Below are 61,959 nucleotides of genomic sequence, written 5' to 3' on the forward strand. Positions count from 1 at the left end.
ATCAGTGATTCCTGAGATTAGGGACGAAACAGGTTTTAATTTTCTAAAATATATTTTTTTGATTTTTCAAAAACATATTTACATATAATTGTTACACAAAGTTTTGGCTGTCTCACCATGTTTTGGTACAATCTCCCAGGTGTAACATTTTTTAATAATTTATGTTTTTGCTGGAGAAGTGCAAGGTTTTTGTCAACACCGTCAGACACAAAGAAATGCAAAAATATATATTTTAAATTAAGTTGTTTCAGCTATTTTGACTATTAGCAGCTTCTCTATTCTATTGTTTATGCACATATGTTTTCAAAGTAATTATACTACATTCAAAAGTAAGATTGTTTTGGCTTTTTATTATTAAAGTTACAGTCATACATATTTTCAGAAGCTTGTATTTAATCTCTATAAGAAACAATCATATTAAGCAGAATGCAAATTACACATTTATTGAAAAAATTAAGTATTTTTATTGGAAGATCATGAGGGAGGAAAATATATGGTTCTACAAAAGAGAAAAATAAACCAAAACTCCATATTATGGAGTTGACAAGGTGCTGATGGTGGTGACACAAATCTGACGGTGTTGACACACTAGTAGCAAACAAGATATTATTTCTTTCAAAATAACTATTAAACCTTAGCAACCTTTGTAATATCACAAGACACATAACAATTCTGTTTTTGCACATGTCAAGTTCTACATCTTAATAGTTCACCAGCAAGTAGCTACCTACTACTCCTTGATTCCTAAAGTACTCTGTGGTTGTGTGTTTAGACCCTGCTGTACTTCCTCTCCTTTTGTCTCTCTGTGCTTTCTTCCAAAACCTTCTCTTCTGCCTTTTTTCTCTTTCTTTCAGATCACTGATGTTCTTTATTTTTCTCTTTTTCACTCTATTTCTCCATCTTTCCCTTTCCTTTATGAGAAACTCTTTCTTCAACTCGGGCTGGCTGTTAATTTTTTCTCTCCTTCTTTTTTGATACTCCCTGTTCCTTCTCTTTCATTTCTCTACTGACAGGTTTCCCTTTGCTATTCTAGCCTGAAATGAACCATTTTGTAATCACTATAATTTTTGTGAACCTTATGCTTTTTTACAAGATAACAGAATAAAGATCAACGCTGTCAATAATAATAATATTGAACGGGTTGCATTGTTGCACTTTGTCATGTTTCTCAGGTCTTTGTCTGAATGTCCTATGAACATTACCTGTCATGTTCTCATGTTGTTGCTAAGGATTGTCTCATTGCACTGAAGTCACACTGGGTTAAATATTTACACTTAGGTTTTAAGGGGTATTTTTTTTTCTTCATTATTTTATTTACGGGTTGTACGGAAGCCCCAAACGCAATTTCATTGTTCTTTGACAATGACAATAAATAAATACTTGACTTGACTGTCGTCATATCATCTAGGGCAGGACTAGGCAACTCCAGGCCTCAAGTGCTGGTGTCCTGCAGGTTTTAGATGTGTCTTTGATCCAACACAGCACTTTCAAATTGCCAAATTACCAACTCAGCATGTCTTGAAGTCCTCCAGAGGCCTGGTAATGAACTAATCATTTAATTCAGGTGCGTTGAGCCAGGGTAATATCTACAAAATCTAAAAACCTGCAGGACACAGGCACTCGAGGCCTGGATTTGCCTACCCCTGGTCAAGAAGAAACTGCTACATCAGGTTAAAAGTCTGTTTCAGCTTTTTCTGTTTCTTCCGAAGGTAATTACTTGTTGCGTACAGCTCTTTGGCTGCAGTTTGTTAACAGTAAACATTTTTGAACCGATCTGATGTCTCCTTCGCAGAGCTGCAGCATGAGTCATCGTGTGGCAGTGATTGGTGGAGGGGCTTCAGGTCTGGCCTGTATCAAGTGCTGTTTGGATGAGGGGCTGGAGCCTGTGTGCTTCGAAAGTAGTGATGATATTGGTGGTCTGTGGAGGTTTAAGGTTGGTGCTTTCCTTTTACTAGATTAATTATGTAAGCGGTAATAAAAAGAAACATCTGGATGAGCACTTTAAAACTAATTGGCCACGGGTTTATTTAAATTGGAGACTTCTAAGTACAAAATAAATCTAAATTTGAAACCCTTTTTAGAAAAAATGGGTGCCTATTCTCTGGACTAAAAATGTGAGGGACCATCTGGCAAACCTAATCAATGTGGAAAGGTATAAAAGCGCTACAACTTTTTTTTTGAGTAGTGTTGCTGCCATAAATTTTTTAAATTACATTTCACACAGCAGAACATCTCAGCATCTCAATTTTAAATTTTCATTTTGAAAATCATCAGGTACAAGAGCCAAACTAAAACTGACTGAAAAGACAGCCGATGTCTAAAGAAAATCTCAAAAACCTCCAGAAAGCCTGGAGAAGCAGCACTCAAGACCACTTTATAAAATTGTCTGGTTCCTTTCAAGAAAAATATAAATGGATGGCTCAAGATTTTTGCACAATACTGTAGATATTATTGAAGTAATTAAGTCTCCAACAGCAAGTGTTATATGAAGTATATGTCACCTTATGCACTGTAAAGTAGTCTTATCAATAATACAGCAGACTTATATTGGTAGATTTATACTCTAAAATAAATGGCGTGAAAAACAAAGTACAATATTTGCAGTAGATGTGTAATAACATAGATATAAATGAACTACAAATGTAATAAAACTGTGCTCAAGCCTATGACGAGCATTGAAAGAGTAATGGTGCTTCAGCTCAATTATCTTTTTAAATAAATTTCCCCCTTTAGGAGAATCCAGAGCCAGACAGGGCCAGCATCTACCACTCTGTCATCATCAACACCTCAAAGGAGATGATGTGTTTCAGTGACTTTCCCATCTCGGCACACTTCCCAAACTACATGCACAACTCCCTCATCATGGACTACTTTCGGCTGTATGCTGACCACTTCCAGCTCACCAAGCACATACGCTTTAATGTAAGAATGCTTTATGATGTCTGAAATGGTAAATTGTATCACATAATTAAAAAATAAATAATTTAAATTAAATCCTAATTACTCCAACATTAATTTCATAGAAAAAAAAAACTTTGTTCTGTCCCCTGCGTCTGTCTTTCTGTTGTCCAGACCAAAGTCTTGCAGGTGAAGCAGAAATCAGATTTTTCTCATTCAGGCGAGTGGGTTGTTGAAACAGAGAACAAGGATGGCAAGAAGGAGAAACACAGTTTTGAAGCTGTGATGATCTGTATTGGACATCACTGCAACCCCAATATGCCTCTTCATGACTTTCCAGGTAACCCTTGCACTACAAGCTATCAACATTCAATTCAGTGCCAGTTTGGGAGTAAGCGGATGAAGACAGGACAAAGAAATGCTGTGGAAGTGAGCCAGAGATTAATAATTAAATCCAGAGAGGTGTATTAACACATACTAAGCAAAAAAGATGACTGATGAAGAAACACAAAATGCATCGGTGGAATCCTAGACCTATTGCAGTATAACTAAGGGAGGATTTTGGGTCACCTGATCCAACTATATACTTTATCAAAAGGAACGTTATTCTTATCTTATAGTTCACTCAAGGGGCAGAACTAATCAACCTTCAACAAAGCATGAGTGAAACTTTTGCGTGTCTTCAAATATAGATCAGTCTTTTTATAGCAGAAGTATTGAAACATTGTGTCTACCCACCATAAGTCTGTCTTATTTTCTTCAGGCATTGACACTTTCACGGGGAAGTATTTCCACAGCAGAGACTACAAGACTCCCGAGGAGTGGAGGAATAAAAAGGTCGTGGTGATTGGAATTGGAAACTCTGGAGGAGACATAGCAGTGGAACTGAGTAGAGTCACCAAGCAGGTTGGAATGAGTTGGTCGCATCATTAGAGAAAAAATGTGTCTGAACTGGTTGAGTATTTAACATTCTTAGTGATGAAAATAATTTCACGTGACGTTTCAACATTCTCACAGTTTTAGGCTGAAAACAGTTTAAATACTACACAAGCAGTGACCTGTGACACATGGATGTGGACATTAAAGAAGACGTAACAGCAAAACTTGCTAATTTTTTTTGTTTCCTTCATTCAAGCTTTACCTGAGCACTCGAAGGGGAGCATGGATTCTGAATAGAGTCTGGGACAATGGGATTCCTGTTGACTTGTTTTCTAACAGGGCGACAGGTTTCCTAAGAAAAAATCTTCCCTTTGGTGTTTTCTGTAGTCTGAGAGAGAGCCGGCTCAACAAAAAATTTGATCACGCTCTGTACAACCTAAAGCCAAGGCACAGGTATAGTATTCTACTAATACATTACATTTTACAATGTAATTGGTGTCTGGATTGTTTCATGTCGGAATTTGTTTTGTTTGACTTTTTATTTCAGGGTGTTCAGCCAACATCCCACAGTGAATGATGAGCTTCCCAACCGCATCCTCTCTGGAACAGTTCAGGTGAAACCCAACAGCCGCAGATTTCAAGGTTCCAGTGTGGAGTTTGATGATGGCAGTGTAGTGGAAGATGTTGACCTGGTGGTAGGTCTGGAATTACATACTTTTCTTCACCTTCATAGAGATCAGTGAAATTGACTTTCGACTAACATGGACCGCTGTCTTTCAGGTGTTTGCTACAGGATACCAGTTTTCCTTTCCATTCCTGGCTTCACAGGTGGTCTCTGTGTCTAACAACAAAGCATCTCTGTACAAATATGTGTTTCCTCCTGAGCTCGAACGCCCGACTCTGGCTATCATTGGTCTAGTGCAGCCACTGGGAGCCATTATGCCCATCTCTGAGATGCAGGCCAGATGGGCTACACGTGTCTTCAAAGGTAAAAAATTACTTTTTCTTTAACACAGCTTTTTCTCATCACTCAGGATTTTAGAATTTTTATAGAGTTGTTATTTTTACTACAGTAAACAGCTTTGTCCCCTTTCAAACAGGCTGCATAAAGCTTCCTCCATCAGCTGCCATGCTAAAAGATATTCAGTGTAAGCAGGAGGCCATGGCTCAAAGGTAATGAAGTGGATTTACTAAGCTTTATAGAAACCTATGTTTAAGATCTGCATCTTCATATGTTCAACTCAAACTTTTTCAGGTATGTCACCAGTCAGAGACACACCATCCAGGTGGACTACGTCAGCTACATGGATGAAATAGCAGAGCTAGTGGGAGTTCAACCCAACATCCCAAGGATGCTGCTGACTGACCCCAGGCTGGGAATGAATGTGCTCTTTGGTCCCTGCACGCCGTACCAGTATCGTCTCAGGGGGCCAGGAAAGTGGGCTGGAGCCCGCCAGGCAATCCTCACTCAGTGGGAGAGAGTGACTCAACCTATGCAGACCAGACCATGTGATGAGCTCAAACCCAGCAGATCATATAAGTGGCCTCTGCTTCTGTCGGCTGCTGCTTTGTCCTTCACTGTCTATGTTAAAAGGAACAACCTTCCAGCTTTCCTTCAGGATCCCACTGCTTTGCTATACAGGCTTAAAATAATGAAAGTTTAATCAGTTTACTTGGCTGAAGTCAGCCAGGCCATCATCACATAGTGAGAACGAATGGTTCGACTTCTAATGACCACAGTGGCATGAGGACCACAATAGACCTTCTAATAGTATAATAGTACTAATGTTAACGAAGAGGCTGCATTAGACTGTTTTTAACAATGAAAGACATGAGTTTTTAAAATATACATTCTGGATTTGTTTAACTCTGCACTAGAATCTGAACAGAAGTGTTTCTGCAGCTTTCTTAAAATTTTGTTTTTTAATTTTATTTTCTGGCAAATAACTCAGCCAACAATCTGTGGTCGTTCCAGTAGCCAGTAATGAAATTTTCTAATAAAATTTCTAATAAATAATTTCCATAAGTCTACATGTTTTCTACAGTTACTTTATGGCCACTTGCGGCTTTTGCTTAGAGTGTCAAGCTTAAGAGTCCATGATTTTTCTTTCTTCTTTTAAAGTATTTATTATTTTTAGGGCTCAAAGATTTGTGTCATGTTTAGAGGCAGGACTCGCACCCACGGCTGCATACAGTGCATTTATTCACAGTCAACAGAAAAAACACCGTTCAAAAAATATCTTAGCAGTTGGAAGGTCCAGTCTCCACAAGGTTTCCTTTTAGATGCAGACAAAGTAGCTTTGTCACACCAGAGTCAGCTCACCACTCGATATCTCACAATTTCTAAATGCTGTGCACAGGGACAGACCAGTTAACGTATCTTCACAATTAACCCAAAAAATAGGAGCAGGAGCAACGCTTCATTTACCGCTTTCAAGGCAACAATCCAGCAAAGACTGATCCACTGCTCCTTCCTTATGAAGCTGCCCAAACGAGATCATCAGAGCAGGTGTGTTCCTGCCACCAGGTGTGTGTCTGAAACTTGGTCCCCACAATGCAGAAAGGCCAGTGCATACAAACGCACATAAATACAAACAAACAGAGAAAATGAGAGAATGAAGACAGACTAAAACGCAACAATTGGCAGGTTGAGGACTTGCAGTACCCTGGCAGTTTTTTAACACTTAAAGGTTGATTTAATAATGCATGAAAACATACGCAAGCATATCAGTGCTGTTTGACAGTGTTTCATTAGAAGTAGCAAAGTAAGTTAAAAAAAATATTTAAGCAGTGTCACTGCGGTATTTGAAGATCCTGTTTCATCAGCAGGAAATGTCCCTGCTTCCTTAAAATCCTTTACTTACCTCTCAGCTGGTCCAACATATAACAAAGCTTGATACTGCTTGACGTTTGTTGCTGAATTTTCAGTTGAAACTGGTATCGACATAAATGACTGCTTGGAAAAACTTTCAGTTGCCACTGTAGAATTCAGCTTGTGGCACATAATTTGAAGAGGGAATTGATGCTGCTTCACTTTGTCCGGCTGTTTCTGAAATTTAGGGTCATGCATTTCATGGTGGAAAGCTAAACCAGGTCATTTTGAAACAGTCACGTCTGACATTGGACGTTGGACTTTAACAACTTGAAAACAAAACCAATAAGCTTTTCATTCCAAGACCCCGGGTAGTCAGTCCCACTTTTCCTCTGATACAAAGACATATCTCTATCGTATAACCTCTTAGGTATAGGGCTTTATGAAAGGTGCCGCTCCTTGACTTTAGCCCACAGAAAACCCTAAAAATGTAACCGTTTCATTTGAGTCCAGAACATTTCATATCCTTTTTTTCTTTTTTAACACAAAGAAGACAAAGACTTACAGAAGTAAACACATATTAGTATGACAGTTTTACAATGAGGCTTACTTCTTCATGCAGAAAAAGATCTTGAGTGAGCTTGTAAATTCACACTGACGTTATACACGGTTGGATTTCTGTAAATAAATAACCAGAACAAACCACTGATCACACCGGTTGGCTGGCAGCGGGATCCGTGCCTTCTAAAGACAAACACAGCATGTAGTATCTCCGGATGACTGTTAAATGCAGCATATAACATGATGTTTTTCATTTTACATGCTTTGGAAATTGAGTGCAAAACACAACAAAAGGAAAAATTCATGAACACAAAATAAAAAATAAATCTGAATGTCCTTTGAAATGTGATTTATTTGTAGTTATTTTATCTTTTTTCTTCCTCTTTTGTAATAGAATATATCTCCTGTTGTGCTCTTGCGCTTTGTGAACTATTGTTTTTCTATTTTTATAGGTGTGTTGTGCACATCAGTCCTGCCATGCAGAGGCGTTGTCTGTTTGCTTTTCCCTCGGTCTTATTCTGACGCCACAGTGAATCAAGGGTCAGCATGCTACTTCATAAATTCAGGGGAGCAGCTCTCGCTCCGCCCACAGTTGAGTTGCTTGCAGCACGATAAACATTGTTTCTTTCTTCGAGGCATCAAAGGTAGGAAACGAGCATATGCGATCGCAGCTGATGAGTGCTTCCTGGAACAGATTTAAAGCCGATGATTGCGGCTGTCGGAGACTGTTTGTACTGTCCGTGAAGTCTGTTAAAGTTTGGCAACGATTGCACTCTTTACTGAGTTGTCTGCGTTGTGTGGCGTTTCGAACAGCTAATAAACATATTAAGTCACTTTGATTTTTGCCAAGTTTTAAATGTGGCACATATTCAGTATTAGAGGAAGTGTTTTTCGGCAGTAATGTAAACATAACTGGAGAGCCTGCGATTTAACGGGGGGAATGAATGTAACGTTGTTATTACTCTTGTTTTCTGCACAACTTCCTGCTCTGCGTAGCTCATTGGCTGCAGCTTCTTGTTAACAGTAAACATATTTTGCACTGTCTCCTTCGCAGAGCTGCAGTATGACCCGTCGTGTGGCAGTGATCGGAGGAGGGTCTTCGGGTCTGGCTTGCATAAAGTGCTGTTTGGATGAGGGGCTGGAGCCTGTGTGCTTCGAAAGCAGCGATGACATTGGTGGTCTGTGGAGGTTTAAGGTTGGCTGACGCTATGTGAATCACTTTACTTTTTGGTCATGTTTTATCATTTTTCATACATATGAAGTGGATTTCCTTCATTTCGGGGGCACATGGTGCGCACTGAGAATCAGAATTTGATCCGAAATAAATATTATGCTAAAAATGGTGCGGGCACAAGGGTTGAAGCACTGTTTTGAATTAGGCATCTTGTTTGCTCAGTGACAAAACAAGTATTTAGATTTCTTACTTGAGAAAAAGTGGTAATCTTTCTCAAGAAGCCTAATACCTAGTTCAAAAGTTTTAGCATTAAATATTCTTAATTTCAATAATTATCAGTAATAGAGCAGATTATATTGGGAAATGTAAACTCTAAAATAAATGGTGTGAAAAACAAAGTACAATATTTGCATCATATTTATTAGACGCGTAAAAACATAGATATAACTAAACTACAAATGCAATAAAACTGTACTCAGGCCTCTGACGAGCATTGAAAGAGTAATGGTGCTTCAGCTCAATTATTTATTTATTTATTTATTTATTTATTTATTTTTTAACTTTAGGAGAATCCAGAGCCAGACAGGGCCAGCATCTACCACTCTGTCATCATCAACACCTCAAAGGAGATGATGTGTTTCAGTGACTTTCCCATCCCGGCACACTTCCCAAACTTCATGCACAACTCCCTCATCATGGACTACTTTCGGCTGTACGCTGACCACTTCCAGCTCACCAAGCACATACGCTTTAATGTAAGAATGCTTTATGATGTCTGAAATGGTAAATTGTATCACATAATTAAAAAATAAATAAATAAAATTAAATCCTAATTACTCCAACATTAATTTCATAGAAAAAAAAAAACTTTGTTCTGTCCCCTGCGTCTGTCTTTCTGTTGTCCAGACCAAAGTCTTGCAGGTGAAGCAGAAATCAGATTTTTCTCATTCAGGCGAGTGGGTTGTTGAAACGGAGAACAAGGATGGCAAGAAGGAGAAACACATTTTTGAAGCTGTGATGATCTGTATTGGACATCACTGCAACCCCAACATGCCTCTTCATGACTTTCCAGGTAACCCTTGGCCTACAATCGATTACCTCTTAGTTACCTCAAGGGGGGGAAAAAACTACTGACTCTGCAGTTGTAGCAAGATAAAGAGGGAATTGTGTTATTGTTTAAATCAACCCTTGATACTTTCACGTATCTTCAAATATAGGTCAGAGCAGAAGTATTGAAACATTGTGTCTACCCACCATAAGTCTGTCTTATTTTCTTCAGGCATTGAAACTTTCACGGGGAAGTATTTCCACAGCAGAGACTACAAGACTCCCGAGGAGTGGAGGAATAAAAAGGTCGTGGTGATTGGAATTGGAAACTCTGGAGGAGACATAGCAGTGGAACTGAGTAGAGTCACCAAGCAGGTTGGAATGAGTTGGTCGCATCATTAGAGAAAAAATGTGTCTGAACTGATTTAGTATTTAACATGTGAAACTTCATGATTCTCACAGTTTTAAAGCTGAATCCAATATAAATACAAGCATGTAAAACCAAACAATGGGCATAATTATTTAACTTGTACATCTTCTTAATGCTTTATTTACATATTAGTAATTAGTAATATTAGTAGTTTAGAAAGTAAAATTGAGACAATTCAGACAGAACCAACAAGAGAGCTAACTACTCTTTCTTTCCTTCAAAGCTTTACCTGAGCACTCGAAGAGGAGCCTGGGTTCTGAACAGAGTTGGAGACAATGGGGTGCCCCTTGACCTGACTTTTAATAGAATCCTGGACATTCTGAGGAAAATCCTTCCCTTTGATTTTTTCTGTAGTATGGCAGAGAGTCGGCTCAACCAAAGATTCAATCATGGTCTTTACAATCTAAAGCCAAAACACAGGTACTGTATTTGTAGCTAGTATAGAATGTAATATAATCTGCCACGTTAGATTTTTCCAAGTAGTTGTTCTAAGACAAAAATGATGGCCTTTTTGTGCTCACCTTTGTCCTTCTGAACAGTGGCACACACCAGAAGCAGCGTGATATGTTACTTGCAATATTTTGCTTTTTTAGGTGTATCATGCACCCCTTGAGTTTTGTAACCTGGCCCACAAAGCTGGCACAGTGAAGCTGGATGAGTGGTTTGGCCATTTCAGTGATCTATCAGTGCAGGTTCTCAGAAAAGTCCCAGCTTATGCATCTGCAGATGCTTCAGCAGCTGGAAAAGATGAGAATTTTCTGCATGCAGTCACTTTGCTTCCTGTATTGATTACTGCATATATCATCATTGTTGCCTCTTTTTTTTTTTTTCCTGAGCAGTGACACATATTGTTCAGGATACGATCAACTCTGACACATTTTAAGCACCATTATTAATTTTGATGGGGCTGTGATGGCGTCAATGTTGGTGTTATTTTATGCAACAACAGTGCAATGTCCAGTGTAAACAACCAGTTCAAAGTATGAAACTTCTGGCTACAACAACAACCCCTTGTCAAAATCAGTGCCTGACAACGTTGACATTTTCTGATATTCATGTTTGCAATTAGATTTTTTTGTATAAATAAAATAATATGAAAAAACTCCTTTCTGAATTTGTTTTGTATTTTTGACTTTTTATTTCAGGCTGTTCAGCCAACATCCCACAGTGAATGATGAGCTTCCCAACCGCATCCTCTCTGGAACAGTTCAGGTGAAACCCAACATCCGCAGATTTCAAGGTTCCGGTGTGGAGTTTGATGATGGCAGTGTAGTGGAAGATGTTGACTTGGTGGTAGGTCTGGAATTACATACTTTTCTTCACCTTCATAGAGATCAGTGAAATTGACTTTTGACTAACATGGACCGCTGTCTTTCAGGTGTTTGCTACAGGATACCAGTTTTCCTTTCCATTCCTGGCTTCACAGGTGGTCTCTGTGTCTAACAACAAAGCATCTCTGTACAAATATGTGTTTCCTCCTGAGCTCGAACGCCCGACTCTGGCTATCATTGGTCTAGTGCAGCCACTGGGAGCCGTTATGCCCATCTCTGAGATGCAGGCCAGATGGGCTACACGTGTCTTCAAAGGTAAAAAATTACTTTTTCTTTAACACAGCTTTTTCTCATCACTCAGGATTTTAGAATTTTTATAGAGTTGTTATTTTTACTACAGTAAACAGCTTTGTCCCCTTTCAAACAGGCTGCATAAAGCTTCCTCCATCAGCTGCCATGCTAAAAGATATTCAGTGTAAGCAGGAGGCCATGGCTCAAAGGTAATGAAGTGGATTTACTCAGCTTTATAGAAACCTATGTTTAAGATCTGCATCTTCATATGTTCAACTCAAACTTTTTCAGGTATGTCACCAGTCAGAGACACACCATCCAGGTGGACTACATCAGCTACATGGATGAAATAGCAGAGCTAGTGGGAGTTCAACCCAACATCCCAAGGATGCTGCTGACTGACCCCAGGCTGGGAATGAATGTGCTCTTTGGTCCCTGCACGCCGTACCAGTATCGTCTCAGGGGGCCAGGAAAGTGGGCTGGAGCCCGCCAGGCAATCCTCACTCAGTGGGAGAGAATGGCTCAACCTATGCAGACCAGGCAATGCGATGAGCCCAAACCCAGGAGATCATATAAGTGGCCTCTGCTTCTGTCGGCTGCTGCTGTGGGCTCGGCTGCCTACATTAGCAAGGACAACCTTCCAGCTTTCCTCCAGGATCCCACTGCTTTGCTGGACAGGGTTAAAATGTACCTGCCTACACAATGATGGAAAATTCATAACTCATCAGCTTACTAAGTGAGTGATGCAATTGTATATTAACATCAAAGACCAGCTGATCTTAAATGACGAAAAGCTACAGTTACAGCTACATTCATGTGTATTGTCTCAGGTTTCTTGCTTTATACCTTCAGAATTGTGTAACTGGAAAGATCTCCTTTTTCAATTACACAATTTCTGCAGGTTATTTGTTTTAACCCTTAACAGGATGCTGTGACATAGAATCTAATTTAAGCCGATTAAAAAAGAAAAAAAATTGTTTTCCAACAAAAAAAAGTATACATTAATAGCGCTTTAATCCAGATTTGTTTGCAATATATGAGCATAAACATGGGTAAAAAGAAATTATGCTAGCACAGAATGCCATTGTAGAGGGGTAAACTGTTGTTATCCTTTTTTTAACATCAGCACTGTTACTCTACATTGACATGCTGCTCTGTTTTCTTTCATTATATTAATTGAAGTATTCAAATGTTTTTACAACATTACTGATACACAGCACAGATGGTTTGCTATTGTTTCTTTCAAATAAAAATAAATCACAGTGTTGTCACATCTTTCACTACATTTTTAAAATGTTGTTTTATCCATTACTATGTCCCAGTGACTCTAAAGTATGAAAAACATGACTCATAACTATAAATAAAAGTTCAGCACTTGAAACAAATCCATTTTCATGTCTTTTATTAGTAAATAAATCTTTTAAGCCACAAAGATCTGAGATTGTTTGCTGAAAAAATAAAGATCTCTTTTCTCTGCTTTGACTTGGTATTAATACTAAAGACCAGTGCAAGCATGCCTCTTTTTGATGGTGATTGATTGATTGATTGATTGATTGATTGATTGATTGATTGATTATGCTTTTAATTGTCACTTGCAATGTTATACGTACATCTTACCTGCAGTGAAATGGGACCCCTTCCTCCATACATACATTATTGGGGTGCTCAGGAGGTAGAGCGGGTCAGCTGCTGATGAGAAGGTTTGATCCCTGGCTCCCCCAGTTTGCATGCCAAATATCCTTGGGCAAGATACTAACCCCGACTTGCTTTCCAATGCTTCCATCGGAGTATGAATGCGTATGAACGATAGTTAGAAAGCACTCAAAGTAGATAATAGTGCTTGTGTGAATGGGTGTGTGTGGGGTGAATGCGGCGTGTTGTCTAGAGCGCTTTGAGTACTCCAGGAGGCTAGAAAAGCGCTATATAAGAATCAGTCCATTTACCATCATTGTTTGCAATGATAATGGATGAGGCTTCAGTTTTAAAGCTGAATTGAGCTTTCAGTTAACTTTCTAGTGTAGATTGTTAATAACTCAACACAATCTAAACCCAAAGCACAGGTACTGTGTTTGTAGCTTGTATAGAATGTAATATAATCTGTCATGTTAGATTTTTCCAAGTGGTTGTTCTAAGACAAAAATGATGGCCTTTTTGTGCTCACCTTTGTCCTTCTGAACAGTGGCACACACATGAAGTGTGTGTTATAGTTGCTGACGTGCAGTGTTTATTGTGCACGTCTTCACTTTTATATTCTGGCACTTACAGCTGGAACAATCAAGCTGGAGACTCCAGTGTGTGAGTGGCTTGGTCATTTCAGTGATATACAAGTCCAGGTTCTCAGAAGGTCCCAACTTATGCAGATGCAGATGCTTCAGCAGCTGAAAAAGACAAGATTTTTCCGGATAAAAATTTTCCAAAATTTTCCAGCCTCTGCGTGCAGTCACTTTGCTTCCCTTATTCATTACTTCCTATATCAGCACCTCTGTATCAGCAGAGGGTTTTTGTCTGAGAAGTGACGCATATTGTTCAGGATATGGTCAACTCTGACATGCTTCAAGCACCATTATAAATTTTGATGGTGCTGTGATGGCGTCAATGTTGGTGTGCGTAACAACCAGTGCACTGTCCAGTATGAACAATCAGTTCAAAGTGTGAAACTTCTGGCTACAGTGCCTGACAATGTGACATTTTCTGCTATTCATGTTTGTAATTAGATTTTTTGGTAGCAGAGATAAAAGTGTTAAATAGAAACAGCTAACAAAGGAGGAGACAACATAGGAACTGAGAGAAAAGTGTGATCCAGGGAGGGAGGGGGTGAATCTGTACGCAAGTGAGAACTTCTGTCATCACCAATCATCTGAGAAACGTCAGAAAGGTGTGCTTATCCAAGTCATGCAAGAATATGTACAAAAAAGTTTGGAAGCTATGTACATGAAAATATGAATGCAGTGAGTTTCAAATATAAACCCATAATTCATTATAGAACACTAAAAACATGCCCGTCTACAAAATTTTACATCAGGGAATGTCATCCTAAAATTGCTGAACAATTGTGCCCCTCTGCCAATCTTTACCTCTGAGAAACTTTTTATAGTTACGTTCCTGACTTACTGCCAGTTAACCGAATAACTGGCAAACTGTTCCTCCAGATATTTTTCAGTAACACTTACTATTCCAGTATTTTGTTACCACCTCCCAGCACTTCGGAGATGTGGTGGTGCCATCAAATTCAAAATGCGCTAACATTTTTAAGCATTTGATGTTTGTCGTGTTCTGCTGTGAATAAAATGTGGGTTAGGGGATTTGCAGATTGTTGTTTTTTGTTTTCTGTTTACAATCTACTCAGAAACCTAACTTTTTCAGAATTGTTTTGTATTGAGTGAATCACTGAAAAGCAAAGTACCATTTTAGAAAACCATTTAAATCCTTTTAAGATGAAACTCGGTATATTTTCAAATTTTACTGTGCTTTTCTTTTTAACACCAGGTTTTGTATAATGGTAATTTTTGCTTTTTGGTGTCACTGACATGCAAAATATAACATACTGAGGATTTGTTTGCTTTTCCTTCAGTCCTGGAGTCAAATAACTGACCCTCCTGTGAAGCAAGGGTTCATAGGCTCCTTTTATATTTAGACCAACCATTTTCATTCCTACTCTCTGCTGAGTTAAATGCAGTATGAAAGCTCTCTTAATTTCTTCAAACAAGGTAAGAAATTTGGATTCTTTATCATAACTGCTGAGTGCATTAAGGGCTGTTGTATCAGGGTTAGCTGTTTCTTCATTTTTAGTTCTGAACTGTACATTTAGGTGTTCTCATCTGTTTATGATTGCTTCGTTTTGTTGTGAGATATGGGGCATGTGGCAGTTTATATATGTTTATAGAAAGTTTCTGAGTCTAGGTGTTTCACAGAGTATTGAGGATTCAAATTCAAGAAGCAAAAGTCAAAAAAATATATATTTCAGTCAAAAACATAAAATAAACTTTAGAAATCAAAGGCAAGGCAAGGCAAGTAGGTTAACAGACACTTACAGTGAGCAAAGAAACAACAGGACTATATATACTCACACAATGAGGGTTAATGGGGAAACAATAGGCAAGTCCACACAATCAATGCAATCAAAGGAGAGGAAGTAAAACTATAAACAAGGCACAGAAAAAAACAACTAGCAAACTAAACCAGGAAATAAGTAACAATGACCAAAGAGGGAAACTTAGACACAAATGTAAAGTCAACATGAGGAAAACACAGAAGGAAAAAACACATTATTGTGTATAGAAACTCAGATATGCACAATAATGGGAAATAAGATCTTAAGATTCAAAATACTAAGGATATACATGAAGAACAAAAATGTGAACAATAAGTTGAACTATAAATCAAATAAAAACTATTTAATAGTAATAATTAATAATAGAATAATTAATTATTATCAATCCTGCATTGGCAGACTGAGGTGGGTGTTTCCATCTTTAAGAAGGGGTACCGGAGGCTGTGTTCCAACTATAGGGGGATCAAACTCCTCAGCCTCCCTGGGAAAGTCTGTGCCGGGATGCTGGAAAGGAGAGTCCATCCATTGGTCGAACCTCGGATACAGAAGCAACAATATGTTTTTTTGACCTGGTCGTGGAACACTGGATCAGCTCTTTAACCTCTGATGATGATTCTTGGGAGTTTGCCCAACCAGTCTACTCTACATGTGTTTTGTGGACTTGGAGAAGGCATTTGAGCATGTCCTGTTGGAGGTGCTTTGGGAGTATGTGGTGTGTGGCCCATTGGTACCGGCCATTGGATACTTATGCCTCCATTGCAAGAGCTTGGCTTCGTCAAGTGACAGCCTCCAGCTTGCACTGGAACTGTTTGCATCCATCCGGAAGGGGCTCAGAGTAGAGCCGCTGCTCCTCCAAATCAAAAGGAGCCTGTTGAGGTGGTTTAAGCATCTGACAAGGATGCCTCCTGGGCGCCTCCTGGGTGAGGTGTTTCGGGCATGTCCAACTGGGAAGCAGACCCAGGACACGCTGGAGAGATTATATCTCTTGGCTGGCCTGGGGACACCTTGGCGTTTCCCTGGAGAAGTTGGAGGAGGTGGCCATGTGTTCTGCCTGCTTGCCTACCTGCTTAGTTCCATGTGTATTCCCAGTTTAGTTAGTTTTGTATATCTGGTGTTCAGCAATAAAGCTGCCTTTTGAGTTCTTTTGAGTTGGTCTTATCACCTGACTAAATGTTGACTCCCAAGAGTATTTTGTGAAGACATGTTGCCTTGCAACATTAAATTACCTGGGAACGTGAAATCCAAAGCCAGAGTGGACTATAGCTATGGCCAAAACAAAGCAGCAATGACATTGGTGGTCTGTGGAGGTTTAAGGTGGGTTAGACAACATACAGATCGGACTTTGCTTTGCTCTGACAGATGAGATTTGTTTTTCTCTATTCATGGCTTTCTCTGCAGGAGAATCCAGAGCCAGACAGGGCCAGTATTTACTTTTCTGTCATAATCAACTCTTCCAAGGAGATGATGTGTTTCAGTGATTTTCCCATCCCTGCGCACTTCTCAAACTACATGCACAACTCCCTCATCGTGGACTACTTTGGACCACTTCCAGCTCACCAAGCACATACTCTTTAACGTAAGGATGTTTTGCTATTTTTCTGTATTCTGTTGGCAAAACTTAACGTATCACCAAGTTTTCAAAGAAAAAAGCTTTTTTAGTACTTTTTTAGTACTGATATATATAAATGGGGCATACCCACACTCTTATCAAAAACCTGCGTCTGTCTTTCTGTTGTCCAGACCAAAGTCTTGCAGGTGAAGCAGAAATCAGATTTTTCTCATTCAGGCGAGTGGGTTGTTGAAACAGAGAACAAGGATGGCAAGAAAGAGAAACACAGTTTTTGAAGCTGTAATGATCTGTATTGGACGCCACTGCTACCTCAACATGCCTCTTCATGACTTTCCAGGTAACACATGTCTGCGGGCTAGCAATAAACTACATGTAGATTTTATGTAGCCTTATAGAGTTTGGCTGTAGCAATAGAAAGAGGAAGTAATAATATTTAATAACAGTGTTTGACATTCTTTAACCATGTCTGTCGTGGAAACAGAAAGGGAGATTGTGTCTTGTTGTTTTATTTTCTTCAGGCATTGAAACTTTCCAGGGGAAGTATTTCCACAGCAGAGACTACAAGACTCCTGAGGAGTGGAGGAATAAAAAGGTCGTGGTGATTGGAATTGGAAACTCTGGAGCAGAAATAGGAGTGGAACTGAGTAGAGTCACCAAGCAGGTTGGACTGAGATGAACTGATTCCTCATTTAACATTTTTTTAAAATAATAAAAATTTACCCCAAAATTCATTCAGTTAAATTCAGTTCTGTCATTTTTGGACCTGAATCCATACCACCAAAACATACACCTTATACATGAATTATTAACCTATCAGTAGTTCAGACGCTATCAATATGATGAGAATTACATTTTTAAAAAAATATACTAAGAACCAGAGCAATGGCTGACAATGATTAATTTCATCCTAGGTTTACCTGAGCACTCGAAGGGGAGCCTGGATTCTGAACAGACTTGGGGATAACAGGATTCCCATTGACTTGTATTTTAACCGAGTGTTCGACTTTCTAAGGAAAACTGTTCCCTTTGTTTTTTTTCTGTAGTCTGGGAGAGAGACGACTAAACAAAATATTTGATCATGCTCTGTACAATCTAAAGCCAAAGCACAGGTATTGTGTTAATATCTACAACTGCACTAATGCAGTAGGCAGACTCCCTTGAATCTTGTGTTGGGCAAATCTTTATTACTATTTTGATGACTTTATTGCATTTCTTCCTATCAGATATTTTGGACAAAAACTTGGCTTCATGATTGCATGACTGGAAAGCCAGTAAATTCATTTTTTTCATCATATCAGTAGGGCAACGTTTAACTTTCCATTTCAGGCTGTTTAGCCAATATCCAACATTAAATGATGAGCTTCCCAACCGCATCCTCTCTGGAACAGTTCAGGTGAAACCCAACATCCGCAGATTTCAAGGTTCCAGTGTGGAGTTTGATGATGGCAGTGTAGTGGAAGATGTTGACTTGGTGGTAGGTCTGGAATTACATACTTTTCTTCACCTTCATAGAGATCAGTGAAATTGACTTTTGACTAACATGGACCGCTGTCTTTCAGGTGTTTGCTACAGGATACCAGTTTTCCTTTCCATTCCTGGCTTCACAGGTGGTCTCTGTGTCTAACAACAAAGCATCTCTGTACAAATATGTGTTTCATCCTGAGCTTGAACACCCCACGCTGGCTATCATTGGTCTAGTGCAGCCATTGGGATCTATTATGGCTATATCCAAGTTGCAGGCCAGGTGGGCCACACGTGTCTTTAAAGGTCAGAGTTTAATTTAAAATACTTTTCTTTTTCAACTTAGGCATTTACAGGTTTTCATTATTACTAAAGTAAACTGTTGTGTTCTTTAACAGGCTGCATAAAGCTTCCTTCTGTAGTTGTTATGCTGAAGGATATACAGTGGAAGCAGGCAGCCATGGCTCAAAGGTAATAAAGTATATTTACTTGATTTTGTGGTTGCTTAAATATATAGGATCTGTAACACGCCACTTTTTGTTCTGCACATGTTCAACCTAAATGTCATTTTCAGGTATGTCACCAGTCAGAGACACACCATCCAGGTGGACTACATCAGCTACATGGATGAAATAGCAGAGCTAGTGGGAGTTCAACCCAACATCTCAATGATGCTGCTGACTGACCCCAGGCTGGGAATGAATGTGCTCTTTGGTCCCTGCACGCCGTACCAGTATCGTCTCAGGGGGCCAGGAAAGTGGGCTGGAGCCCGCGAGGCCATCCTCACTCAGCGGGAGAGAGTGACTCAACCCCTGCAGACCAGGCAATGCGATGAGCCCAAACCCAGGAGATCGTATAAGTGGCCTCTGCTTCTGTCGGCTGCTGCTTTGTCCTTCACTGTCTACGTTAAGAGGAACAACCTTCCAGCTTTCCTACAGGATCCTGATAGTTTGCTGGACAGGGTTAAAATCTACCTGCCTACACAGTAATGCAAAATGTATAACTGAACAGAAATAAAAGATCTGATTAGTCTTGTAATAGTTTAATAGTTGGTAATGCTTTTGCAAGAAATAACATGAGCGTTGGAAATGGACTAATTACTGAAATATATTAGTGAGTGGTGCAATGATTTAATTACTTCAAAGGCCAACTACAATATGTGTCACAATCTGCAGAGGCAGACTGCATGAATTGTTTATGTGAGGACCCAAAAGCAGACCACAGACAGATGGAAACTGGAATTTAACTGAAAGTGTGCTATTTATTAAGGCAGATATACCAAACAGGGAGAAACATAAATAACAAAAATTAAACACAGGATCGTCTGAACTGGAGAGACTAAGAAAATAAGACAAGAACTGGAATACTAGAAAAACCTGGGGAAACCTTGGAAACACGAGAGGAAGCATGGAAGAGCCGTGGGGGGAAAACAGACACAATACAGCAAAGGTCAGAGGAAAACTCAGACAATATATACAGACAGGAGGTGATCAGGGGAAAACATGGGGAACACAGGTGAATGAACAAGACGCCACAGTGGAAGCAAAACTAAACACACTGAACATGGACCATGAGACTGTCAAAATAAAACAGTAAAAAGGCAGACTAAAACACTTGGACTTAACAAGAGAACAGGGAATTGACAATGGGAGACGAGACGCAAACATAAATATGGAACACATACAGAGGATATGACGGGCTGGTGAGAACACACATAACAGATGGGGAAGACCTAGCATGAGACACAAAGGGAAACATGTAAACAAGAGGAGGAGATGAAAACAGAGAGAGAGAGAAGGAGGGGTGACCCGAGAGAGAGGGAACGAGAGCGAGAAGGGGCACAAGGGTCAGGGAGAGACAGGCTGGGGAAACATGGGCAAACATTACAGACAGGGGAGGCATGAAATAAATGCAAAGAGGGGAACATGGGGACTAAATAGGGAAAACCCAGACATGAGCATCACACACACGCATATAAACGGAGACACCGAGAGAGGGGCACAGAGGACAAAGACTCAAGGGAACCTAATAAACAAGGAACTAAACTGATGATAAGTGAACTCAGAGATGTAATAGGAATGAACTCAGAACTAACCAGTTAAATCAAAATAATCATAATAATGCATAACAGATATGAAAACACAAGAAAACTCATCAAATAACCCAGAACCATGATAATATGATTGTTTCTGTATCATCTTAGCATTATTCAATTGAACGGATGCCTCGTTCAGGAGTGTCATTATGCCTTTCTGTGCCCTCTGGCTAGAGTTTCAAAAATTCTATTTAAATGACTAATTATAGTTTTTTAACATTTATTATGAATTTCATTGAGTCTGAACAGTTAAAAAATATTAAAACATTTTCATGTAAAGCAGTACTGTATACCCCTGTGTTCCTTTCTCTGGTTTACATTATTGTTTCACTTTTGTATTGAGTAATATAAAATGCTTCTCAACTCTCAGGCACCATTTTGGCCGAGAGGTTCTGTAGAGCTTGTGAGAAGAAAACAGCTCGAAGTAAGTGTAAGGTTAATATGATCATTGTAGACAATATTTTTTCTAAGTGTCCTATAATGTCAGGACTTAAAATTGTAGAATTGCATATGCTCAATTTATGCTCAGATCTAGCAAAGGAAGTAAATAAAAAACTTTTTCTAATAAGAAATGAAACAGCCTCAACATTCCCCTTAAAAGTTTGTTTTTTTGTGTTTTCAGTTCGTGCTGTTGACACTGTGTTAAAGGTTCATGCCTCCTATTCATTTGGCTTTTCTATTAATCAGGTTGTCATGAAAAGTTTGGACACTTTTTTATTTGTGTGTGTGTGTGTGTGTGTGTGTGCGCGCGCGTGTGTGTGTGCGCGCGCACGTGTGCGTGCATGTGCGTGTGTGACATTTAATACATGCACATGGCAAATGAGTCAGTTTTTCAGTATATTGCACACTGGAACTGATGCATAATTTACATAATGCATAATTTATCCCAAAGGAGTTTTGTGTACTCATAATATCTGTTTCTCCGCAAATCTGATCTAAAAAAGTCAGCAGATTTCTGAGGTATATAGTTACCCTATGGCATTTATTTTACTGACTTCACAGTCCATTTTGACTGGACTTTGATCTTCTCTGTTATATCAGCTCCATGAATGAGATAACAAAATTCCTGAATGAACCCAGGTTGCCACTCAGTGTTGCACAATCCCTGTATTCTATAAGAGCATTTGCAGTGTCCACCTCATCAACCTGTGCAAAGCAGACCTAAAGGTGGGTTCTGTTAGCTTGTTAAATGCTATTAGATTGTTGTTATAACAAGAAGGCATAAGGGAACAAGGGATGAGAAACGGGTGCTGTTACATGAAGTGGATGTGGGGCCTATTTTAAGGAGCTTGGAAAGAAAAGCGTCTGGACTTCTTTAAGTTGCTTGAAGGTCTTCAAGCAACTTAAAGAAGTCCAGACGCTTTTCTTTCCAAGCTCCCGATGCCCTGGATGACTGAGAACCTTCACAGACATGTGGGGCCTATGTTATTTTCTGTACCCAACATCTAGACTAAAAGTGAAACAACTAATAGCTCAGTGTTCCAACATTAGGGACAAGCAACTGCTATCACAACTAGAGATTGATGAGCTACAGCATAATTGTTACGACAAGGGGAAACCAGCATGTCAGGTCGGGGGGAGATATTATCATCCCCACCCCACCTAAGATTGAGTACCGAGCCCCAAGTACAACTTGCACATTGAAGGCGTTGAGCGCTTTACCTGAGAGATAGTATCATGGCTAAGCTGAAAACTTGGACCCTCCATGACCAATTTTGTGAAGTACCCTCTGAAGGTCTACTAGAAGATGTGAATGCAACGTCAGGGGAAACCAGGCAGAAACAAACTGATCTACAACATGTCTGTGAAGGTTCTCAGTCATCCAGGTCATCGTAGTCAAAGGAGCTTGCAAAGAAAAGCGTCTGGACTTCTTTAAGTTGCTTGAAGACGTTTCACCTCTCATCCGAGAAGCTTCTTCAGTTCTAAGTAGAGATGGACCGATCCGATATTACGTATCGGTATCGGTCCGATACTGACCTAAATTACTGGATCGGATATCGGAGAAAAATAAAAAATGTAATCCGATCCATTAAATATCACGAAAGCACCTCACAAAACTTGCAACACACCGTAACTCACCTCAGGTTAGCACGTCGGAGCAGTATGCATCATGTGATAGAGCGGCTGTGGCATGCGGGACCTGTCGGTGGTCTGGATAGCATTTGGAGCTTCGCTAGCAACCCGGCATTTCATCTCCGACAAAGTTATCCCCGAGAGAAGTAAAGCAAGTGTGTAAGTCCATCTCTAAATGTTTGTAAAGCATTCCTGCGTTAAGCTTAACAAACGATATATGGAGCGACTGCCTCTTCTTGCTGCTACTTCAATCATGAAACTGCTTAACGATCAGCTGATCGGCTTTTCTGTCGCGAGTCCGTGTCTCTAGTTTGCTTTTGGCCCACTTTGCACCAGAAAGAGGAAACCAGCGGCTGAACAACAGCAGCACGTTTAAGCTTGATCAGCTGTTGTTAGAATTTATTTAATATTACTTTCTACACCAGGATCTTTTTCTACGTAGCTGACGCTGGTAACTGTGCAGGGGCGGATCTAGCAAAGTTTAGCCAGGGGGGCCGATAGGGCATTAACAGGGAAAAGGGGGCACAAAGACATACTTTTCTTTCTTATTCTCATTTAAAATGTCTAGCTTTTAATAAATAATTATCTGACAGCCAAAGTTTTAATTTGATGCAAAATGAATAGAAGTCCATTACTGTATATAGTAACTATTAAGTCTAATATATATACCCTAGTAAGCTATACTACTTTTTCCTTTGGGAAGGTACCATCTGTGCAGTCTGCAATTTTGTTGAAGAAAGATGTTGAATCTATTTAATATTTCTTGAAAAATAATTGATTTCTGTGCATTTTTTTTTCACACTGCATCAAATTAAGGTTGATTACGGCGATTAAGCATCATGAGGTGGAGCGTGAGGGGTGGTTCCCTATTTTTTATTTATTTATTTTTGTTGTTGCTGGGAGTTGGAACCCTATTAGTTAGGTTGCTTAATATTTATGCTAAGTACTCTTTAAAATACCAGAATAGGGAGGATGGTGTAGGTTTAAGTTTATTAGATTGATCAGTATTGCTGTACTATGAAATATTTTTTTTTGCATACAGGTATAACAGAATAGCTTTAGTGTAGTTGTTGTTTTAAACTTGAGTATGAACTTATACAAAATGCAGCAAGATATTTAAAAAACAGTTTTGTTGATTAAAAAACACCATATCGGATTCATATCGGTATCGGCAGATATCCAAATTTATGATATCGGTATCGGTATCGGACATAAAAAAGTGGTATCGTGCCATCTCTAGTTCTAAGGTCAAATGGTGGAGAGTCCCAGATATAAACCTAGTGGGAGTGACCCCCCACAGAGGGACAAAAGGACCCCCTGATGATCCTCTAGTCGCCTGAGCCAAGGTGGGTTTACGACACCAACTCTCTGCCATCTATAATCCAGTTTTGAGATCCCTTCCCAGTCGCCTTAACGCCCACTCACATCCTGGGCCATCTGACCTCAGGAATTCGCATGATAAGGTGGGGCCAGGTTTCACAATGAACACACCCGAAACTCTGGCTGATTGGGACCCACGCCCAGTTTCCCACCTTGGCTCAGGCGACTAGAGGATCATCAGGGGGTCCTTTTGTCCCTCTGTGGGGGGTCACTCCCACTAGGTTTATATCTGGGACTCTCCACCATTTGACCTTAGAACTGAAGAAGCTTCTCGGATGAGAGGTGAAACGTCTTCAAGCAACTTAAAGAAGTCCAGACGCTTTTCTTTGCAAGCTCCTTTGACTGATCTACAACATGAAAACAGTGATCAGCTGTGCCTTTCTGGAAAAAGAGACTAGAGGCCAAGATCAAGATAGCACACAGGGAAGCCAACTATCAGAGCTGCAGAAAAGTGTGATGAAGAAAGGGTAGTACAGCAAGGAAAGCCTAAGAAATACAGCAAGCTATCCATACCTGAGACTTGACATAACCCATAACAACAGTGCTCAGTGGCTATAGTGGATCTAAGAGCAGACCATAGCAACCTCCCTGAACAGCTCCAGTAAGCATCACAGTGGCAGACATCCAAGAAAGGGTCTCCTTAGGCTCCTTAGGCTACGGATACCAACTGGGGAATGGAGCAATTGTCAGCCCCCTAATCTAGATAGATGACATCAAGCTGTATGCCAAGGATGAACGAGACATTGATTCACTGATCCACACCACCAGGCTCTACGGGATGTCATTCGGAGTCAAGAAGTGTATAGTCGGATGGTAACAAAGAGAAGGAAGGTAGTCAGAACTGTGTGTGTGTGTGTGTGTGTGTGTGTGTGTGTGTGTGTGTGTGTGTGTGTGTGTGTGTGTGTTGAGAGAGCTCATTGGTTGATTTTTTGACATGTTCAATACTTTTTCCCTGTTTCATTTCACATTGTTGCACATAATGTGTGGATTGGATGGGTTGATACTAACATATGGTGAGGATTCCATGTCAATGGCAACTTCACACAAGTACATTTACTTAGAAAAAACGTCTTCAATAGCCAACTGCTCACATATGCACCATCCTCTTGTAACTCACCTAAATCCTCTAACACAGGGGTTTCCAACTCCAGTCCTCAAGAGCTACTGTCCTGCAGCTTTTAGATGCATCATTACTCCTACACAGCTGAATCAAATGGTCGAATTACCTCTTCAGCATGCCATCAAGTTTGGCAAAGACCTGGTAACAAGCCAATCATTTGATTCAGGCATTCCAGAGCAAGGATGCATCTAAAAGCTGCAGGACAGTAGCTCTCGGGTACTGGAGACCTCTGCTCGAGTCCATGCATGAATTGCACACACCAAGTACTTTTCTAAATTTATTACCTTTACCCCCTGGGCAGTTCTTATTACATAACTCCATATCAAGGCTGAATCATGGACTGATAATGTAGCCTAAATTAATCAGTAATGCCACCTAATGGTGCTTTGGGTATTTGCATGATGTTTTGCTTCAAAAAGCCACATGAAACTACAGTATGTTTTTCGTATTGTCCTTTGTGTCTCACTGCATCACACTGGAAGCCACATGGAAGCATGTGATTATGAATCTCCCTCTTGCAGCCAAATCAGTGACTATGATTAACTAAGATTGCTTTTTAAGGATGGCATAGTACCATTGTGTCATGCAATTGTCCGTTAAAGCAGGATAAAAACGTGAGAAAGTTAAAATAAATAAATAAATAAATAAATAAATAATAATAATAATAATTTGATGTTTGTAAGAGTGAAATGAGAATTATAACCCAAAAGGTAGTTTGTCACTGTGTTTATTATTCTATAAAATTCTATAAAAGTTTACAAAAGAATTTTTTTTGTCTTTTATTTTAGTTCAGTAATATATAATCGTTGTGTTTTAAAATAAACCTTTTGTTTGTTTGTTTTTATTAATAGATAGATAGATAGATAGATTGATTGATTGAGTGATTGAGTGATTGATTTTTTTTTTTTTTTTTTACTGTACATACTAAGTTATCCGCCGTTCACGAGCCGCCGCTAAACACCCCAGAAGAAGCTTCGTCCACGCGTGATTTCTTAACATTTGGGTTGCCAGATTTAGAGATAACAAGATATGGAGAAAAATACGTGAAGGAAAATTCACGTATTTGACGCTAGAGACTGCTAATTTGTCTTTTGAGTGAGTTCGCCATGAACTGACGGTGTATAAATAACACTGAAATGAACTGAACTGAAATGATAACATGCTAACTTAAAAATGCAACGTCTGGCTTTACTTAGAGAAGTCCAAATGAATTTATTCTAAACCAAAAGATGCCATGCAAGTAATGAAAGCGCCACACCTTGACTTCCATGGCACTTGACTCTAGTTTCTGAAGGTAAGTGTCTGACAAATGGACAGAGAATACTAAACTGGAATTTTTTAAACATTCCAGATAGTTGTGGGGTGTTTATTTATTTGTTTATTTATTTGAGTATTGAGTAAAGAATAAATACATTAAAAAAAATAGTAAGTTAAAAAATCCTTTAGCTTTTCTCCACAGATTTTCCTGTCTTGATGCATGTTCGATCATTCGGGTAAGAAAATCTAAGAAAGTTGAGTCTGTTCACCCGGATGCATGCATTCTCAGTGGGAGAAACCTTTCATTCCAAGATACTTTTTCAGTTTCTTGGTGTCTCCCACTGATTTCCAGATGAGCAGAATCAACTTTCGGGCATACCTTCTCACCTTCCTCTTTTGGGTATTCCTTTTAGAGGTCCCGACAGTGGATCATCGGTCTCTCACCTTATCCACATCCTCCTCTAGCACATTGACAAATTTGCATGTCCTCCTTCATCACATACAAGAACCTCCTATTACTCTTTTCCCCCTGCCTGGCACCTCAGTATTCAACAATATTCAACATCCTTTGTCCAAAATGTCCTCTGCATATGCCTAAACAATCTCAGCTTCGCTATCTTTATCTCCAAATGCTCAACCTGAGCTGTCCCTCTGAGGTATTCTTTTTCTAATAATGTTCATCATGGCCACTCTACAGTGCTATAGTGTCCAAACCATACATAATGGCAGCTCTCACTACTATATTTTAAACCTTCCCTTTCACACTTGCTCCTTTTGTGTCACAAATCACCCCAGGACACCCCCCGCCCCCCTCCACCCAGCCTGCCTGCACTCTCTTCTTCACTGCTTTTGTGCACCATCGGGATGGATGGTTGACTCCAGGTAGATTTGGAATCATTATTCAGAATCAGAATATTTTATTAGTTCTAGATGAAATTATGTGGTCACAGTTGCTCCAAGACAATACGAATAGTAGTGACCAGGTTAAAGTACCAATATTAACATCCAAGAACCTCCTATTACTCTTTTCCCCCTGCCTGGCACCTCAGTATTCAACAATATTCAACATCCTTTGTCCAAAATGTCCTCTGCACATGCCTAAACAATCTCAGCTTCACTATCTTTATCTCCAAATGCTCAACCTGAGCTGTCCCTCTGAGGTATTCTTTTTCTAATAATGTTCATCATGGTCACTCTACAGTGCTATAGTGTCCAAACCATACATAATGGCAGCTCTCACTACTATATTTTAAACCTTCCCTTTCACACTTGCTCCTTTTGTGTCACAAATCACCCCAGGACCCCCCCGCCCCCCTCCACCCAGCCTGCCTGCACTCTCTTCTTCACTGCTTTTGTGCACCATCGGGATGGATGGTTGACTCCAGGTAGATTTGGAATCATTATTCAGAATCAGAATATTTTATTAGTTCTAGATGAAATTATGTGGTCACAGTTGCTCCAAGACAATACGAATAGTAGTGACCAGGTTAAAGTACCAATATTAAATATTACAAAATAGCTCTAATAATCCAGATAGTTCTAATAAATAAATATCCTGATATATTACAGAGAATTGAAAGTTGGACTTAAGGTGACCCTTTTATACATTTATAACGGGTTTTTGTCTCTGTAGAAGATGAACAGATATCAGGTTTGTGCAACATATGCAGTGTATGCTTGTGCTTTTAGATGGGATATTGTTGCACATTAAAACTTTTTTTTAAATATATTTATAGACGATGTCAAGATCTAGTTGAAATAAGATAGTTATGGGGGATTGGTTAATTGTGATCATAAACAAATCAAGGTTCAGTAATACTTACATGTTGTATTATTTTAACTCAGTATAACAGAAAACAATTTAATTGCAGCGTAAAAAAAGGATACCTCAGAATTTTTCAATTATCATCTCAATTAATTATAATTTTTTAATATAAAATCTGAAATCTGGAATTTCAATCAAATGTTGGTGCACCTGCACGGGATGTGAGAAGCTTTTAGAGAGGGGGATGTCAGAAAGCATATCTGGCAACCGCGGTCTGCCATCTTTGATTGTGAGACAGGCCGCGGCGCGAGCGGGGCCTCACTCAACTACAAAAACGGTCTGGTACGAGATAACGGGTGGGGAGACATACGGAACCACGAGAAGACTGCGAACCGGTTCCCGCTGTAACGGCCGAGCAGACGAGAAGAGACCGGTGGCGTGAAACTGCGGAGAAGACAGAAAGTGCAGGACCGCGCATGTGGAGAGCGGTTTGTTGGCAGCCAGCGAGCGGAGTAGCTAACCATCGTTAGCCGAACTGGGTTAGCAGGCTAGCCAGCTTTTGTAATCCGCCGGCCAGACACTCACTGGTCCACTACAAACCAGGCCGAAACCGGATTTCAAGTAAAGCCGTACAGCACCCGAAAGGATAAAGGAGGCACCGGCGGTGGCAGGTGGGTCTGTGTGTCATGCAAGTTGAAAGTGTGAAGTTTTGTTCAGTCACTGATGGGCTGGTGTGCACACAGCGTTAGCTGGTTAGCATGCTTTGGCCACTGACGGGCTGGAAGTGTAGGTGATGGCGACTAGTAAGAAACGGAACTGTGCTAAACCGTGCAAGCTGACGGCCTGCTTTCAAACGCCACCTATAATGACATTTTACGTTAAAAGCTGGCCCGTTGGCTGCGTTATAATGTTGGCGGTTTTGTGCCTAGCTTTTGTGAGAGTGAGGTGATATTTGAGCCCGGTTTGGTTGAGTTCCGGCGAATAGGGCCTGCACTCCCCTGCCGGTATGAGCCACCCAGCCCACCACAGGGTCGATTCATGGGGAGAGATGGCCTGCAGATTCATGAATGGCAGTAATTTAAGAAAAGTAAACTGCACGGAACAGTGAAACCTTTATATCTGATCTGGCATTTAACCAAGGAACATGTCCTGGTGTTATTTTCCTTTATGTTAAAATGAAACTTTAGCGCACTGCTTTCATTTCCAGCCATGATGAGGTGCAGATTTAACGAATTGTGGTCGTAAAGAACATTTTTACTCTGTGAGTATGCATGTTGGCAGGGTTGAGTTGTCTAAGACTCCATATGATTCATAAGCATCTCTTGGATGTGGAAAATACTTGGAAGATAATTAATTGGCTTCATGGTGATGCTTTCTGCTTATGCATTTTAGATTAGTAATGGGTCTACATCTGAATGGTTTCAAGGAGGCCATTCAGGGAAATATTGATTAGAGTAGTACTTATTGATCCACCAGTCAGTGATGGTGCCTGATCAGAGAGGCACAGGGACAAGAAGGGAACAGTCTTTGGGAAGCAGTGATTTATAAAGATAAAGAGAAGTTATTTTTATCCTTCATTTGGCATAAAAAACAACTTTAAAGGGACTGATATCAGTTTACTTTTTTATCACACCACTTAATCCCATGACATGACTTTAATTCATTTGAATGTCCAATCTAAGCACCTACCCATCCTCATACTGAAAACAAAACCATACTTCACCTTCTTATGGGCACAATGGAATTGCAGACAATTCCCAAAGGAAATGGATTCATTAGGATTGATGCCATTGAATAAACATAATAATTTCCAGTCCTTTCACCCAGCTTTATGTTCACTGTGCCAAAAACACTAAGCAGTCATTAATAATGGCTTACTTAAGCCTCTTTCATTGGCCCTGACCAATGTGAATGTCAGTTGATAGATGCTGAGTGGGTTCTAATTATTAATGTTTTCTATTTATGGGCCATATCATGTGGCAGGTTATTATTTGACAGATATTGCTGGCAAAGTCGATTGTTGACAGGGCTTGCATTATTAAGGGTTTAATATTTTCTGTATTCTCTGCATTTTCTCTAACTTTGACTGGTGTATATATAAATTGTAGCCCATTATGGCCAGTGTAGATTCTTCTTTTTCTTTTCTTCTTCCTTTTTTTTTTTTTTTTTTTTTTTTTTTTTTTTAAACTGCACCATTACAGTGCAAAACATAGAGGACCATCAAGAACAAGACTGTTAGTCACATTACAGGTGAAAAAGTACTGCTATCAAGAAGAGACAAAACAAATGCTTTGTAGTAGTAATCATATTCTAACGTTTATTTAGTTGTATTATTGCTGTAAATCAAAATTGCAATTGCATTATGACCAAATTAATCATCTAGCCCCGCTGCAAACAGAATGGTGTAGACATCAGCAATATACAGACACGTAACCTCAGTCTACTAAACTTGCAAGTAGAGCTCACCTGTAAAAGGGAGTCTTGCAAATTAAAAAAATTATTTTTACTAGAGATGCACAAATTAAACTTGTCCAGTTTCGAGTTGAGAGAAATCACACTGCTCAGCTTATTGTTACCAACACCGGAGTCTCTATTGGACCATTATTTAATCCAAATGTCAGATCAGCGCATCCCTTGTCCTAACCTTCATTTAGAGTGCCAATAACCACACAAAACCAATAGTGTTCCTAATTTTTGAGTGTGGATTTATGAGCAATTTTGAACTCTAGTCATATTTCATTGCAGAATAATGTCCACATGTGTTTGCATAATGTGTGTATACATTGTTCTAGTTAAGTGGTTGTATGGCAGTTTACTCTGACACAACCAGCATACAACAATTGATTTTGCACTGCAGAACCACACCACTTTCTTATCCACCTTGCCTGTTTACAACTTCCTGTCACAATGTTAGAGGGGAGCAGGTGGCAGCATAACATCTGAGACCCAGTAGTTACCTGGCATATTTAGTTTAAGTATGTCTTTTCCTGTCAAGTGAGGGCAGCACTGTTTAAATGTCTTGTTAATTAGTTATGCTCTACTTTCAAGTGTAAGCACAGTGGCGACAGTTATTAATGCCTTCTCAAATGTGTCAAAAACATCATCTTTGTTTATTAACTTTGTTATCCAGAACAGGAAAATATTTTCACTGCCAACATGCTAGAGCTGAGCGAGTAATAGTTTTATTTTTAATTAAGAATTTGGGCTTCCAGCGATTATTTAAAAAAAAAAAAAACAAAAAAACAAAAAAACAATTAAGATGAACTATTATTGTGCTGTATTATGTTTAATAGTGAAGCACTAGACCGATCTTGCTCTGATGTGAAACTTGGTGTTAATGTTGCCCTGTGGTGATTTTGTTACTACAGTAGTAATCCTCAGAATGAGAGGAACTACAGCTTTGCTGCTGACTTTGGTCTCCCCTCTTCTGTGTTTGCGGGCAACTTTGGGGCCACATCAGTTGCCAATAACCTGTTTTATCTCACTCTTTTTAAAATTCAACTCAGGAAAAAAGCTAGTTAAAGAACATTTTACAGTTAATTGCCAATTATTTTTTTCTAATGTTTCATGTCAAATGATTCTGATCTTATTATTTAATAAATATCTGATCTAGACTCAGTAATTTTACCTTCATTAAACCGTCAAAATCTCTGAGAACTGCACACAAACTATTTGATGCACAAAAGAAATGCCAAAGTGCTGATAGTTTGAGTATTTAATAAGGGGAAGAAAAGAGCTCATGCGTGTAAACGCTAATGCAGAGCAGTTGCAGGTGTGCAGGGTTGCACTGGAGGTCAGGCTAGACAAATTAGGGCTGGAGAGCTGGGATGTTATTACAAATCTTTCTCTCTCACTCCTAATATAATCATTCAAAAACTCTTACAATATAGTCTCTTTAAGTGAATGTTGATTAAGAGCAAGTCCACAACATATTAAATACTAAATTACCCCATTTGGTGTAGAGAGCTCATTCTTGAGTAACTTCAGACTTTGGATTTTTATAAATGTGCTTGTTGAACGTTTAAGAAAAATTGTATTCGTTAATGAGCTTAACAAAAGAATCTTGATTTAGTTTCCCCTGTGTTATTCTTATCATCTCAGGTTAATAGGACCTGTCAAAACTTGTCACCACTGTAGCCCCTTTTATCACTTTATAAGTGATAAAAGAAGAGCATCACTGGAGGGACACAAAAAGGATTAACCACAATAGCTGTTTTACATCTGTTATCTTGCTTTCATAAGTCATCATGAAGGCCTTTACTGATAGTTATTTTATTTTTTTTACCTCCCCTCGTGCAGAGGGATTCCTACTCAATCACCTTGGAGTTAGTGGCACCTGATGCCAGTTCTCTACCTGCGAGGGGGTTTGGTTAGACAGATCCTTTTTGAGGAAACAGCTGGATGAAGTTGAGAACTGCCCTTATAGAAATGTGGCCAGCAAACAAAAAGCTTGAGTGAAGAATTGTCCGCTAATAAACTGATTGTGGGTGCCTCTGGGGAAAAAATGTAAAATTCTAAAATGAGTCATAAAATCTATTTTGGGGCAATTAATAAACCTGGTCTAAGTTGGGAGGAAAAAGAATGAAGAAACCAACAAAAAATAAAAAGGTTTCTTTTTAAAAATGAATAAATAAGCTGAACTGAACAGAATGGAGATGTGTTTTTGGTTTAATAAAGGCACTATGGATTTGTATTGGCTACCATCGCTACAGAAACCAGGGGTAATGTTCATACTCTCATACTTACAGAAAATAAGAGGAAATCTTTTTGAAAGTATTTTGTAAAATGAGAGCCACATTGTCCTGAATATGATTTTTTTTTTTTTTTTTTTTTTTTTTCTCCTTTTAAGTTAGTTTGTTGGTGTTCACCGGCAGCATTTTGAATAGTGTGGACTGATCTGAGCTGTCGGCTCCCCCAAGCGCGCACATACACACACCAACATAATCTCACACTTACAGACTATGTTACACCACTTCCCCCGTTAATAATAAATGACCTTTGTGTGACATAGGAAAGACACTGCAGCTGTAAATGTGTTGCCTCTCTGTTCTTGGAGCTGCTCACTCCAATTCACTTTCTGGTGTTTCCTTTTCTTGGTTACTGAACTGTGTATCTTAAATCCTACTCTATTTCCTGTCATCGCCCCACTGCCATAACTGAGCAGAGTGCCTTTTCTTGTGTCATTTCTTATGTTGTCTTTGTACTACTAAAAGGTTTTGGTGGGTATTCTTTTCTTTTTTTCTTTTTTTTTTGATAAAAGTCATTATGGCTACGTTCACACTGCAGGCAAAAGCGCATCAAATCCGATTTTTCTTTACCCTCTGCGACCCATATCCGATCATGGTATGACAGTGTGAACGGCACAAATCCGATATTTTCAAATCCGATCTGGGTCACTTTCGTATGTGGTACTGAATCCGATACATATCCGATGTTTTAGAAAGCGACTGCTGTTTGAACGGTCATGTCGCATTAAATCCGCCTTTTACGTCACTGACACAAGACCGACGCCAATTATCAGCGATTAGTCGACTAGTCACGATTACATCAACTATCAAAATCGTCGACGAGTAATTTAATAGTCGACGCGTCGTTTGAAGCTTTGTAAGATCCCAAAAGACGCTGGAATAAGTAGTAGGTGTTACGGCCGCTGGCCTCAGGTGGCCCCGCCTTCCTCCCTGGAATCTACAGTGCTCCAGGACTCACGGGGGATTGGCTGGCCCGGACATATGCCCGCCCCAACTTCATGCGGATCCGAGCCTGTCAGACTACACACACCATTGGCTCCCGCAGGAGCCTGGAGTACGACGGACAAGTGACACAGCTGTCTGCAGTTATGACAAGTGACACAGCTGACTGCAGTTACCTGATAGTATAAAAGGCTGAGGAGTCTTCATTCGTCGAGGGACTTGTTGATTTGAACAGACTGTACAGAGAGTCCCTCCCTTTTGCCTTCTGCCTGTGTTTCGTGTTGCCTCCTGCGAGACGTTTAGTAGAGCAGTGCTCTACTGGTGTTATTAATCGTGGTGTTTGCTTAAAGTTTCTCTGCTGCCTAGTGAGTTGTTTCACTAACGGATTTCAGTTGTGTTAATAAACCTTATGTTTGTCTTCCTATCTAACTCCTTGGTCTCTGGGCTCGTTTATGTTACGTCCGCTGCCGCCTAGCAGAGCCGGGCCGTAACAGTAGGATTTAAGAGTTTAATAACGGACAGAAACAGAAGATGGCAGCACTGCATGTACAAGGATACCAGCTGCTGTTAAACCCCGAAGAAGAAGAAGCTGTGTCCCAGTATTCATAGCGCGGCCCTGCTCAGTTTTCAACAATGGTGGCAGCTAGTTGGTTTTAATATTACTCTTATTATTCTTTCATGGTCACAAAATAAACTTAACAGATTTTCAGGCGAGAATATAACTGTGTAAACCTCAAATATTTGCTCAGTTTATCAAGAGACCACATATTTTCCAAAGCGCTCCGACGTTTTTGGAGACGTCTTTTACCCACCAGCTCGATAGCTAACCGGGGTTCAAGGCTCACTAGAGCCCGTGAGAACACCGGACTCGCGGCAAATCGTTTTCAAACCCACCACAGTCTTTCGCTACTCAGGTTAAACATAATATATGAGTGACTTGGATAACTTAAAAATTATATTGTTTGGCTTTTCTTAGTATTTCATCTGTTCCTGAGTAAATCGGTTTGGCTGAGATTAAAGTTATCGTTTTTACACAGCTGAATAAACGTCAAGCAGGCAACTGATTATCAGAAGTGTGACATGCTCGAGAATATACTCCGATGTCCTGTTATATTTTAGATGGCAAGGAGCACACGGCTGAGTTTATTAAACTCCACTGAAACAATCTGCACATTTCATTAAAATTTAATAAACTATCATCTTGTCTTTATTTTTAGTTAGCACATACCTTACACACTTAAAGCTGTAAGCTAATGATAGTTATATAAGAGTAGCAGATGCTGGTGCAATAAGTTGTACATTTTATGTCCAATGGGTGCATGATCTGATTAGTCGACTCATCGCAAAAATAATTGGTGACTAGTCGACTATCAAAATAATCGTTTGTGGCAGCCCTACTTCCAATTTGGCAGACCATTAAAAGATGATCTGCTCACTAGGTGGATCAGGGTTCATGCAAGTTCATTATGAGTGTTAACGTAGTCCCTGGAGGGAAAACCCCTTTTAAATTTAATACCAAGTCAAACACATTGGTATTTTAGCCAATAAACTTTGGGGGGGGGGGGTCTCTTCTCTGATCTTATTTTTCTCTCCCTTGTGCTATAGGAGGCTGGTTCTGGGGGCGAGGCCAAAGGACCAGACTCAATGAGTTTCCAGCGAAATGTCCGAGAAGTCAGGGCAGAGCACCAAGGCAAAGGATGGCAAAACAAAGTATGCAACCCTTAGCCTCTTCAACACCTACAAAGGCAAATCTCTGGAAACCCAGAAAACTGCAGGTAAGCTTCCAGTAATAAAGCATGGAAGCAAAGAATTGTAGGATATTTTTTTTAATCTAATTATTCTAAGTACTCGATGAATCTTTGATTTGGCTTAACTGTTTTTATATTCATGTTCATAGGCAGTTATGAGGTTGTTTGTTGGTATACTTCAGATAAAGAATTATACAGAGAGAATGCATATAAACAAACGGGTATCTTTTGTCTGTGTTCTTTTTAATTGTCAAGTTTATCACTGACGTGTTGGGACTACACTGCAGGCTGCATGAGGAGCAGTGTGACAGCTGTGTTATGAATAAATCCAAAATAAGTCAAACAAGCTGACCCCTATTACTCATGTGAACATTGTTTAAAAGCAGTTCAGGGGGGCAAAATATCCTAATCTTGATCTTCTTCTGCATAATGTTTCTTCATTCCAGTGGCTGCCAGACATGGGCTCCAGAGTTTGGGCAAAGTTGCTGTCAGCCGGCGCATGCCCCCTCCGGCCAACCTCCCCAGCCTGAAAGCAGAGAACAAGGGAAACGATCCCAACGTCAACATTGTCCCCAAAGACGGCAGTGGATGGGCATCTCGAACTGAAGCCGGGGAGGAGAGGTGCATTTAACTTGCTTGCATTAAATATCTTAGATCCACATTTGTTTTTTTCATACAGAGGAAAATAGTCTAAACGTTTTACCCCAAGTTACTTAACAGTAGCTGTAATTATCTAATATAAAGTGAAGTACCATTCATATTTCAGATTCATGTTGTTGAAAGCTTTACCCTGTTTTTATGTACCATAGGCAACAGGAGACACCACCACCTCAAAACAAACCAGCAGTGGTCCAGCCACAGGACCTTTCTGTTGGGGGCAGTCGTTCCTGGGCAAACAGCAAGCAGACACAGCTAGACGGTAAATATGCGTACCATTTGCTCCGTAAGCCTTACACCTGCTCAAAAAACTATTATCTATGTGTACACCATGGTTGTGCTAGGAAATTATGTAAAAGATTGTAAACAGTATCCAGCACATTCCCTACTTGTGTTCACCAAACAAAGTCCCAATCCTCAGTCTGCCATTATAGTCCGCTTGGAATGCAGATCATTTGAACTCTGCATAATGTAATGTTAGGGTGTAGAACTTCTGTGTACCAAATTGCGGATTAGACCCTTCAGTGCATCTGTAAATGACTGTTATATATTTAACCTTGTGATTTCTTCACATTTATAATGATCTGCTTGTCCTGGACAGGTTCTCCCCGTGTGAGCAGCCATTTTCACCAGGAGTTTCCCAGCTTGCAGGCGGCTGGTGAGGTCAAGGACGGTCAAGAAGAGGAGCCTTATGGACCAGGCCCAAGCCTTAGACCTCAAAGTATGGACACAGCCACGACGGGGGAACGGGGGGGATTGCATTCACGTTTGCAGTTTTCTCTTGTTATACAATATTTAAAATTTAAAAAAAAAAAAAAAACTACACTTTTTGAAATATTTTGGGGTGTTTTCTTGTTTGTTTGGTGTTTTTTGGTTTTGGTTTTTTGTACTACTTGAACACTACAGTGGCCCTCCAATGAAATGACAGTGCCAGCAGTGGCCCACAGCTCATTTAAGTTTGAGACCCCTGGTCTAAAAGATTCCTAACTGTAATCAGACAATTAAAACCTCTTTTCTGTCTGTCCTGGTAGATGTTGGCAGTTGGCGTGAGGGTGGCGGCAGGAATTTGAACACTGCACCTAGCCCCCCGGAAATGGAGAACAGGGCTGTGGAGGAGGGTAGCACGGCCCCTGGTACCTCTACGCCACCTGTCGAAGCTGATGAACCTGGCCGAAACACAACCACTGATGGCCAAAGGGAGAAGAAGGATCCCAGGGAGAGGTTACCTCCCTCTGGCCCCCCTCAACCTAAAGTTAATGGAGGCCAACAGCCTCCTGCTGGCGTACCAACTCACTTTGACCCTGCTTTCAGGAGCATGATGCCACCTTATGTACGTAATATTGTTACATATTCTGGATGGGCAAAACAAAAATATCACAACTGCAAAAACTAGTGGTTGTTTTTCTTTACGCTGTGTGTTGATTGCTGTCTCTGTGATTTAGATGTTCCACGCCTATCCGCAAATGTCCTTTGGTGCAGGGCAGGGGAACTTCAGATACCCTGTACCACAAGATGGGGCAAAGTGAGTTTAAGGGATAAGCGCTTGATACTTGGATTGCAGAAAAAAAAGATCAATTTTGAGTTTTTATTAGTACGGTATTTTTGGATTATTTTAAACATGAAACATTAACATCATTGCTACACAAATTACATGATCACAGAAGCACATTGTGTACACAAGTAATTTATGTATTTGTTAGGTTTAAAAATCAACTTTCCTTTATTTTTCAGGGCTCCTCGTTCAGCACGACCTCAGCAGCCACCCCCACAATCCTGGCTTCAAGACCCAGACAGACCCTCTATTATCAGTGCAACTGAACTGAAGGAACTCGACAACTTGGACACTGATGCTGATGAGGGCTGGGCAGGTCAGTAGATTTATATCTTCTATAAATGACAACATCTAATTGTAATAGAAATTTGTGCGTCTCTGATAATTCTAGCTTCTTATCAGTCATGTCTATTTTGCAATTCAGGAGCTCAGATGGAGGTGGACTACACTGAGAAACTTAACTTCAGTGATGATGAGGAGAACCAAGCTGCTAAAGACAAGGGAGAAAACTGGTTAGCATTTTTTTTAATATATTCATTTACTCATTTACTATATCCTGCTTTTACTTTTTGTGTTCTTCACTTGCACCACACAAGTGTTTCCCAGTATTGGCAAAATTTGAACTGAGTTGGTCCAAAGTTTTATTAACTTATGATTAATACAGATGGCTACAGTAGGGGAAACAGTCGTATGCATTTGAATGAGGTGGACAACATTATGAATGATTGTTGGTAAATGGACCAATACACGATAAAACAGTGCAGTAATGGGCAGTTGTTAAAGATGATTTACAGCGCTTGACGATTCATTCACTTCCATGAGCAAAGAAAGAAATTGATATTCACATATTGCTGGGAGGCCACAGCATGAGAATGGTTGTTTAATGGAAGCATTATTGTCACTTGTTGATGGGCAAAGTGGCAAATAATTTATGCAAAGTGAAATAGTAAAACATTTTTTTTATTTTAAATGGAAGTTTGGCTGCATTTGTGGTGAAGTCATTAATGAAACTAGCAATTCAGGTTAGTTGAAAATTGGGCATGCGTGTTAGGTGTTTGTTTGTTTTTTTTTTTGTTTTTTTTTACTTAACTATCTTCTTTTCAGGGAATGGCTGGGTAAAGTGGATCGTATGAGAGCTCGGCCAACGGACGGTCAGGAGGGCTGGAAGGAGGGATCTGAGGACCGTGGAGGAAGTAAAGCTTCATGGGCTGAGAGTGTTGATCCCAGAGCCCCATCACCTGGGAGTATGGGGCAATATAATAAATCAGCTGCTACACAGGACTTCCAGGTAAAGCATGTGCAAGTTACAGAAGCCTACTATCATGTCTTAATTTTATTAACACTGTTACTTCCCCCTCACCGCCTGGACCCGTTTAGGGGAACGTAACAACACTGTGATCACTTTGTTTATGACTTTATTCTCCGTTTTTCAGGCTGGCAGTCGCTCTGGTGGTGGTGGAGCTCAGCGTGGGGGCAAAGCACAGGCTGCAGGGGCACCTGGTGCTGAGGAGGATTCTGAAGCCTGGCGGCAAAAACGGAAAAAGTCTTCTGAAATTTCTGAAGCTGTAGAGCGAGCAAGACGGAGGAGAGAGGAAGAGGAACGCCGGATGGAGGAGCAACGACTTGCTGCTTGTGCTGAAAAACTTAAACGTTTAAATGAAAAACACCGCCAGGCTAATGAGGGCAAGCCTTCCCCTGCTCAGACCACCAATGATGAGGCAGGAGCTCCCCGTGAGGAAGCATCTTTATCAACTCCTCCTGTTTCTAGTCCTGCACCTTCAGTCCCAATTTCACAATCACAAGCCACAGTCATGCAGACTTCCTTACCTGAGAGAGGGGAGCGAGAGAGAGCAGAGCCAAATGCTGAGGAAGAGGTTCACCTGCCTCGTCAGCCCACCCCGCCTGTCCAGAGACCTGTAGCCTTAGCTCCAGAGCAGCCACAGGGCGAGGGAGAGACCTCCTTGGCTGAGGTTGGTCCCATAATGGACGAGAACCAAACTGATAGGACCTCAGTGCCAATCCGAGACTATTTTAACATGGAGGACAACAGAGGTAAGCTAACTCTGAACAATGATCAAGTTGCAAAAAAATTATCTGACTACCACTTGTTAATTAATGCCAATACTGTTTTTGTTTTTCCACAGTGGATGAGCCCCACATGTCTTTGCCTCACAAGGAAACCCCTGCTGGTGATGAAGTCCCTATTGCACAATCACCGCTGGAAGGGGAGGCAGCAGCTGCTATGCGTCCTTCTGTCATCTCAGGCTATTCCAAACAGTTTCAGAAGTCTTTACCACCTCGATTCCTCAGACAGCAGGTAAGGGTTTGGCCTTACTTGGTAAATCATTATCTGGTTGTACCATAGGCTAGTTGGGGATCTTAGAAGGCCTGTCAAGCAACATTTCCACACCTGAGCTGTTTCTTTGCAATAGCTTTAACTGTGACATATGGTGATCAGGTTGATCAATAATTTGATAAGATGTGTCTGTTTGATGGGTTAAGTTGGCTTGAGTTTTTTTTTTTTTTTAAACATTTCTTAAATGTTCTTCAATGCACTTGTAGGAACAGATGAAGCAGCAGCAATGGCAACAACAGCAGCAACAGCAGAGTGGGGGCTCTGTGTCTCCCTCAAGTGGTGGCAGCGTTCCAGCTGCCCAACAACAACAGCAGCAGCAGCAACAACAGCACCGCTCCATGTACCAACCCATAGGCCCTCACCACCAACACTTGGCCTCCATGGGATTTGATCCCCGTTGGCTTATGATGCAGTCCTACATGGACCCTCGGATGATGTCAGGCCGGCCACCTATGGACATGCCAACTAACATTCACCCTGGTAAGTAGATATGCAAAATAAATTTGGTGTGGGTGTGATAAGTGTTGCTGTGTGGGGGTTTTTTTTGTTTTTTTCAAAGTACATCTTTTGTCAACTTCAGGGAGGATGCCACCTAAGCAGATTGTACGCAGGGAGCCAGGGGACAACTCAAGCTCTAGCTCGGATTCATTTGACCACTTAACCCGACCAGTTCGTGACCACGGCCTGGCCTCAGACTCACGGATGGTCTGGGGATCAGACCCATACCCACAGTCAGAGCCATTACCTTCTGTGACTCCTCCAAAAGGAAGGGATGATAACAAGGAGCAAAGGTTAAAAAATATTAATTGACAGAAAAAAATATGAATGGAAGTAATTGGTAATTAACTTCTTTCATGCTTTAAACATCTCAATTAAAATTTGGTGTTTTTATTTATAGGATGGATTCTGGTTTGGATCTGGACAGGGGTCTTCCAGCTATCTATCCCCAAGATCACGGTTCATTGGACTCTCGTAAAAGTAACTTCTTCCGGGACCCTTCAGAGTCTCTATCAGCATTTACGCAGGGCCCGGAAGACTTGCCAGGACCTCTTGACAGAGTCCCTGTAGGCACAGGTTTTGACCCAGAGGAGCCAGGCTTACCAAGTGGGGAGGAGGTAGAAGCTCTTGGCCAAGCCATGCTCCAGAGAAATGTCTCACAGGGCTCCAGCCACTCTCTTAAGCTTGAAGAGCCTAGGTTTGACGGGCTACCCCTGGGAACAAAATCACTAGAGATACAGGAAGCAGGGGAACGAACTGATGATAAGCCCCAGAATGAGCTCTACTCTCAGGCTGCTGTAACAAATAACAGAGCTACCCCTCCTGCTGATGGATTACACAAACAAGAGAAGTTGCCTCTGCCAGCACCCAGCAAGCAGAAGACTGAGCTGCGGTGGGGTGGAAGATCAGGAGCTGGACGCAGAGAAGGACCAGGAGGAGACAGACCTGCACGTAGATCTGGGCCAATAAAGAAACCTGTCTTAAGGGACATGAAAGAAGAGAGGGAGCAAAGAGAAGAAAGAGAGAAGCGTCATGAGAGAGGGGAAAGAGGGGATAGGCCCAAAAAGGAACAGTCGTCCAAAGCTCCATCTGCAGCTGCTGTTGTATCAGAAGACTCCAGGCCTCACGGTGAGGGAAAGAGAGAAACTGCAGAGGCGGAGGAAACTCCAACTGCCCATCAGAGGGCCAGAGACTCTCAGCCTTCTTCTGGGGCTCCCACCTCTTCTTCTCAGGAGGAGAAGGTGGAAAAGGCACCCAGCAATGAGAAACATCCAGAACCCAAACTGCCCTCTCGGAAAGAGTCCAACCTCCCTCCACGTTCCTACCGGCGAGAGGAAAGAGAGAGGGGGCGAGAGGAAAGAGAGAGGGAACGAGAGCGGGAGAAGGAAATGGATAAGGACAGAGAGCGAGACTGGCCGGCAGACTCAAATTTCAAAGGTCGTGGTCGAGGGGAGTATTATTCCAGAGGACGAAGCTACCGTGGGACTTACAGTGGTAGAGGCAGGGGGAGTCGGGGTAGAAGCCGGGCAGAATACCCCTATCGAGAGCCCCGATCACGCTCAGATTTACCATCTGCTGCAGGTGCTGCTGCCTTTCGCAACAGGGAGGAAAGTGAAACGCGAAGTGAGAGCTCTGACTTTGAGGTTATACCAAAACGTAGACGGCGCCGTGGTTCAGACACAGACTCTGAAAGTGAAGGCGGGAGGGAGTCTGCCAGTGATACTGGACCATCTGACCGTGAGCCTAGCACCAAACCTAGCCGTCCACTGAGAAGAGAGCTCCCTGGGGAGGGCCGCTCAGTATCTCACAAGCCAGGCTTTGGACCACCTCACATGGGGGAAAAGGTTGGATCAAGAGCAGATGATGAAAGCCGCCCCAAACCAGGATTCCTTCCTAAAGGAGAGCCTTCTCGGCGAGGAAGAGGGGGATTATACAGCAGACGAGGTGGAGCGAGGGAGCGTGGAGGCCCACGCTCAGCCCCTCTTAGACGACCAGCACCCAGAGAACCTTCGTCCCAGTGGCCCTCTAAACCCATGGAGACATTCAGGCCTGAAGATGCAGAGTCCACATCAAGATTTGACAATCCTCCTACTGACCGACGACCCCCAAAATCTGAGGGGAAGAAATTTGGGGAGGGGGGTCCTCAAAGTAGCAGAGAGAGGCCTCGTCGATCTAGACCAGCACGGCCCCCAAGGCAAGATAAACCGCCCCGCTTTAGGCGTTTAAAGGAGCGTGAGGCTGCAGTTTTGGCTAGTGGAGAGTCAGCCCCCAGTCCCCCTGTTTCTTTACCCTCAGTGCCTCCTGCTGCTGCTGTGCCCAGCACTGCAACTGCCCCAATCCCCCTCTCCCCAACTCTCTCTAGAGCTCCAGGAACCCCATTAACTGTGCCTGCAGAAACGGCAGCCTCTATGCCCACACCTGACCTGCCGTCTCCTTTAGAAGCGCCTTTGCCTGATACAAGTAGTCCCACTATTACTGCTGCTGGTACCAAGTCGCCTGATTTGTCAAATCAGAACTCGTCAGATCAGGCGAATGAGGAATGGGAAACTGCTTCTGAGAGCAGTGACTTTAATGAAAGGAGAGAGCGAGAAGAGAAGAAAGGAGCAGTGGAGCCTGCTAATGGAGCAGCTACAGCATCTGCACCAGCCCCTGCACCACCCCAGGGCTCTTTGACTCCCAGTAAAAGCTCACCTGATGGAGGGCTGACACCAAAACGTGATGGAGCTCCTGGAGCCAAGAGGAGCTTCTCGAGTCAGAGGCCTACAGAGAGACAGAATCGTAGAGGCAACAGTGGAGCCAAACCAGGGCGCAGCTACACAGGGGGCAAGGGAGAGAGGAGAGGAGGGGCCAAAGCTGGCCGCAAAGGGTGAGTGTGAGACAATGAGGCTTTTGTCACTTGCACAAAGAAGTTGAACAGAGTTTATTTTCAAACAATAAACCATTTGTGTAGTTATTATGCCTAATTAAGAGTTCAACTGAATAGCACCAGTGCAGAATGTAAATATCGCAGTAGTTTGAAGTGGCATGTTCTTGTTGTTTTAAGTTCAAGACTGGGTTTCTTTCCCTGGTAAATAAATCTGGAAATGATCTTGTTAAGATGAAAGAAATTTCCAGAAGAATTTCTACTGGAAGTGCATTTAAAAAAGGAAAGGGGTATAATCATCATAGTATATTTATTATACACAATCAGTTTTATGGGATGTAGGAACTAAATTCAATCCTTGTATTTGAGCTTTAAGTTTTGTTAAAAGGGGCCATTATTTCTGCAATTATTTAGAAGGATTCTTCACTCTGGTGATCAGTATGCTATAATTGGCTGTCATAAAAGTAGCTAAATACGGAATCAGACTGGTGGTATTTTTAGACTTTTACTGTGTCTCAGGTTTCTGAAGGAAAGCAGAAAGATTCTCACTGTTTCTTGTACAAGCTGCCTGTGGTTTTGTTTTTTGCATAAATATACAGGAATTAAAGGTTTAAATGTTTTTGCTTTCTACTTGTCTCTTAATGAAACAGCCCTGCAGCCCAGAACTCAGAGACAGCAGCGCTAGCACCTGGAGGAGCAGCCCAGCGACCTGCAAAAGAGCAGCCTGCGCGTCGCAAAGATGAAGCTAAGCAGGCCACCAAGAAGCCCAAGGAGAATGCTCTTTCTCAGTTTGATCTCAATAATTATGCCAGTCAGTAAACATGCTCATAGATTAAGCCTGTACTGCACTCGAGCTGTTTATCACTTGAAAACTGAGGTTAAATTTGTTGTTATTGTAGGTGTTGTGATTATTGATGACCACCCAGAGGTTACCACCACAGAGGACCCACAGTCCAGTGCCAACGATGATGGTTTCACAGAGGTTGTCTCCCGAAAACAACAGAAGCGTCTGCAGGATGAAGAGAAACGGAAAAAAGAAGAGCAAACTACTCAGGTGGGGGAACGATAGTTTGTGTGGTGCAATGTTTAAAGTTAAAAAAATGTAGGTGTGTAACTAATATCCACACATGTCCTACAGAACTGGGGTAAAAAAGGCCCCGGTGAGAAGAGCAGAGGAAGTGGAGGAAAGCTGCCACCAAGATTTGCTAAAAAGCAGTCATCGCAGCAGCAGCAACAACAACAGGCCCCTCAGTCTCAGCCTCCTGTAGCTGCTGCCCCCCAGGCCCAACAGCAGCCTTCAGTTCCTGCTGCCCAACATCCTCATCATGCCTCCTCCCAGCCTGCTGCTTCACCTCAGACTCTGGAAGGAACAGTGGCTCCTCTGCCTTCTGTTCCACCTGCTGCTGCAGACTTCACGTCAAAGAGCCTACCCCCTGCACCGGCACAGACACACAGTACTCTGGGTACTGAATTGTGGGAGAACAAGGTAGCGGGTGGTACCGTCCTTCCGGATGTCAAGAAGCGTGAGTGGAAAAGTTCATTTTGGTCTTAATCTTTTGACTCTTGAAATTATCTTTGGTTGAATTGTGGATGGCTTTCTAATCTAAAATATACAATGTTTATTCCAGTTGGTCCAATAAGCCCTCCCCAGCCACCTTCTGTGAGTGCCTGGAACAAACCTCTTACCTCCTTTACTGGTACTGTCTCCTCTGAGGTAGGTAAAATGCTTCTCGCACCTTCCTCTTTATTGTTTTAATGCTTTTGTCACACGATAAACCATGAAACATGTGTTTTTTAGGGTATAAAGCCTGGAGCGGAGGGCAGCGTGGAGCTGGGGATAGACAGTATTCAGTTTGGAGCGCCATCATCTGCAGGCAGCACTGACAGTGATGGAGTTCCTGCATTGCTTGAAAGTGGCTCTGAAAACAAACTACCTGCTCCCAAAGAACAGAGACAGAAACAACCTCGAGCTGGCCCAATCAAAACACAGAAGGTACACATAGTCTTCTAGAAATGCAGTTTTGTGTTAAATGACACTGGCTTGTGTCATTTCTGTAAATATTTACTCCAGCCTAAATGTTTAATCACTTCTCCTCAGCTACCAGAGATGGAACCAGTGGAAACCAAGGAGTACAAGCCAGGTCCCATTGGTAAAGAGCGCTCTCTAAAAAATCGTAAGGCCAAAGATGCACGTGGAGGAGAAGCTGATGGGATGGAGGGAGGAGTACCTGGAGGAGGTGCTAGCAGAGCAGCAGACTCCAGTCCTCCCACTAGCGACACCACAGTACCAGAGCTGGGTGGAGACATTGAGGGCATGATCACAGTCCCCTCAGCAGAGTACAACAGCAACTCTAAGGTATACTACAACTGTTTTACAACCGTTCACATTGAGCTAGATGAAGTCCTGCTATAATTAACCCATATAGTCTGATGACTGAAATGGGGGAGAGTTTAGTTTATGTCAATTTATTGTTTACAGATGGAGCTAAAAAAAAATACAATGATAAAGAAACCACTTCTCTTCAGACAATATCAGGTCATTATTGACTGCATGTAAGCAAACACCATCCATCTTTTGCTCACCACACATTGTGGTTACTGGCAGGCAACCAAAGTCTGTTCAAATGTGATCAGTTAGTAGCACTTGGGCTACAAGCAAACTACAAATGGAAATCAGAGAACACCGGGCATCAAATCCTGTCCCTCAAACTCTGTTGAATGACTTCATTTGGGACTTCATTCATGGCTGGCACAATATTCAAATTATTACTTAACCAGTGATGTTTTTTCCTCCCCAAAATTCTTTACTTTTTCATCATGAACAACATTTAGTTAACACTTATAGTACTTTTGTTACTCTGTTTTAATATGAATTCCTTCATATTAAATTATTGTCCCTCAGGAGTCTGTCACTGACTATACCACCCCCTCCTCGTCGTTGGCCGACAGCGTTCCCACAGCAGGCAACAAAATGGAAGAGAGTTTAGTGGCCAATGTGAGTATATGTCTTTACACAGGCTCAAAATGTTACACACCATTTTTAATTTGAGGAGATTACGTCTTTTTTTTTCCCTCCCTCTGGTTCTATGTTTTTTAGGTGGCACTACCGCACTCATTGCCTCTCCCTCGCCGCGAGACCCTCCAGCAGAGCTCCAGTCTCAGTACAGTCTCTCCAGCTACTGTTGACCTAACACTAAAGGTACACAGATGTACAGAAAACTCTAAGCAACATTATTTTCTGCAAAATGTTGTTCTCTGAACCATCACTTAAACACTTTTTTTCCTTTCTTTTACCTCTTCAGATGGAATCCGCACGCAAAGCATGGGAAAATTCTCCAAGTCTGGAGAAGAGTTCTCCTGTCACCACCTCCTCATCCCCCATCACCTCCTGCGCTTCCTCATACTCCTCCTTCTCCTCAGCCTCCATGCCACAGATCCCGGTGGCTTCTGTTACCCCCAGTACCTCACTATCAGGTAATGTAACTCCCACTCAAACATATCCTACTTCCCACAGTATTGTTTTTGCAAACTTGTTAAAACACTTCTTTTAATCATTTTCACCTCGCAGGCTCTGCCACTTATACGACATCGTCCCTCAGTACCAAAACCACCACAGCCTCTGACCCCCCTAACATCTGTAAGGTGAAGCCCCAGCAGCTGCAAGGTGGAAGCCTGTCCTCTTCTAGCAATAGCAGCAGTAGCAGCAGCTTCTCTCAGCTTGGCTGTGTGCCTCCCCTCCTACCCCAGCAACAGCAGACCCCACAGGTGTACGTCTCTCAGTCTGCAGCAGGTGAGGGGAAAACTTCTGTTATACAGATTTTAAAGGTTTTGTTATTACATATTTGTGGATTTCTTGTGTGTGTGTGTGTGTGTTTCTGTGATTGATCTGTAATGTTTAACATGTGTAGGTTCTGCAGCTCAGATTCCAGCCTTCTACATGGACACTAGCCACCTCTTCAGCACACCCCATCCTCGTTTGGCTCCTCCTTCCCTGGCGCAGCAGCAAGGTTTCCAGCCCGGCCTCTCACAGGTAGGAATAAAACAATACAGTTAAGTCTTTAGAGAAATATTAAAAGACAAAACCATTATTTTAATTTTTTTCTTCTTCCCCCACCTTATAGCCAACTGCCGTGCAGCAGATTCCCATCCCTATATATGCTCCTCTGCAAGGTCAGCCTCAGCATCAACACACTCATCAGGCTCAGCTAGGACTCGGCGCCGGCCCTCCAGTCTCACAGCCACAGGACCTCTTTAGCTCTTCACTGCAGCCTTACAGGTAACGGCATCACAGGCTTTCAGTTTGCTTCTCCCTTCCCGCCATTGTTTCTTTCATCTCATTCTTTGGTTTTGTCATCCATCAGGTCCCAGCAGGCATTCATGCAGAGCAACTTATCACAGCCCTCTATGATGCTCTCAGGACCATCCCTCCACAGTTATCCTGGTGTGCAGGCACCTGAGCTGGGCAAGCCTCAGTCCAACTTGGCTTATCAACAACCCTCCTCCACCCAGCACATTCCCATTCTGTTTGAGCCGCAGCTGAACCAGCCCTCTGGCATGGGCGGGTCTCAGCTCATTGATACACACCTGCTGCAGGTAAACGGAAAATCATATGGACAGTGAATTTGATTAATTTGTATATGCATGCATTTCATCTCACTTTTTTGTGCCTTTGGTTCAGACTCGACAGGGAATGAATCAGCACTCGAACATGTACTCAGGGCAGGTGCAACAGCATGGTCAGAGTAGCTACTACAGCAACACACAGTCACCCAGTTCTGCAATGCAGCAGGTAACCTACATGCAAAAATAACAAATAATAATAAATTTATGAACCTGTTCTGGGTTTTAAATGTTGGACCACACTTTATTTTTCTTCTTCTCACTTGGGGTTACCATTGTTTTAATTTCTCCCCAGGTGACGGTCCCTCAGCTGTCCCTGCCTAACTTTGGCTCGGGTGGAGGCCAGCCCCTCTTGGCACTACCTCCCACTCCTCCCCAAACCCAGCCCCCCAATATCAACCGACAGCCCCCAGTCTCTCAGCCGTACCGAGGCATCATGGGCCCCAACCACAGCATGATGCAGCCTCCCACCAGCAAGGTATTGAACCATCTGTATTTGACAATTTAAATAAACAGAAGTTTTTACGTGAGACTCAGTGGCTTATTGTGACGTGTTGTAGATGGACATGGATATGAAACTATTTGGCAGTGGGATGGACGTGAAGCCAGGGACTCCTCCTGTCAGCGGCAGGAGCACTACACCCACTTCTAGTCCTTACAGGTAAATGCGTAAAAGTACAGTTAACATTGTTATCATTTTTATTTGAAGCCTTATTTAATGTGGACAAAACAGAAGAGAACAAACTGTAATGAAAACCAGTCATTTTATATAGATATTCCTGTGTCACAAACTAAAAATGTACCTTAAGGCGCTTCTTATTCTCAGGAGTGTTCATAGGTTTTGTTAATATCATGTTTCTGTAATGTTTCTTTGACTTCTCTCTGCAGGGCCAGCTCCACCTCTCCTAGCAGCCAGTCAAGCAAGATTAACAGTATGCTCTACCAGAAGCAGTTTCAGCCCAGCTCTGCCGGCATGAGAATGACGCAGCACTTTCCTGGCCAGTTCAACCCACAGGTAATAATCAAATTTTGTTTTTCTTTGGTAACTTGTATAAAGCACTAATTTTGAACTATTAATTCCAAATGATTGAGTTTATTCTGCTCCCTTTTTATTCAGCTTCTGTCTCAGCCCAGCATAGTCTCTCCTCTGGTTCGCCCTCCTCATGCTAACTCCTTCGCTGGAGGTGTCCAGCGCTCTCCCATGGGCCCTCCAATGTCACCCAATGTAAGCGGTGGGCTCATGCCTCACCCCAGACCGCAGCACCCACAGCACAGCCACCACTCCCCACGGGGACCACCTGGCTCAACCCTTGCACCCAGAGGCACGCAAGCAGCTCTAAAGGCTGAACAGGACCTAAAGGTGTGTCTGCTGTTATTTGTTTGTTGGAGTAGCCTGTGCAGTCTAATGGATATATTAGTTGAATTATTTGTATTTTTCTTTCCCTCTTTAGGCAAAGCAGCGGGCTGAGGTGCTCCAGTCCACTCACAAGTTCTTCTCAGAACAGCAGCAACAACAGCAGCAGCAGCTCAAGGCCCCGCAAGCCAGCAAAGCATCTCGAATCGATCAAGGAGGAAAACCCCCGCTTGACACATCAGCTCCAAACCACCAGACAGGAGGCGAGCGCCCAGATTCTGAAAAACCCTCCGCATCCACGGCCAAGCCCATACGGACTGGCCCCATAAAGCCGCAGGCCATCAAACCAGAGGAGGGAAAGTAAAGCACTTCTGACCCTCTTCAGATAATGAAACGAAAGGATGGAAGAGTGAATCTAGCCCCATTCACTCAGCCACCACCTCACATCAGCCCCGAGGACAGCGTGGGGGAGGAGTTGGGTAGAGATACAGATGGTAGTGGTTACTGACAGTAGGCCCTTTGGAGTGTAAACAAAATCCTCTTCCTCATCTTCCTTCCCCCGTCTTGTCCCGCTGTAGGTGGGGGCATTTGAGTTGGGTTGTTCCATCACATTTAGCTGCCGGTAAAGTTGCTGAGCAAGCTGTTCCATAGAAATCTACTGTGACGGTAGATGACGAGAGAGTTGGGGGGAGAGAGAGAGAAATCTGAAATTTGCTGCTGAGTTTGCCATTTTTTATAGCTCCTCATTTCTGTTCAGTTTACCCTCCCACCCACCAAATAGGATCACACATTATATCAGATCCCTGTTTTGTTAACAAGAGAATGAATCAAATTTGATTTTGTAGTTGAAGCAATCTTAAGATGTCATTTAGTGAAGCACACGTTTTGTTCCCCAATCTCCCATTATAACTAATCCAGAGATCCGTGCAGGCGTGCACACCCTCTCGCTCAACGGTTTGATCCGATTACTGCTCGAAGATATGAATTCTGAAATCCTGTTGTCATTTGTTTTGTTTTCTTTCTTTTTTTTACCAGAATTGAAATGTGAAAATCGCAGCTTTTGATTGACTTTAATAATCGATTGAGTTCTTGATTCGTCTGCCTGTGAGCCTTTGCTCCTGCCTTCTGCTCTCATCTCCTTGCCTGAGATTTTACCGATGTGTTGGGGTGGGTGTGTGTCGGGTCTGTGCGTGTGGTAAAAACAGAGGGAGAGCTTGTAGCTGGAGACTCCTGTTTATTTAGCCAAAGGTTAAAGCAGAGCAGAGATGAAGTCGCAGCCTTTTTAAGATTGCTGAGATTTGAGTGGATTTACAGGTTTACATGGATGATGTATGATCACTACTTGCAGTTGTTCCAGTGTAGGAGCTGCTGTCACACACACACACACACCCCCATTCACTGCTTTCACACCCATCCTTGCTATCACACAAACACACACATACACACCTCACTGTCAAACACCGAGACCTGCTGCTATTGACTGATTTTTAGAGTTTAGCTAGAGTTTAGCAGGATAGGGCTGGGTAGAGGAATCAGTGAGCCGATCGTTTAAAACAAATCTTTTTGTGTGTGTGTGTGTGTGTGTGTGTGTGTGTGTGTGTGTGTATTGACCTTTATGGCGAGAGGGAACAGGAACAGGACGGAGAACAAGTTTAAAATAAAAATAAAAAAAGACGGAGGGAGAGAAGCCTCAAATTCTGAAGTGTTTGGGCAGAAGGACAATTATTATTTTGTTGTCTTTGCTGATGAGAGCAATCAGTGCTGTTTTCTCTCTGCCTCACCTCCACTGGCTGCCCCACCCACAATGCTCTCATCTTGGGGTTGCGGTGACAATGGTCCTTCAGAAATGTACAGTAGTATGCGCCCTGAGGTGGTGAGGGGACTCCTCACGTCTACCCTGGTTGAGGGAAAAGTCCTTACTCTGGAGGGGGGATTAGGGAGGGAGGGTAATGAATTGTTTGTTTTGTTTTGTTTTTGATTTTATTTTATTTTTGTTGTACTTGTACAGGGGTTTCATCGCTGTATTAAAATATGTACGGTCTTATTTACATTCTCTTGGTTTGGTTACAGAAACTAATAAATAATATACTGTTGAGATGTTTTTCAGTGAAGTGTGCTTTTTACTTCCAAATCCTTTTCGATGATCATGCTGTGAAATTTCTAATCAATTTAATTCTGGTTTTGATTGCATCTGACCACTAGGTGTCAGTAAACACCATTTTAAATGGGAACAATGGAGAGCTTACATGAGGAAAACCCATTTTCTTCTAGTTCCACCTTCTTTTGAAGAGCTGATGGAAAGGTCTTATGACTGGTCAGTAAATCACTGATGTTTTATTACCCCTTAACCCTCTCAGGCTTAAATTAAACTTTTTGTTGCTAATGCACAACCAAGTCCTGCAGTGGTACTTCTGAGTAAAAGAAACTCATAAAATATGTATGTTGGGTAATCACGTTGTTAGTATTTAACTGTTGCAAATCTGCAACGCCTGCCTGGAGAGGGTTAAAGTCACTGCTTGACCAGGTTAACAGGGTTTTGTCTCGAGAGAAAGTACTTTAAAAACCTTTCAAATATGCTAAATATCATTTTATTTATTTGAAAATTAGATTAAATCTTTGCTAATTGGTAAGACTTGGTTTTTATTCATTTGAATCGCCAGTAATCAGCAGTGCTTTGAGCCCTTTCAGTTTTCCAAGACTTAGAATGGTATTTTAGTAGTATTAAAGTAATATTTCCTGAACCATATAATTTGAAAACCTCAGCTTATGAGCTAAAAACAACAGTTCCGTTTTAGCTGTGTTACCAACAACGACTTTAGACACCTGTTCAGCTGAACATATATTATACTTCAGGGATATCGAGCTGTCCATTCTACCTGCTTTGGTACAAATGAAAGTGGCGAGCAGCAGCTCAACTGGCAACTTATTAACGTCTACCAGATGCTCTGGGTTAAACTGCTGTCATCTGTGAAGTCGACAGTGGTGTTCTCTGGCAGATACCAGTTCAGCTGCATAATCTACAGCTGTGAACACAAGTCTCACTAAAGGATTGCAGAACCCGATGAGACCCTTATGGAATCAATTTCTAACCGTTTAGTTGGACATATCCACCAGTAGCCCTCTGGACATAATTTGGTAGTGCTTCTGTTCTTCCTTGCACAAAGGAGCATATGCTGGTCCTTATGCGGCCCTGTCCAGGTGCCATCATGTAACACCCCATCTCCACACTCTTGAGACTGTTTTGGGAGAGACGACAAACTTTGCAGTGCCTGTGTATGTGTCATCCTGGGGGAGCTGGAAGAAGTTGGGACATGCCAGTCGAGCTGCATGGTCCTGGTGGTGAGAAGAGGGTGCAATAAAAGACCTGTCTCATGGTATCTTCTCCACACTCTTGAAACTGTGCTGGGAGACTGGGTGTGAAATGGATTCACACTGGTTTCTGCTCCCTACCTGGATAGATTTATACCCCTGACGTTTAAGTGAGCATGTGCAATACTTTGATCAGAATAATTGTTTTATTTTTAATCAATCTAGTTTTAATAGCTAGAAAGCGATGAAATTGCATTAAATCTTTGGCTTTTCTTTAAAAATTGAACGTCTCAACATCTTAAGATAACAAATAATCACTCAGACTTTCTAATTCAGGTTTATTTCATGATGATTTTGAACATTACATCATTATTTTGACTACATTGTACAAGTACATGCATTATTCAGTAAGTAAGAGCGCAGTTTATTTGATAAAAGATGTTGACTGGTGAAACAACTGTATAGGGTGTATGTAGTACCACAGGAGTTTTTGTCATATATTTTTAATTCCACATAGAAAAATTCTGTGTTCTTTTCTTTCAACCTCAAATATACATAGCTTAACAAGAAAACAACAAAATTATACATCTGGATTAAAGGCGGTACAAAAATAATTCCTCTAAAAACATGTTTGTGGACCATACCACAGCCAAAGCTCCTCACATCTGAGGAAAAAAGCACCTGCCTGGAACACTGTTCCTCAGATGTTTTCATCTCACTTTTAAGTTTGGTAGTTAGGCTCCTCTACACATGGATACTGAAGGTGTTAGGTTTCTAACAACTGCTGCCACTCATGCTCTAAAGCTGTGAGTCTTTGAAGCGGGAACAGCCAAGCAAATGTCACTTTTCGTGCTGGCCTCAGTTGGCCTGCTGGCGCCCGAGCCTGACGTCATAGGACACTATGTGGAAGTTGTCCCAACCAAAGAGCTTCCTCTGAGCCAGGCTGTAGTCGATCATGCTGTTGTAGCCGTACTTGTTCTTGAAGGGGATGGCCAGGTTCTTCCCCTGGCTGGTTTTGGTGTCGTACATGTAGTTGATGGTGGTTTCACGAGATGCATAACTAGCTACGGTGTACAGCTTGCCGCAGATGATGAAAGAGTTGGCCACAGAGTTCTTCCTGATGTTGGTTTCCCAGCTCTTCTTCACCCCCAGGCTTTCTGGGTCCAGCTGTGAGATAACGATTGCTCCCTTGGCCTTATTGGTGGAGTAGACGGCCCACAGCCCATTCTCGTCCACAGACAAATCGATGTCGGTGTAGCCTCCCCAGGAGTATGGGAACTGGCCATGGAAGCCAGCGTGAGGAAGCTCACGGCGAGCTGCGACGCTCTCAGAAGCCAGGTCGTATCGGATGAGAGTGCGGCTGTTGCGTCTCTGATAATACAGGGAACCTCTATACACAGTGGCACCAGTGCTCTCTAACAACTCCGGCAGCAGCAGGACCTACCGAGGGGAAACAAGAACAATAATCAAGATTTAATTAAGATCAAAGATGTGTTCCATCCTGAACATCAACCATGTGACACCTGCCTTGGATGGGAAGCCTTTAGAGAGTTGCTCCAAGTCCTCATACCCAAACATCTGCTTGACCTCAGCACCAATGGCATCAATGCGCCAGAGCATGTTGGGTCCGTAAGGAGAAACAGCCTCAGGGTCTTGCATCCAAATACCATATTTACCTGCTATATTATCAGCTTTCCTGTGAGTTACCGGCTCACCAACTGAAAGGAGCTCCCCACATCCTGCAAACAGGAAGGATAGAAATTACTATTATTTTCTCAAAAAACACAAATGTTCCCTGATAGTTAAACATTTAGGCCATGGGATCATTTAAGGTGGCTCAAACGAGGAGATCTACATGCGCATGACTGAGGGGTGACGACAGGAATCTGATCGAGGTCACGGTTTCTCCTCATGGAAGCAGACAACAGGTCTGGAGATGCAACTCGACAACAAGTCCAACTTTGCCTGAGTCACCATGACCAGAGCAGCAGCAGCTGTAGTACGACTCATCCTGCGCGGGAACTCTATGCTTCTCTTATTTGGAAAACGATAAGGCAGGCTATATATTTACCACTTCCTTAAATACACCCTTGCTCTCAGGTTCAGGAAGTAAAGCCGGATTTAAGGTTAAATAGGAGTATGTCTTATAAATATACTGGTTAGTGTGGCCTCATCTAAGATCTAATGACTATCTGTGTTGACTGCATGTGTATTTTCATGATGTCCATGAAAAAGAAACTACCCCAGAAATGAGCGGTGACGTGGCTTTGGGAAGGTTCAAGCGTGTCATCGCTAGAGGTGCTTTCCCTCTACACTTAGAAGACAAATATGAAACTCAGGATTGCGCTCATACCTACAGACAGGCATGACTGTGGTATTCTCACCCCAAATGCCCCAGTATTAATAGTAGTATTTGCTTTGAGACTGTCAGCAGAGGTGGGGGGGCGAGTGTCATGTTTGGCAAGTCAGATGGATGCACGGGGAGAAGGGTGAAGGGAGGGAGGGAAGTAGGAGCTGTAAAAACTGGACACTTTAAAGGGTCATACTGGTGTGTTTGTACTATAAACCTTATAAAACGTAGTCATGGTGACATCATCCACTGGTTTATGAGCACCGTGTTTTTCTGGAGTCAGGAGTGACCATGTCGGGATGAGAGGATGAGAGGGTAGAGTGCTACAATATCATCTCTAGTAATCTACAGTATAATCTGTATGGGTGTGTTACACAGACACACATACCTGCTAATTAGACTAGAGTCTCACAAAAGTGGTGCACAAGACCAACACCAGGATCTCATAGGTTAATTTAAAATATTATACCAAAGGAGACAAAACATTAAACACAACCTATAACAATATACTTTATATCAGGTGGAAAAGTTAAATAATATCTCACTGAGATAAAAATGACACAGAAAGAGAACAAAAATAAAAAAAAAACAATAAAAGTGAAATAAATAATAAGTATTGTGGTATTAAAACTCTTCAAAAGGCACAAACATGTTCAAGGAGTCCCGTTTAGGAACAAGTAAGTTATTTTAAAGAAAACCACTTTTTAAATGACCCACCGTACAACTGTAAAATATTTGTTTCCATTATTCCATTTTGCAACTAGTAGTTCAGTACTGCACAACATGCATTTAATTGGTGTGTATAGACAATATGTATCTACTGGTCTCTATTTGTGATTCCATAAATAGCAATAAGCCTCAGTTCAAATACACCATCCAACTACCTGTGTTGTCCTCGTTGCCACCTGGAGCGGGTACCTCTGTCACGGCAGCCTTCAGCTCCTGAAAGCCCGGAGCTCCATACTGCCATGCTGAATCTGAACAGAGAGAGACCTGGGGTGAGCTGAAGAAGATACAGGAGACAGTGAAAGTTCTGCAGAAAAGTCATCTCACCTCTCAAATTGCTGCTGTCTTCCTGCCTGCTGGGTCTGGTCATGAGGCGAGACATCGGATTCAACCCTAAACACAGACAGGCACATCATAGGTTTTTGTTGCACACTTTTCTTGTAGTTGGAGAGAGTTTATGTATACCCAAATATGTCTATGGCATCAATGACAGCAGGGAATCTGACAGCAGAAAAGAAACACCCCTAAATGGATTCCCAGCTGCTCTGGAGTCAGACAGTCGGTAGATTGACCGACCATAACACACACATACATAACACACAAGTCAACACACTTGACACCCCGTTCCACCCCACCGTCAGCTCAACTTCAAACCACCCGTTTTGCTCTTCTTCCCCTATATCACTCTTCTCTTCTCTTCTCTTCTCTTCTCTTCTCTTCTCTTCTCCTTTTCTCTCCTTTTCTCTCCTTTTCTCTCCTTCATGAAATACTCAAACCTAAACAATGTCAAACAATAACTGCAAACTGTGTACCCCTCAGAAACTTGAAGACGTAAACACGGTGATGTTTACAAAAGAAAAAAAATGATACGCAGTCTATGTCTGGGTATGGCCGTCCTCTGGGACTAATTGCATGGGTGTGAGCATGTGAAAGCCGTGCTTTTCATAATCAAGCCTAATGATGCAGAGAACGTTTTCATCTGGAAGCAAATCTTGATTTATGATAAAGACGGGAAGAAGGATGGTAAATGACGAACAACAGTCGTGTTGTAAAAAACGTTCCCAAATGTTCCCAAAAATTAAAGGTTTTTAAAGCAAAAGCACCAGTCGTGATTTAACTGTAGCAGGAAGTTTAATGTCTGCCTCTGCTCTGAGGACAGTCCCACAGAGTAACAGCCATTTATCATCATCACAGGTAAACAGCCACATTCTCCTACTGTCTTTTCCCTAGTGTGTATGGCAGTGATTGCCATATGGGCCCTCATATCCTGCCTCTTTTGTTTGGGATGTCACTGAGTAAAATACCATAAACCTCATTAATTTCCCGCCGGAGGATTTATGTGAGGATGGAGGAGTCTAATTGACCCCAGCTAGCAGACTTCGGCTCGGCTGCTGTAAACATTTTGCATCTGGATATTTATTCTTCCTGTATACTCATGAGTCAGTGTTTGAAGTATACCACACAGAAGATTTTCTTAAGCTGCAGTTCCTCTACCTGTTGCATGTGAAGCCCTGTGCCTGAGGCATCTTGCAAATATTATTTACTACTGCAAATCCTGCTGGCTGCACATTCAGGAAGTTGAAGAAACTCTTCTAAAAGACAATGAAGCAGACTGTATTTATTCCTCTCCTGTGACTTAAAACTAAAATAACCTTTTTCTATATAAATCTGACTTCTACTGCTTGTCTTCTACTGGCTTCATCGATTTTCCACCATTTTCAAGTTGTAAACTTTGATTTTCTTGGATCTTAGTTCAGCTGTCTACCTTAAAAAAGGTTTGTGTTATCACTTCCAGTGTAAATTCTATGTGAATATCTTTTTATAAGACCTAGAATAACATTACACAGTGCGGCTCGTATATTTTGAGTGGCAACTACTACTAGAGATCATAACCACTGCATGGGTTGTAAACAATAAAAAAATGTTCCTGTCAGAGTTTCCTTACTCCTAAACACAACCTGGTTTGACATTTATCTCTTCTCTCCTCCTGCATGTCTTCCTCAGACTCTGATCTATTCGACATCTGCCTGTCACCCTGAGGGAGCCTCTCTGTGTATTTCAGTCTGCAGGTGCAAACATGAGGAGCTCAGCAGATAGCCTGGAGTATGCAGGAGATAGAGCTTATAAGCTCTCCTGATGCACAGGGAGTAGGGATGTCTGGCAGGAATTAGAAAAGCAGGATTTACTGCTGATGGCAAGCTCAGCCTTAAAAGCAACTTACGATGAGAGCCAGGAGGGTGGACGTAGTGACGGCGTAGAAAAAAAGAAGAGAGTGCTTACCAACAATATTATGGCCATGTCAGTTCTACTTGTGTTTGGCCACTTATAACCTCAGTGGCTCTAAGATAACTTCTAAGCTCCGTGGAGCCCTCTAACCCCTGTTCTTGGCCACAGACCCACATCCTCAACAATCCCAGCCCACCAGCTATCATCAAAAGCCCTCAGATGAGATCTGGGCAAAGGAACAACCGCTTCCAGAGAGTGCATCACATTTCAGTCCCCCTTCCCTCCCCAGCAGAGCTATTCGCACACTTCTTGCCATGCAGAGGGAAACACCAGTCATAAAGAAAGCAACCTCTGCCCATAAATACTAAGCTGACCCCCTCTGGGCTGCATGTTTATCATCCCTAAATGCAGTGCAGGAAGTGGGAAGCACAGAAACCTGAGCTGAGTGTAGCTGCAGACAAAAGGGGCAACCAAAACATTAACAGCATGCAAACAGGTGTGAATCATTAAAACATGAACTCACTGATGATTTAAGCAGTGACCATAAACAGACTTCCACACGATCCACATACATGAGCAGTGCTTTGGTATTTTGTGCAACTCTACATAGAAGAATTTGTTGTGTCATCCCTTCGCTGCTCTGATGCACCCAATATTCTTCACTGAAACGCTCATTATATATTTCAACTAAATGACAGCCTGTGTGCAGACAGTAGCTCCTTCTGTTGTGCATTTTAATTACTGATGTAGATATAAAATGACCTGGTAGATTTCTTTAATTTGATGATAAAAATAGGATATTGTCAAGTAAAGATTTTCTTTTTTTATTTGCAAATGTTATTAAGCATTGCACGTAAGTATGTGGTGGTTCTCTTACCACTACCAGGTCTTTTTGAGACCCTGTCCTGCAGAGTGGGGCTGGGTGGGACCATGGGTGTCTGTTGAGGACAGGGTTTGTTCCTCAGCCTCTCTGTCTCCCTCCTCATCTCCTCCATTCGAAGCTGAAGCCCATTCAGTTCCCTCTCTAGGTGCTCCTTTTCGCTCTGCAGCAGGTTCCTCTCTCCAACAGCCCGGTTCAGTGCCTCCTGCAGCTCAGACTGAACTCTGGCTCCAGACCCTTGTTGAACCCCTGGGAGCCGAGAGTCCCCTGCACTCAGCTGGGACACCAGGACCTCCAATAGGTTGAGTCTGGCCTTCAGTCCTTCCACCTCCGGACCTCCAATTTGTGGGCAGCTGGACTCAACAGGGCTAGGAACCGTGAAGGTGTAGTGGCATCGCCCACCTCGGTCATTTCCCCTCCACAGAGTAGCTCTGTCCTGTGCCTCACCTCGCATCAGAAGACCGCATAAACAGAATGAGAGTAGAGCAAACATGTTTGAGACAGCTCACAGTTAACTCTAAAAACTTTTTCTTTCTTTTGCCCACTCTTGGATTTATTGTGGAATTATCCTAAACCTTTCGCAACTCCTAATTTCAACTGATGGCTTTCTTCTTCTTTTTTTTAAGTCTTCCCTCAGGTATTTTCTCTTTTTCTGCAGCTTTGCCCCTCTCCTCCCACTCTTGCTCTCTCCTCTGTCTCTCCTCTATAAACAGGTCTGCAACACTGAGCTCTCCCCCGACAGCTCACAGATATTTATACATTCTGGAGGGGACGAAAGGAGGGAAATGAAAAGGAGATGAGAGGAGAGGTGTAGAGGAGGGAGGAAGAGAAGGGAGGGAAGAAAAAGAAAGTAAAGAAATACTGGTTGTTTTGAGAAAAAAAAAGTCTCATTCATGCACAAGCTGTTTATGCTTACAGATTTAGGAATCAGACGTTACAGCTTGCTGTCTTTTCATTATTTTCAATTACTGCTATAATTATACCTTTTATTGTGTAAAAGCCTCCAATAATATGCCTCATCCTGTGTGTCAAAGGCGATTTGCTTGACATTTCGGTCAATAATAGAGGGGAAAGCTTGTCCTTGTTGGATACAATTACCTTCTGAGAAGACAGTGTTCCCTTCCCAAATTGGAAGGGGGGGGGCGGGGGTGATGCAATCGGCAAGTAAGAGCCGTCCTCCTGAGTGGTCAAAGGTTATAAGTCCTTTGACAACTGGATACCTGACGTTGATCCCCATGAGTGAAAATTCCCAGCACTTGTTGCCTGAGTGGATTTGTTTCTGTCTTTTCTGACACACTGCCTGTAGTGACTCATTCCTACAGTTATCAGATACGAGGATAGCTTTAGAGAGCCAGAATAAAAGATCTGAAAGAGAAACACTCCAGGTGCAGATAAACATACTTTCCAGTCGAAACGAATCTTTACAGCTCTCAGCTTACCTTCATATCCTGCCTTTGTTTGCATTTCTTGAATCTCTCCTGGCTCCTTTCCTACTCTTATTCTCATGCCTCCTTACTTTTCTATGTTCTCAATTCTTCAAATCAAATCACAAATCAAATCACTTTTTATTGTCACATCACATGTGCAGGCACACTGGCACAGCACATGCGAGTGAAATTCTTGTGTGCGAGCCCCACAAGCAACAGAGATGTGCAAACACAACAACACAAACGAGCAAAATACAAGAATGGCCAACCTGAAACTAATAAATATATGTACAATATATAATAGTGTATGCATTTCTGGATGTGTATACTAAATATTTTCCTACGTGTGTGTGTGTGTGTGTGTGTGTGTGTGTGTGTGTGTGTGTGTGTGTGTGTGTGTGTGTATACACATTTTTACAAATTAAATAGTAAAAAAATAAAATAATAATAATAATAATAATAATAAAATATATAAAATATACAGAGTTGAATATGTGCAAAACAAGTGGCATTTATATACAGTGTGGAGTGCATAATGTTGAAGTTCCAGTAGTGAAGCTGAGGTGTCTATGACGTGTTCAGCAGTCTGATGGCCTGATGGAAGAAGCTGTCTCTCAGTCTGCTGGTACGGGACCGGATGCTGCAGAACCTCCTTCCTGATGGAAGTAGTCTGAACAGTTTATGGCTGGGGTGACTGGAGTCCTTGATGATCCTCCCCGCTTTCCTCAGGCACCGCTTCCTGTAGATGTCTTGGAGGGAGGGAAGCTCACCTCCAATTATCCGTTCAGAGCACCGCACTACTCGCTGGAGAGCTTTGCAGTTGTAGGCGGTGCTGTTGCCATACCAGGTGGTGATGCATCCAGTGAGGATGTGAATTCTTGACCTGGCAGATCACTCTGATGCCTAAATCGTCTACTTTAGGGATGCCAAAGGGAAAAGAGGGAAAAGGAGAGCCAGTCAGCTAGAAAGTAAACAAGATAAGACATGCAGACGTAATACTGCTTCTGGTAATACTTACTTGACACATTTACCTTTATCGAAGCAATGACTGGCTGGAAAGATGGATGAACAGATGAATAGGGTACACTATGCTTAAAATCAACTTTTCTTTTATGTGGTATTGTTAGATATTAATTTCATTAATATTTTCCAATAATTTAAATTAAAGAGAAGTTTAAAGGCGAAACCAAAAGAACCACAGGTAAACACTCACGAGGAGAATTAAAATAAAGAGCAAAGAGTCTCCTAAAACCACTGACACTATGATCTTCTGTTTGATCATTCTCAGATGAAGAGGGTGTGTGCTCGTTAACTGGCTGCCATATTATCCATTCTGCTTTCTTGTGGGTTTAATTCACTTTTATACGACTCATAAATTCGTCGCTATGCCCGGAATCTGAAGTCATCAGATATCAGCACCTTGCAGAGGACCAAAACATCCTCGGCTGCCAATGTGAGAGTGTCTCAGCAGGGGCAACGGATAAAAGTGTCTCATAGATTTAAGTAGTAGTGTGGCCCAAATCTTTTTTCCTGACCAGTAGCAAAATTCAAAACTCTAAGCTCTAACT

General features: G+C 41.8%; 2 protein-coding genes and 2 pseudogenes across 4 annotated transcripts in view; 3 read left to right on the top strand and 1 right to left on the bottom strand.

Annotated features, from left to right (window-relative positions):
• LOC309700419 overlaps nt 1–5,743 on the top strand; it is a 15,055-nt pseudogene extending 9,312 nt beyond the window's left edge. The window contains exons 13-22 of the transcript XR_014280813.1: nt 1,596–1,709; nt 1,793–1,933; nt 2,734–2,922; nt 3,073–3,238; nt 3,662–3,804; nt 4,034–4,230; nt 4,325–4,472; nt 4,558–4,765; nt 4,878–4,950; nt 5,033–5,743. The product of XR_014280813.1 is annotated as an uncharacterized misc_RNA (transcript). The remainder of the gene's footprint in view (nt 1–1,595; nt 1,710–1,792; nt 1,934–2,733; nt 2,923–3,072; nt 3,239–3,661; nt 3,805–4,033; nt 4,231–4,324; nt 4,473–4,557; nt 4,766–4,877; nt 4,951–5,032) is intronic.
• Nucleotides 5,744–7,802: 2,059 nt separating this feature from the next.
• LOC309700420 lies at nt 7,803–19,434 on the top strand (annotated as a pseudogene). The gene is made up of 19 exons (XR_014280814.1): nt 7,803–8,096; nt 8,205–8,345; nt 8,891–9,079; nt 9,231–9,396; nt 9,604–9,746; nt 10,025–10,221; nt 10,947–11,094; nt 11,180–11,387; nt 11,500–11,572; nt 11,655–12,068; nt 16,695–16,728; nt 16,813–16,990; nt 17,155–17,321; nt 17,503–17,645; nt 17,896–18,093; nt 18,311–18,458; nt 18,544–18,751; nt 18,844–18,916; nt 19,020–19,434. The product of XR_014280814.1 is annotated as an uncharacterized misc_RNA (transcript).
• Nucleotides 19,435–28,386: 8,952 nt separating this feature from the next.
• On the top strand, nt 28,387–51,568 carry prrc2c (proline-rich coiled-coil 2C). Its single transcript, XM_082522803.1, has 34 exons — nt 28,387–28,806; nt 35,431–35,600; nt 36,020–36,194; nt 36,383–36,492; nt 36,832–36,951; nt 37,262–37,560; nt 37,673–37,752; nt 37,962–38,098; nt 38,207–38,294; nt 38,887–39,070; nt 39,216–39,834; nt 39,927–40,099; nt 40,345–40,618; nt 40,719–40,929; nt 41,037–43,502; nt 44,150–44,310; nt 44,399–44,553; nt 44,638–45,022; nt 45,128–45,213; nt 45,298–45,492; nt 45,598–45,855; nt 46,402–46,494; nt 46,597–46,698; nt 46,802–46,973; nt 47,068–47,289; nt 47,408–47,529; nt 47,621–47,775; nt 47,861–48,092; nt 48,178–48,288; nt 48,415–48,597; nt 48,680–48,780; nt 49,008–49,134; nt 49,237–49,479; nt 49,571–51,568. Exons 2-34 carry the CDS (start codon nt 35,486–35,488, stop codon nt 49,835–49,837), a joined length of 8,421 nt encoding a protein of 2,806 aa, XP_082378929.1. The 5' UTR covers nt 28,387–28,806; nt 35,431–35,485; the 3' UTR covers nt 49,838–51,568.
• Nucleotides 51,569–53,106: 1,538 nt separating this feature from the next.
• On the bottom strand, nt 53,107–59,716 carry myoc (myocilin). The gene is made up of 5 exons (XM_082522989.1): nt 58,962–59,716; nt 56,186–56,251; nt 56,017–56,109; nt 54,310–54,521; nt 53,107–54,222 (listed from the first exon to the last, which is right to left on the bottom strand). The coding sequence occupies exons 1-5, from the start codon at nt 59,455–59,457 to the stop codon at nt 53,641–53,643; spliced, it is 1,449 nt and encodes a 482-aa protein (XP_082379115.1). The 5' UTR covers nt 59,458–59,716; the 3' UTR covers nt 53,107–53,640.
• Nucleotides 59,717–61,959: the final 2,243 nt, after the last annotated feature.

This window comes from Aulonocara stuartgranti (genome assembly GCF_965226115.1).
Source record: "Aulonocara stuartgranti genome assembly, chromosome: 23".
NCBI lineage: Eukaryota > Metazoa > Chordata > Actinopteri > Cichliformes > Cichlidae > Aulonocara > Aulonocara stuartgranti.

Bases quoted from the DNA above. Each gene is read 5' to 3' on its own strand.
- prrc2c (XM_082522803.1), top strand. From the start codon at position 35,486: ATGTCCGAGAAGTCAGGGCAGAGCACCAAGGCAAAGGATGGCAAAACA. The intron at 38,099-38,206 runs GTCAGTAGATTT...TTTGCAATTCAG, and splicing joins TGCTGATGAGGGCTGGGCAG to GAGCTCAGATGGAGGTGGAC. The intron at 47,776-47,860 runs GTAACGGCATCA...GTCATCCATCAG, and splicing joins TCTTCACTGCAGCCTTACAG to GTCCCAGCAGGCATTCATGC.
- myoc (XM_082522989.1), bottom strand. From the start codon at position 59,457: ATGTTTGCTCTACTCTCATTCTGTTTATGCGGTCTTCTGATGCGAGGT. The intron at 56,252-58,961 runs GTAAGAGAACCA...GTCTGTGTTTAG, and splicing joins CTCAAAAAGACCTGGTAGTG to GGTTGAATCCGATGTCTCGC. The intron at 54,223-54,309 runs GCAGGTGTCACA...TCCCCTCGGTAG, and splicing joins CTAAAGGCTTCCCATCCAAG to GTCCTGCTGCTGCCGGAGTT.